At 45.1% G+C, this 72,089-nt stretch overlaps 1 protein-coding gene across 3 annotated transcripts; it reads right to left on the bottom strand.

The window, feature by feature from the left end:
* Positions 1 to 5,199: 5,199 nt before the first annotated feature.
* On the bottom strand, positions 5,200 to 31,695 carry LOC123132596 (bifunctional dethiobiotin synthetase/7,8-diamino-pelargonic acid aminotransferase, mitochondrial). Of its 3 annotated transcripts, none has more exons than XM_044552424.1 (14): positions 31,030 to 31,695; positions 30,009 to 30,179; positions 29,655 to 29,916; positions 29,479 to 29,562; positions 29,210 to 29,330; positions 22,387 to 22,535; positions 11,030 to 11,124; positions 10,665 to 10,780; positions 10,434 to 10,580; positions 9,897 to 10,030; positions 9,676 to 9,807; positions 9,411 to 9,545; positions 7,127 to 7,239; positions 5,200 to 5,666 (listed from the first exon to the last, which is right to left on the bottom strand). In XM_044552424.1, the coding sequence occupies exons 1-14, from the start codon at positions 31,662 to 31,664 to the stop codon at positions 5,486 to 5,488; spliced, it is 2,475 nt and encodes an 824-aa protein (XP_044408359.1). In that variant the 5' UTR covers positions 31,665 to 31,695; the 3' UTR covers positions 5,200 to 5,485. The 3 variants fall into 3 exon arrangements, with proteins under 3 accessions (XP_044408359.1, XP_044408361.1, XP_044408360.1); XM_044552426.1 differs by lacking the exon at positions 5,200 to 5,666 and adding an exon at positions 7,751 to 7,800; XM_044552425.1 differs by lacking the exon at positions 5,200 to 5,666 and adding an exon at positions 7,741 to 7,800 and having other exon boundaries at positions 7,144 to 7,239.
* Between the last annotated feature and the right edge of the window lie 40,394 nt (positions 31,696 to 72,089).

Raw genomic sequence — 72,089 nt, forward strand, 5'->3', positions numbered from 1 at the left:
CGGGCGGGAGGGGCCAGCACCACCACCCTAGAGGTGGGGTTCCGGCACTCCGCCGAGATGTGCCCATCATCCTTGCCGCAGTTGTAGTAGTAGCCGAACAGCTCAGCCGACATCTTGGACTCCAGAGGCGGACGAGGCGCAGCCAGCGCGCGCAGAGCATGGCGACGCCACTAAAGGAGGGGAGAGCGGGCAGGCGGCTCTCTCGGACGGCGATGCCTCTTGGTCTGCCATCCAGCCTCCGCCTGGGGCGGGCAGGAGGGGCCAGCACCACCACCCTGGACCAGCGGACCGAAGACCGTGCCTACCACCGGCGCCGCATCTGGAGCGCTCCTCCCCTGTCCCACCTCCCCCCCCCCACCCCGCGCTTCCAGCTCAGATCCATCGTCGGCAGAATTTTATAGGGTTCAAATATAGTTGCAGCTAAAACAATTTTTTCCAAGATTCACAATAACATATTAGGTTAACAAGCATGAATATACCTAGAAATCCATCTTACAATCAAATGAAGAAGGTTAGTGAGAAGGTCTAAATCAAAATTGCAGCTTCTGGATTACAAGGGGCAAGATTTTCGCATCACGAAAAAGCAAAACAAGATTGAAGAAATCGAACAAACCTGGAGCTAGATTTGTATGTCCACCAACTACGCCAGGAGACAAGAACTTCGATTCAGCTTCTATCCGTACTTGTCAGAAAAGAGGACGGAAGAAGCTGCTGCGGGAGGGTCGACCGTAGGGACGACGCCAAGAAGAACAAACCGGGCCGAGAAGCTCAAGGAAGAAGGAAGAAGGAAGAGAAAGGGGAATCGAGGAGTGGGAGGAGGGGTCACAGTTACTACGTGTAGTAAATGTTAATCTGACAAAAGGTGGTTGTGTGTGTGGGGGGGGGGGGGGCGGCCAGTTTCCTAACATATTGCAAATACGGGTGGTCTCGAAACACAATACCAAAGCTATACATTGCAGTGGACTAGCACAAACACGGATCCAGTGTAGGATCAACCGGTACATGACGGAACCGCGCAATATAATTCATAGGTGATACATATCTGTGTGCATCAACTGTAAGAACTTCCTGCTTGATTTGGCAGATCTATAACAAGGGTGAAATACTTGGAGCGTTTCTACTTTCAATCTGTTGAATGAAATGCTGGAGTAGCTCTAGCTCAAGAAGCATGGACAAGAAGGGAGTTAAAGTAGGATGAAGGGAGTTGAAGTACGATGCTGAAATCTAGCAAAAAAAGAAGCAGGAGAGGAAGCTTGAAGCAGAGGCATGGAGGCGAACAGAGAAAGAAGAGAGGGTGGGGGGAAATGGATAGGAACAGTGTCTATTTAAAGCCAATGGTTTCTTGCAGCAGTGGAGATTATTGACTAAAGAAGGGGACCTCCAGGCCTTCGACGCCATGCTATCCAAGATGAAATCTACGGCGTCTGGGCTTCTTCGGCTTTCTTTGAGGACGGCTTCCTGAATGCTCTTTTGGTGTCTGGTTTAGGCTGGCCTGTGTGCCATGTAAGGCCACTGGCCTTGTAATGATATTTTATCTTCTGCGCGTGATACTTTGTTGGGTGCTGTTGTTGATATACTCTGCCTGGTGGCTTTATCTATAAAGTCGGGCTCTCGCCTTTTCTTTAAAAAAAAAGTAGACATTGTCATCCTCATTTTGACAAGAAAGGAGGGGACCCAGCTCCTTTCGTCAGAAAGAAGACAGTGTATCCATCGGAACAGCCAATCGTATTTTACATGTATATATATAGCTAATATGAAACGTTTTCAAGTTATACCAAATCTCTCGCACCAATCTTGAAAATGGAACAGACGGCTCGCGATCCGCCGTTCCATCACGGAACCGCGCAATTTTCCTGATCGGGAGCACTGTCGTATGTCTCGCGCTGCTGTGCATTCTGTCGCGCGCTGCGACTGCCAAAGGTGCGTACGCAAGGGCCAAATCAAACGGCTCATACGGGATGCATCGTGTGGCTGCGGGACCACCGGCCAACCTGGTGTAATGAAGATTTTCCTAACCAGATCGGTATTCCATTGATGCGTATCCTCGTCCAGTAGATCGGCAAATAACTGCACCGGGTCATTTAACATACTGCATAATGGTTTCATAGTAGTGGTGCCCCCGATCCACTGATCATGCTATATCTCAGTGGTCCTTCCATCACCCACTCGACGAACCAGCCCTTGCTGAAGAGGTTTCCCCCCTTGAATTATCGCACGCCACGTTGTCGATGAACTCGTCAGACACCCGGCCCGGAGAAAATCACCAGTGGATGCTCCCTTCATTTCATAATATAGTATGCCCGCGCTTCTCAAGGTCCAAGTTTAACCGTAAATTTAATCAATAAGACCAACTGCGGCGGGAGCAAAAATTATATCCTTAAATTCATATCAAAAATATGAATTCAGTGGTATAATTTTTGTTCCTATCACAGTCAGTCTCGTTGGTTGAATTTACGGTCGAAGTTGAATTAAAAAACGCAGATGCACTACATTGTGGAATGGAGACTTTCTCCGTAAAGAAATATAAGAGCGTTTAGATCACTATTTTTATAGAGAGGACCTTTTAACACGCACGCACAAGTTGTCTGAATTGACTAACAGCCTCCAAACTTGCTTAGCAACCATTGCATCATTCAAGATCTCTAGGTATCAAAAGCCTAGACCACCTTCAGATTTTAAAATAGACATCTTTGACCAAGATTGCCAATGCATACCCTCTTGTCAAGTGACCTAGCCTCCATTGCATCATTCAAGGTCTCTAGGTATCGAAAGCCTAGACCACCTTTAGATTTCGAAATAGACATCTTTGACCAAGATTGCCAATGCATACCCTCTTGTCAAGTGACCCAACCCACCAATACTTGAACATGGCTATCGGGCCAACTCCACCGCGCGACCCCAAACGGACGTCCGTTTTTGCCCGGATTCTGTCAGTTTGGGTAGGGCAATGGGGTCGTGTCCCAGCCGTTTCTGGGATGCAGTAGTCGTGCGCCCAACGCGCGAACGCATCCCGGCCGCATCCTATCTGCGTACTTTTTTCTTTGCAAGCCCTTAAACTTCTTTTCATCATTCATTCTTGGTACATGGGAATACATCACCAAATTTTGACTAGAAAAGCAAGACCAAAGAAAACAAGAACCACAAGAATACATTTTAGAAGATATCCAACTTCCATAACTGCTCCTGTAAGTTGGATTAGTGCCTTCTCGATGCATTCATTGTTGATCTGCGGAGGAGCCGCCTCCATCTTGCGTGTTTCTTTCTTCTTCGAGTCTAAAGAAGTAGAGGTTGCTTCCTCGCATCTAGTCTCGTGTCTAGCCTCTAATCTAGCAACAAGTGCAATTATCTCATCTACAGCCTCTATGCTAGCTAAAAGTACACGAACATCTACTAAATTACACTCTATCAATATATCAATGCACTCTTCTTCTCAATACCAAAACTTGCATCCATTCTACACAACAAAATTTGAAGTCAGCACAACTAGTCAAACCTAGAGCACAAACCGAAGCTAAAAAGAGCACATACCCCATCGTTTAAGCACTTGATGAACACTCACCTGGGATGTTCCGGCGTTGTCACACTTAATGAGCGGCAACGGTGCGCCGACGAGCTTTTGGGCTAGCACCGAGCCCGGCCGACCGCCATTCATGTATCTGCCGGCGGACCATCAACGGTGTAGATCCGAGCGGCTAGAGGAGGAGCCACTGCCTGCATATGGCCTTGCGGCCTAGTGCCCGGCCAGTCCATGGCGTGACGCGACCTTCCACAGCCGGGCGAGCTCAAAATAGGTGACCGTAATTGGGTAGCTCGAGGGCGCCGAGGGGAAGGGCTGGGCGAGCGCACGTCCGAGCTGCACAACTACAATGGCAGCAGCAATGGCGGCGGCGGCGAGGGAAAAGTAGGGAAGAGTGAAGGGCGTGCGGCCGGAGGAAGGGAGGGGGCGAATAGAAAAAAACGCCCCTGTGCCACCGATGGGCAGGCTAGGGGAGGGACACGCGCAGACGGCCCGCGCGTCTGCGTGCTATCTGTTTCACCCCAAAAGCGGCGCAAACTTGGGCCGGGGATGGGTCGAAAGCGGACAGAAAACAGATGAAAATCCGTTTGCGCCCACGCGCTGGGCCATCTGGTTCGTCCATTTCACCCCAAACGGACGCGCGCGGACAAGATGTGGCCGCGCGGTCCGTTTGCGCCCACGCGCTGGGCCGTCTGGTTCATCCATTTCACCCCAAACGGCCGTCTGGTTCATCCATTTCACCCCAAACGGACGCGCGCGGACAGGATGGGGTCGCGCGGTGGAGTTGGCCTCATGACTTTGCAGCATAAACCTTTTGTGAATGTAAGACAACTCATGGAGTAGGCCGGTAGTGCTTGGACCACTGCTTTGAGGTGAACCTCCCTTCCTGCACAAGACGCATTCCTGTGACTCCATCCTGGACTCTTGATCTTGCAGACTCAACAATATGTTCAAAGTTCTGTTTTGTGATCCTCCCTGTTGCAGTCGGTAGACCAAGATACTTCTCTGCTAGGGCCTCTTTCTAAATTTGCAAACAGTTTCGAACAACCCTTCTAATAGATGCTCAACAATTCAGGATGAAGAAAATCGAGTTTTTTTTTGGTTGCACTCTGACCTGAGCCAATGCTATAGGCATTGAGAATATCATTCGAGCGGTTTGCACTTCACCCATCTGCCTTCATGAGCACCAGACACTCATCTGCAAACAAAAGATGTGACACCCATGGAGATCAAAGCCCCGCTTTAATTCCTCTGTCCACCTAGGCTCCATAATTCTTAAGCATACATGATAATCCTTCTCCATAAGAGTAGAAACAAGTAGGTAGATATGGGATCCCTTGCCTGGTCCCTCTTGAAGGACGAAAAGAGGGTAACAATTCACCATTAACCTTCACTTGGAAGCTAACTGAGATGACACACTTCATCACAAGAGATAACCAATCTTCAGAGAAGCCCAGGCAGTGCATCATTGCCTGCAAATACTCCCACTCAACGCGGTCATATGCTTTCATCATATCAATCTTGATTGCACACCAACCTTGCTTCCCCTTCTTTCTTTTGATGGCATCGATGCATTCGTAAGCCGTCAAAAAATTATCAGTTATGAGCCTCCCCGGCACAAAGGCACTTTGCTCTTCTGCAATGATTTCATCTAAAATCTCGCGGAGACGATTAGCCAAAACTTTGGAACAAATCTTATATATATGACATTACAAAGAGAAATAGGCCTATACTGGGTAATATTACTATGATTACATGGAAGTGGGAAATGCAGAGTAGGCCTATTTCTCTTTGTAATGTCATCCCACTTCCACGTAATCATAGGAGAACATTGTAACTGAACTTACATCCAGCCTGAACTACATATTCAAAAGCTCCATAAGCTTTCACCTTGAGGCGGGGCACATTGTCTGCTGGCCGGAAACTAAAGCTAGCATAGATTTTCTGACTTTCTGCTCACAACTATCCTCAGTGAATTGGATTGAAGTGACTGATTCTACGGTACACTTTGGAGAGTTGTTCCGTGCAGACATCTCTGGTCGTGCAAGGACCACACATTAGGTATATCACGTTGCCCAGGGGCCTCACATAGATATCATCCTCTTCTCGAAGTTGCTGGATCAGGGATCTCGCATACAACGACGCATACCTGCCAGAAATGATGATTAAGGGAATATTACATAAGAGCAAGAGCAGTCCAGTCATAGTACACTTAGTGTTTTATAATCAAATAAAGTAGTGAATTCGTCCCTAACTGAATTGTTTAGCATCTTGTACTTCACTAGGTATTTAGTTTTTTTCTTCTCTTGTTCCCTTGTACAATCTTGATGTTTTGGCTTTAACTGATAGAGTTCCAGCTAGTTCTTTGGGTTCTTATAATTTGAAACTGAATTTGCAAGAAATCTAGACATGGCTTCACCAGAATAGAGGACAAGGTATCATGGAGAATCAAAAAACAATCAAGTTTTCATCCAATGAGTGGAGAGAATGATGCGTGCTTATGACATCATTGTTGTCTCATATCCTCGTTCAACTGGGGGTACAAATTGCTAGAAAAAAGTAAGTAATATAGATATGAAGCATTTAATGGACTGGGAACTGAATGATAGCAGTTGTTCTCTCGTGCTACAAGTACCAACTATGCAATGTCCAAGATTGGATGAAGGAAGGGGCTGAGCTGGACTGTTCACTGTCCAGGTTTCAGTATTTTGGGCCAAAAAGAAGAATGGTGTATTATATAGGCCGTGGCACAACGGCTGGATCAGGTAGGTACAACAGAAACTCCTATCTGTAGGGCGCCATGCGTGGTGACCGGGTGCTGGGCGCAGGACTTGATTGATTGAGTGGAGCTGGCGACGTGGGCGAGGATGAGGCATTCCTACACAAAAAAGCATACACATCCCTTGTATACTTGGGCTGGGCCAGGGCTAGAGCCCTCCTAGCCCTGGGCCTAGGCATGTCCATGCAATATGATTTGCTTAAATTCACTAATCTTTACAACACTGGCTATCATTCAACTAAAGTTAGCTGAGGCAGATCCAGGACTCACAGCGGTCACATATCAACACAATTCAGTCAATGGAAAAAATCAGGACATCAATACATCTACATGTACTAGGGTGTTTGACATTTCAGTTACATGTAAACGCTCTTATTATACTGCACTTTGAGTCATACAGCACCTTACTATAGATACTCTACAGCAAAGAGCAAAAAAGGGATGCTCTAGAGAAAATTGGATTCCATAGCAACTAAACAGGTCCTGATATGAAAGGCGGCACCAGGGGCAGAACAGGAGGGCGAGTGACATGTCATGCATGGCAACCATATGTTTGTGAGTAGGATCGTGAGGGTGGGGTGGCCCAGTGAGTGTCTTCTTTTTCTCAAACAGATCCAAGCTATGTGCATATCATTTTGGGAGTGGTTCGCAAACAAGTCCATGTTCTTGTTAATGAAAAATGCCATATTTTGTTTTGTGCGTGTGTCTATGGGCGTGCATGCGGGTGTCTTTAAGAAAAGTGATTTTTCCTCTTCACTGAAGAAGTTTAAGGTAAATTTTTCCAAGATACCATCAATGAAACAAATTAATGACTATCAAGAGTATCATACCCGGCATCAGATCCCTCGGCCTGCAGCTCAATTGCACACAGAGTTCCCAAGGAGACTACTCTCTTTACATTTGGCAGTGACGATAACTGGTTCACAAGTGTGCCATCCCATAGCTGCAAATTTTGGTAGACATTAGAACTGTAAAACTACATCTACGAATTGACAGAACATAGCATTAGCAAAGAAATTTCTTACATTAACAAAGATACTTCATATATATATATATATATATATATATATATATATATATATATATATATAGTGTGACTATTCATTACCCAGGGTGCAGAATAAATTATTTTTCACTCGAGGTAATCTTACGATCGCTTCCTAAATAAATTCGTTTACAATATAAATAGTTACATGTATATTGATTCAATATGTAAAATTTGGTATAAAAAATAAAAAAAAGGTTATAAGACCGGAAAAAAATCACATTTTATGTATGTTTTACACTATGTTCTTACATTCGTAATTTTACGTAACATAAAATATTTTTTACGGCGAGTACATATTTTTTTACGTTCTCTTTTTATGTATGAAACAAGACAAAATTTACGAAACGTAAAAATACGTTGCATTGATGTCAAATTAGAGAGGGGGTGAAGAATAACCATTTCTCACCCAGGGTGACAAATAGCGCGACCCTATATATATGCCCAAAGCACATCAACCTGTGAACCCACCATTAATTTTGTAACAAAAAAGGAGTAAGATAATAATATCACATGTTATGATGGAACAGATTGAAGGACATATACGCCCGTTAAGGAGTTTTTGTGCTAGTGACAAGGTGATTATAGGACTAATCATTTTCTTGAGTATATACTAAATGATTTAGACATTTAGTCCATTCGGAGAGAAGCACGCATAGTTGCAGACACCCCACTCAAAAAGGTTAAAATAAGATGGTCGTTTATTTCTGGCTATGATTTCTTTATTTTGAGTCATGGGAAAAGCCACACTATTAAGATGGGGTATGCTTTGGATGACTTGTTGGAATCAACTATATTTAAATAAACAATATACAGCCACAATCCCATTAAAAAACCTCGGAGAGCGCCTTTAAAAGGCTGCTCGTTGAGCCACTGGAGCGGCCCGGAGTCTGGACTCGCCCAGAAATCACCTAGGGACCGGACTGGAACCCCGGGCACTCAGAGGGTCCGGACAGGTCCAGTACCTTCTGGGCTCACTCGAAAGTCACCCAGAGCCTGGCCTAGAGCCCCTGGGCAGTTCTGTACGTGGCCCAACTAGTAGGTATTAGAGGGACCCTGTTTAAAAACCCTTCCCCACAAGGAAGGGAAGGACTCCACTATCTCTCCACCATTGTTGTGACCTTCCAAAAGCTTGAGATCTCCTTCCATGGTGCTCCACCCTTGCCACAAATTTAGGGGAAGATAGATGATATCTCGATCTACAGTTCTGCAACAACAACAACAACATCGCCTTTAGTCCCAAACAAGTTGGGGTAGGCTAGAGGTGAAACCCATAAGATCTCGCTACCAACTCATGGTTCTGGCACATGGATAGCAAGCTTCCACGCACCCCTGTCCATGGCTAGTTCCTTGGTGATACTCCATCCTTCAGATCTCTCTTTACGGACTCCTCACATGTCAAGTTCAGTCTACCCCGACCTCTCTTGACATTATCAGCACGCTTTAGCCATCCACTATGCACCGGAGCTTCTGGAGGCCTGCGCGGAATATGCCCAAACCATCTCAGACAATGTTGGACAAGCTTCTCTTCAATCGGTGCTACCCCAACTCTATCTCGTATATCATCATTCCGGACTCGGTCCTTCCTCGTGTGACCACACATCCATCTCAACATGCGCATCTCCGTCACACCTAACTGTTGAACATGTCGCCTTTTAGTTCTAACAAACCAATTTGAGAAAGTTGATTCCTGTTAAGCTTCATGCACTAGCCAACGCAACCAAAAGTCCAAACTTATGGAAAGGGCTAGGCAATCCACATATGCACTGCAACAATTCCCACTGAATCCCTTGTGGATCTTGTTACTCTTGGAATTGTGGGGACTCCTAGAAGGATACTTGGTATTCCAACGCCTCTCCAGCGAAGATTAGCACTCCCCCAAAGTGTGAACTTGGGATAAATCATTCGTCTCCGACTTAAGGTAATTTCATATTACTGTGATGCACATTTAGTTGAGTGGCCAACATGCTAATAATGGAGAGAGTACCGAAGCTTCTAAGACACAAAGACACATTGCTGACCATTTCCTCCATAAATCTATACAAGTTCATTCAATTAAAATTCATTACCTCCTTGAGCTTCATACGATCAAAATCGAGATTTGAATTTGTGGATGGATCTCTAAACCATTGGATAGCTTTTACTGCCGCAGAACATCCCATGGCATGAGCAGTGTAGGAATGGCCATGTAAAAGCGCTGTAAGCTGGACACATTATAAAAACTTATGAGTGCCTCCAGCCCCATATTTACTGTAATCATTTTCCGCATAACATAAAAAATGATGTTCTTAGTTTATTGAAGCCTGAGCACACAGAAACACATCCAAAATATACCTTAGAGTCACTTTTGAAGGCCTCAAAAACTGCTTCTGTTGTTACCGTTGCAGCTAAGGGTACTATCCCACCAGTCATCAATTTAGCATAGCATGCAACATCAGGTAAGCAGCCGAGCAACTCTGAAGCAGACTGAGAAAGAAAGAAGTTGTCATGATTTCTGGAAGGCGTGAGCTAACTTTTATCATGTATTATCCGCGAAGATTGTTGCGATCTGTTACCTCCACACCAAGACGCCAGAACCCTGTAAAGACCTCATCGAATATGACAGGTATTTTTCGGTCTCTACACTCATGGACAAGTACTCGCTGGAAAAGTGGATCTATCATGTGCATTCCCCCAGCACCTTGTATCACTGCATGACTAGGAGTTAACGAGGATCAAACATTACAGCAACATACGAAGCAGAAAAAAAAAACAAGCAATTATACAGTTCCTACATGTACATACCAACAAACGGGAGAACAAAAACTTGTGTGGAGTAAGCACATACTCTCACCTCTAGCCGACTGTGTGACGCAAGGTTTTCAGAATCTCAATTGTGGCATATGATTCTGCGTTTCTGCAACCCTAGATTGGCACAGCGACCCTAACAGTTCTGCATTATTTCTAAGATTTGTGATCCTAGATTCTAAATCGATTATATGATGTGTGATCCTACCATGGGACCTCCAATTCAACTCAATATAAATCAAGGCATATGTCAAACAGTGAATATCCAAGCAGTTCACTCGGCTGATGGAGAACAATGTACTTGCCTGGTTCTATAATAAGTGCTGCAATATGCTCTGTGTTACTTGACACGGAATATTCTGAAAGTTGTTGGGATATGTAGGTTGAGTATAAATCAGCTGCAGCTGATGAGTCCCTACTATTGCAGAAGACTTCAGCTAATGAAGGAAAACCTGCAATTTCAGTTGTCAGTCCAAATATATAAGTTATGTTAAAATTACACATATATAATCTGACTTCTCAAACGAGTTACCGACATTTATCACCAGGGCTCAGATGACAGTTCTGTATCGACGGGGGCAAAGAAAGTGCGCATGTCCCATTTCTTATGAACACTGTTGGAGGATCTAGAAAAAGTCCCCGCCCAGAATACCTGCAGAAAAACCCTTAAATGAGAGATTCCACATTTACTTATTTTGAAACTGATAGCAAGAAAGGGGCTTAGAGGAACAGCAGTTCTATGTCTTGATAGAAATATGTACTGTGTCTGCAGACAAATCAAGATATGAAAGGGAAACAGTAGTGCAAAAAAATGGCAACAGTCGGGAAAGACAGTCATCAGAAAAAGGTGTGAATATTTCTAAGCATGCAGGATATGAGTGAAACTGAACTTGATACATACCATGGCTGCTGAAGGAACGATGTATAGGCTGATGGAGCTTGAGCTTCCATAGCACCCAGGGTATCACCATGATATGAACCTTTTAGAGCAAGGACCTAGAGATCAAAGAATTCAATTAATATGTCAACATATAAGAAGGGACGAAAATGAGGATTTAGATATTTCTGGTCCAGACTACCTTGTTTGCCTCTAGATATAGTTATGAATTACTGACCAATGAGAACAAACAAGTTGGACATTGTGAGGAACTAAATTACACAGTGGTAAATAATGAAACCAGGCAAAAACATAATTGATTCTTCATAATACTATGAATATAGGAGTTGTTTTTATGGAGTGTTTGAATCTAGTCGAAACTGAAATTAATTTTAACGATCCAAATCCCAGGCCTCTCGTATATAAAAGGACCTTTAGAGTTATGAGTTTTATTACCCTATTCATGAATTTGGAGTTCTATTCACCTAATTTTCCAAATTCCGCATGTTAACAACTGTAGATGACCACAGCATCCACCATGCAGTGTGTAAGCCCTACATCAGTCACCAGTGCCATCAGCAGAAGTGAAGGTTCTTAGGTGTGACAGAAGTTTTGGAAGATGGTGAGGACAGAAGTATAGATGTGACATTTGACAATGACTTAAGAAGGAAATGGGGGTCAGTAAGCCAAATAAAAGAGTTCGAGGGGTACGTTTGCCAGTGTTGATAGCATATGTGGGGTCCTCGCAAGTGGCTGATTCCAGAAATTGGCTGGAATCCCTAAATGGCTATGGGTCTGCAGCATAAGTTTCCAATCACATACCACACCTCTCCAAATCTACCATGCTCAGTAAGGTGTTAGTACATCTATATTTCTCAGAGATATCCCAATGTCCAGTTGATATGTGCAATGAGCGAGGTTGATGCTCTAATGGTTCAAAAGGAAGATTGGACTAATTAGATTAGTTTCACGCCACTGTCCAGTTTGAGAATAAGACCACAAGATCTTTCCCATGGATGTGAGCAACAGGATCAAGTACATCTCAAATATGGGAGAATTTGCCCAAGCGCTTGGATTGGAAGGATCTAACAATCCTAGATACAAGTCTATCCATAAGAGGCCAAAGTTGTCCACTAAAGATATGAAGTGTCTCTACAAGGAGAAAATACCTGCAAAGAACTATTGGAAAACCACAGGTCTTCTTCCCAGACTTTACACTTCGAACTACCTGCTAAGATTGACTCTTGATCCAAACATAGATGACACAACCAACATTAGAGGGCACCCAATGAAGCTAATGGCCAACCTTGATAAGGTTACTCCATTCAATCTCATGGAATACATATGTGAGTGCATAAGAGAGGCTTCACAAGATCAATCAAGAAGTTGCCCATTTGCTCCTTATAGTCAAAAGCTTATAGATCATGTGGTGCAAGATCGAAAGTTCAAGACAGATCGTGTGCACATGGTTTACAATCCTGAGAAAGAGAAGCCCACGTTGAAGACGAGGAAGCTCCACCTTCTAAAGAAATTCCTCAAGTGAAGATTCAAGATGAAGGAGAAGGAATTTCATCTGCTGCTCCTAAGCCACCACTCTTTTCACAATCTACCAACTTGACCGTTCAAATCCCCATTAGGGTACCGAATTAAGGTATTTAGCGTTTGCTACTCTTTGCCATAGACACGAAAATCAGTGAGACCTCAGACTTGTACGCGTCATCGAAACCTGACTGCGTTAATCAAGAATTTTGATTTATACCTGCAATTTACATTGCATATCTCCAATTCTCACTTGTTCTTCGGTTGCATGTAGGGATTGATCCTCATGATCAGGTGGACTGTGTTTCCAACACTGTCAATAACCATAGCATAGTTGGTTTAGTGACTGCTAAGGCACACCGCTGAGTGTTCAGTGTAGTTGGGTCATCAAAGTCTCCAACAAAGTCGATACTATCTCATTGAAAGATTGGGACACCTTGTACCTATCACGTGGTATCAGATTTCCAGGTTGCTCGGTGAGATTTTCCAACAAAATTGTACTCAAGATTAACTTTTGTTCTTTATACCTATAGTCCATGAAAAAGCCAAAAACATTAGGGTTAGATCGTCCTGTCCAACCAGTCTGAGCTGTCACAACTTTTCTTTTCAGTGCATTCCATCTTTGAGTTTACGTCTGCATCGTCATGTAGAGCTGTAGGTTTTAGGTTCTAGTCCTTTATAGTTTTGAGTTCTGTTCACACTAGTCACGCCACCGCCACCGCACCATCAGCCCCTCCACTGCCGACTACCGACATCCATCAAATTCCAGTACGTCCCCGCCACCGCCCCTCAGTCATAATCATGCTTCCGGTTGCTTGCATCTTCACTCCGCCCAATTGGATTTTATTTTTTTTGGATCCGACTAGACTAGAACTAGTCTCTGAACACATGATCACCCAAATCCCTACACTATTGGGTAGATCAAGAAAGGAGTGAATATGAGGATCACCAAACAATGCAACCTGCCACTTTCTTTGGGCAAACATTATCGCTCAAATGTGTTGTGTGATGTGGTTGACATGGATGCCAGTCATGTTCTTGGGAGACCTTAGCAATTTGATGTGGATACTACACACAAAGGCAAGAAAAATTCCTACTCTTTTATTTGGAAAAAGAGAAAGATCATTATTCTACGAAACAAAACTAATGGTAATATCTTTAAGGACAGGACGAAGGGAGAAGTATGTTAACTATCTCCCACACCTCTAATGAGTTTATGGAAGACTTGAAGGAGGCAGATTTGTGTGATGCACTTATTGTAAAAGGAGAAGAGCACCCGGTTGTTAAAATTCCAGCAAAGGTATGTGGCCTATTAGCAGAATTTCATAACATACTTGGGGAGCCACAAGGCCTACCACCGATGAGGGGGATTCAACATAGAATCGACTTAATTCCGGGCGCAAGTCTTCCTAATCTTCCACACTACCGAATGAGCCCAAAAAGCATGATATATTGAATGAGAAAGTGGAGGAATTGCTGCAAAAGGGGCACATTCGAGAAGGTATTAGCTCATGTGTTGTACCAGCCCTGCTCATGCCCAAGAAAGATGGATCTTGGCGAATGTGTATGGATAGTAGTCATTAACAAGATCACCATAAGGTATAGATTCCCTATTCTCCATCTGGACGTATGTTGGATCAACTTAGTGGAGCAAGAGTATTCACAGAGCTAGATTTAAGAAGCAGATATCATCAAATTTGTATCAGACCAGGGGATGCGTGGAAGCTTGCTATCCATGTGCCAGAGCTATGAGTTGGTCGCGGGTTTCACCTCTGGCCTACCCCAACTTGTTTGGGACTAAAGGCTTTGCTGTTGTTGTTGTTTGTCGTATCTGACCCGGGGATGAATGGAAAACAGCCTTCAAAACAAAGGAAGGGTTGTTTGAAGGAAGGCTTTGCTGTTGTTGTTGTTTGTCGTATCTGACCCGGGGATGAATGGAAAACAGCCTTCAAAACAAAGGAAGGGTTGTTTGTGTACATGTATATATACTGGCCTATGGCCTGCTGGAAATACAAGTTGCATATTCCTAACATGGTATTAGAGCCTTAGGGTTTCTTTTTTAGCACGCGCAACTCGTGCTCTCGATCCAATCTATCGTCCACGCAGCCGCCGCCCTTCTTCTCTTGGCCAGCGCTGCTCTTCGGTGCCTTCACCACTGCAGGTCAACCCTGCTCTTGCGCCGTCGCTGTCCCGTCTCATCCGCAGGTCCGCCTGCTGCTGCTATCTACCCAGACGCTGGTCAACGCATCTGGCTTCTCGTGTTGGATCTAGCTCGCCGCTGCCTGCCTCAAGCCGCCCGAGCACTTCAGCCCGAGCGATCTCGTCGGCAGATCCACTCCGTCTCCCGCAGATTCGTCCGAGCCGCCAGCAGTTGAGCCACCCGAGCCCTCCCGTCCCGTCCGAGCTGCCCGCAGACGCTCACCCGCCAAGCTCACCTGCCGCTCGATCCATCTGCCGCTTGACGCGCCCGCTGCACGTGGACTCCGCCTCGCGTGGAGCCGTGGGCGTGTTCGACCCGCCTCTTGGTGCTGGACTACTTTTGCTAGTCACGCGTGTGCGCTAGCTGTGTGGTCTTCCGTCTGCCTTTCTATTGATCAGTGAAAAAAAAATGTCTACGGCGTCCGACTATGTTGCAGTTCCTCGCTGTCCGGTGATCTTTGATGGTACTAACTACACCGACTACACCGAGTTCGTCGGATTTATGCGCATTCATATGTGTGGTATTCGTCTTTGGGGCGTTCTGTCTGGCGAGGTACCTTGTCCCCCGTGTCCGATTGCTCCTGTGGCTCCTACTCCGTCGATGCCACCGGTTCTTGCTGCCGATGCTGATCAAGCTGCGAAGGATGCAGCTAAGCTTGCAGATGACGCCGCCGTCCATGCTTATGATGAGCAGGTTTTGATTTATGAGGAGGCTCTTCAGACTTATCATGAGGCTCTTTATGCTTACACTCAGTGGCTTGATGAGGATGCCCGTGCCGCAGCTGTTCTCACTGCTAGTGTTCTGCCTCAGTTTGCCTCTGAGTTCTTGGGGCTCCCTACCGTATCTGAGATGTGGACCCGTCTCCGTCGGCGCTATCGGCCCTCTGGTGATGCCTTATATTTGTCTGTGGTCCGGCAGGAACATGCTCTTCAGCAGGGTGACTCCAGTGTTGACGATTTCTATGCACAGAGTTCTGCTATCTGGCGTCAGCTTGATTCTCTCCGCATTGCTGGTTGCCGTACTTGTCAGTGTTGCCAGGCTGTGCGGGCTGATTTGGAGTTTCATCGTGTCTACGAGTTCTTATCTCGGCTCCGTAAGGAGTTTGAGCCCGAGCGTACTCAGTTGTTTGCTCGTGGTCGTATCTCCCTCATGGAGGCGCTTTCTGAGATTCGTGCGGAGGAGACTCGCCTACGTGGTGCTGGTCTACTTGAGGTTCCCTCTATGCTTGCTGCTCGAGTTCCTGTTATGTCGCCTGCTGCACCGACCCCATCCCGCTCCAGTGCTCCTCCGCTCTTGCCTACTCCTACGGGCGGCCAGGGTCGGTCTCGTCCTCACTGCGGCTACTGCAATATGGATGGTCATGTTGAGTCTCAGTGCTTCCAGAGGAAGAAACACCTGCGTAAGGCGCGATCATCAGCTTCAGGGACTTCTTCTACTTCGACATCTTCAGCCACCGCCTTGACTGAGCAGGATATTCTGCGACTTAAGCGTCTGCTTGCCGCTTCAGGTTCTCCTTCGACGGGTACTGCAGCTTCTGTGACTGATGCTTCTCGCACTGAGCAACCACCCTCTACACAGTCAGGTACATCCTCGTGGGTTCTGGACTCCGGAGCTTCTTTTCATATGTCTTCTCATTCTTCAAATTTGTCATCTCTTAAATTGCTTGATTTTCCTGTTCATGTACTCACTGCTGATGGTACTCCTATTTCTGTTGCTAGTTGAGGCAATCTTATCACACCTTACTCTGTTAAGAATGCCTTTCTTAATGGTGAGCTGCATGAGGAGGTATACATGCAGCCACCACCTGGGTATTCTGTATGTCGTCTTCGTCGCTCTCTCTATGGCCTTAAGCAAGCCCCCCGCGCCTGGTTTGAGCGTTTTGCCTTTGTGGTAACTGCCGCTGGTTTTTCAGCGAGTGCTCATGATCCAGCATTGTTTGTCCACCTTTCTCCTCGTGGTCGGACTCTTCATCTTCTCTATGTTGATGACATGATCATCACTGGCGACGACCCCGAGTATATTGCCTTTGTAAAGGCCCATCTTAGTGAGCAGTTTCTTATGTCCGATCTTGGACCTCTTCGCTACTTTCTTGGGATTGAAGTCTCTTCTACCTCTGATGCCTTTTTTATATCCCAGGAAAAGTATATACAGGATCTTCTTACTCGTGCTGCTCTTACCGATGAGCGCATTGTTGAGACTCCCATGGAGCTCAATGTTCACCTCCGTGGTACTGATGGTGACCCCTTGCCTGACCCGACGCGTTATCGTCATCTTGTTGGGAGTCTTGTCTATCTAGCTGTCACTCGTCCGGATATCTCTTATCCGGTTTATATTCTGAGTCAGTTTGTCTCCGCTCCCACTTCGGTTCACTATAGTCACCTCCCTCGTGTTCTCCGATATCTTTGAGGCACGATCTCTCACCGTCTATTCTTTCCTCGCTCTAGTTCTTTACAGCTTTAGGCCTATTCAGATGCTACGTGGGCTAGTGATCCCTTTGATCGCCGTTCACTTTCTGCTTACTGTGTTTTTCTTGGTGGTTCTCTCATTGCCTGGAAGACGAAGAAACAGACTGCAGTTCCCGTTCGAGTGCAGAGGCTGAGTTACAAGCTATGGCTCTTTTGACGACAGAGGTGACTTGGTTACGGTGGTTACTTCAGGATTTTGGTGTTTCTGTTACTACACCTACTCAACTCTTATCTGACAGTACAGGTGCTATTAGCATTGCGCGCGATCCTGTAAAGCATGAGCTCACCAAGCATATTGGTGTTGATGCTTTCTATGTGCGCGCTGGTGTGAAGGATCAGGTTATTGCTCTTCAGTATGTGCCTTCCGAGTTACAGTTGGCGGATTTTCTGATGAAGGCCCAGACTAGAGCGCAGCATGGCTTCTATCTCTCCAAACTCAGTTTGTTAATCCACCATGAGTTTGAGGGGGGGTGTTAGAGTGTATATATATATAGCCATGTAACCTTTCGTATTTACCCTATTGTATAAGGGGTTTCCTGCATATATTCCACACTTGTACATGTATATATCCTGGCCTATGGCCTCCTGGAAATACAAGTTGCATATTCCTAACAGTTTGAATGACTAGTCATGCCATTTGGACTCTCAAATGCACCAAGTACCTTTATCCACCTGATGAGTCAAGTCCTTCGACCCTTCTTATCCCACTTTGTTGTGGTCTATTTCGATGACATCTTGATCTATAGCAAGGATGAGGATGAACACTATGATCACATCCGAAAGGTGCTAGAAGTACTAAGGGAAAATGAGCTCTACGTCAACTTGAAGAAATGTGTTTTCCTGCAAACACAACTTCTTCTCCTAGGATTCATCATAACATGTGACGGTATTCTTGTTGATAACTAAGGTTGAAGCAATCCGAGAATGGCCAACTCCGAAGACCATTTCGTAAGTAAGAAGTTTTCATGGCCTTGCAACTTTCTATAGGCAGTTTGTGAAGAATTTCAGCACTATCATGGCACCAATTACCGAGTGCCTGAAGAAAGGGAGGTTCTAATGGACAGAACCGGCTGAAGTTAGTTTCAATGAGGTCAAGCAAAAACTCTCACAAGCTCCTGTCTTGGTGCTACCTGATTTCAACAAGACTTTTGAGTTGGAGTGTGACGCAAGTGGAGTAGGCATTGAAGTTGTTCTATCTCAAGAAAGGAAGCCCATTGCTTTCTTTAGTGAGAAGTTAAACGAGGCTAGACAGAAATGGAATACTTATCAGCAAGAATTGTATGTCGTTTTTAGAGCTTTGAAAACTTGGGAAGTCTATATGCTGCCTAAAGAGTTTGTCGTCTACACTGACCATCAATCCTTGAAGCATTTTAGAAATAAAGAACATGTTGATCGCATGCTAACAAGATTGGCAGTATATCTGGAGAGGTTTAACTATCTCATCGTGCATAAATCTTGAACGACTAACCGAGTGGCCGATGCTTTGAGTCGTTGCGCATGCCTCTTGACTTCTTCTGAGGTTGAACTTTCAGGCATGGATCAAATAAGGAGTTGTATGAGGATGACGAAGACTTTGGCCATGTTTGGGTAAAACACATCAGGGCTAGCCATTAGGTGATGACTATTTGATGCAAGATAGCAATCTCTTCAAAAATGATCGTTTGTGCATTCCAAGAAGTTCTCTACGTGACAAACTGGTCAGAGAACTCCATTCAAGAGATCTTAGTGGCCATGTTGGACGTGACAAGACTACCGCTAACCTGGAAGCTCGTTACTTTTGGCCACAACTAAAGAGATGCTGGAAAGTTTGTTCAGCGATGCCCGATATCTCAAACTTGCAAAGGCCAAATTCAAAACACAGGGTTATACATGCCTTTGCCTGTTCCTGTTGCTCCATGGGAGGACATCTCTATGGACTTCGTCTTGGGTTTGCCAAGAACAAGACGACGGAGTGATGCCGTGTTTGTGGTCGTGGTCGTGGTCATGGATAGATTCTCTCAGATGGCTCATTTCATCCCGTGCCACAAGACAACGGATGCTCATCATGTGGCAAACCTATTCTTTTGGGAAGTGGTCAGACTTCATGGAGTTCCAAGGTCCATCGTCTCAGACCGTGATAGCAAGTTTCTTGCTGCATTTTGGCTCACTTTGTGGAAGCAATTCAACACTAAATTGAAATTTTCGCACTGCCCATCCACAAACAGATGGACAAACTGAAGTGGTGAACAAATTTTTGGGTAATCTGATCCGGTACATTTGTGGAGAAAGAAAGGGACAATGGGATTTGACTTTATCTCTTGCAGAGTTCTCCTACAATAACTCCAAGCATAGATCAACAGGAAGGAGTCATTTTTCTGTTGTCTACACTAAAGTTCCAACACATGTGGTGGACCTGGTGAAGCTACCATCAAGGGGAAACTCAAAATCAGCATTGTCCTTTGTTGATAATTACACTGAGTTATTTGAAGAAATTTGTGGTGTTTTGGAAGCACAAAATCAGAAATATAAACAACTTGCTAACTGCAAAAGGAGGCCGAAATCATTCCAAATTGGTGATAAGGTGATGGTCTACGTCCGAAAAGAGAGGCTGCCTTTAGGTGTTAAAGGGAAGCTTAGGCAGCGAAGGTATGGGCCCTTCTCTATTGTCAGGAAGATAAATGATAATGCTTATGCGATAGATCTTCCAAGTGACATGGGTATATCCAACACTTTCAATGTTGCAAACTCGACTCTCTACCATCCAGAAGAAGCGCTCTATGAAGATAACTCGAGGGCTGAGTTCCAAACAACAAGGGAAGAATGATGAGGAACACTAGATGAGGAAAAAGAAAATAAAATAAAATCGTATGTCAGATTTGTTTGGCTACTTCTAGATGCTCCCACGCTACTGTAGTATTTCTTATCTTTTCTACCCTACCTACTATTTTCTAGAGTCCTCTAGTTGTGAGTAGCTATGAGTAGAATGGTGAATCTTAAGTAATGTTTTCTAAAGTGTTCTAACCATTAGTAGAAGTATGTGAAGGCTTCCCAAAGCCCTATAAATAGAGGTCCTCACCTCTAGTTTGTACCCAGACTATGCACCCCCACTACCTACTAGTTAGTTGCACGTGCTTTGCACGTCAATACTTAATCATGCACAATAATAACAAATAACTCAGCAGGGCACGGCTCACACAACATTTTTCCATTTTTCAATGAGTATTGCAAAAAAAAAAGGTCCATGAATGTTATAAATAAAGCATAACATAGGAGTGATGATATAATAGACAAATTAGTCATTGTTTATTCAGGTAAAACTGATATATAATTAATTCAAAGATTTTGTTATTTCTTAGTTGTGTGAAATTGCAAATGAGACCAGTCGATTTCACCTAACGTCTGATGCCCGAGATAGGTGCGCTTGCTAGGCCGAGCCAGGAGTGTCGGAACCGGGGACGACGCGAAAAACATCACTGTCGGTGGAGGGGAGTCATAGGTTGATGGGTTCGGGTGCAATGGGGGTGGCGGGAGCTCGCCGACATGGAATTGGTGAGTTTTAGAGGGAGGCCAAGAGGGCAGAGGAGGTGGAGTCTAGAGGGCAAGGCAGTGCTTTGTTGGGTCAGCGTTGGGCGATGGTTACATAAAGAAGAGAAAGAACACGAAAATGAGGGGGAATATGAAGTTCTAGCCGATGGACCTGAATCGGACTGGGGACAAAACTTACTAAAATAAATTGTTTTTAGGCACGTGACATGTAGGTTGCCCCTAAATGCAACATTTGAGGGAGTTCTTAAATTTCTTTTTGCTTGTCATTTTATCTAGAGATATTTTTCACATGCCCTTTACCCCAGTCAGTGCACGGTGTTAATAAAACCCGAAATAAACCATTTATCTCTTTATCCTATACTTGTGTTACATTCTTTTATTTTTTCCTTTCAGATAGTTTCCAACATGTAAATTTGATCCTTATGTAGGCCCATATAGCGGACGATGTGAACGATACACAGGTGCAACATTAATAAATATTAAAAATATCAATAGAATTTTTTTAAAATATTAAAATAATCACAACTCACTCATCTTAAATCTAACACGAAAATGATAATAAATTATTTTGGGACGTTCTACAATATGCGGTTCGCTTTTTAATCTAAGACACCTATGTGCTTTATGAAATAATTGTATCATCAACATATATTTGTTCAGATATTGGTTTTGATATACAGAAAATCGTCTATTCATATTATGTCCATGATCCTTATGTCAGGCCCATCTGATGAATGTAGTTTGGAAGGTATAAAACTTCAAATTATTTGTCGGGGATAATACATATTTAATTGTGTGCACACATTATTTAAATATAGTTTGATAAGCAATGTAATAATAGAAGAAATGTAAAATTATATTTACCTTAAGAGAAGCATACCTGAAAATAAGAACGGAAAAGCATATTGGCAGGGAGACCAGCAGGACGTTTTTCTTTGCTTTTTTTTACAGCGAACAAATCAACACAGATAGGTGTTCATTTTTTATTATCCAGCCAAATCGTAGAGACTTGAAGCATTTTGAGGTTAGACTTTTTTTGCCTGTAGGTTTCTACCGAGTTGGCCTTTCCTTCGCTTTGCAGGTTGTGCAGAGAATCAGGCAGAGTAGCTATCAATTGTTTTTAATAAAAAGAATCCTCTGTAGCTTACTGGATTGATGCAGAATAGGCACCATATGTTACATGCTCAGTCCCAGTCTGGAGGCTACCATGTGTGCATGCAGGAGCCAACTGCACCATGGCGAATCCCCGGAATAACAGCCGTTGGATTTTCTTATCCAACGGTATATATTGCACCAGAATCCAAGCAAACAAACATGAGCCATTCGATTGAAACTATCCAACGGTCCATATTGTGAGTTACTCGTATACTATATAGTAGTATAGATAGTATAGATAATAGAACTTGGTGTTGTTATCTAAGATCTTGGACTAGATCTTGCGTTCTAGGAGTTTTGGATTGAACTCCTGCTGCCATATCGGCCCTGTCTCCGCCTCTAGAGTGATATCTAGCGCAGCACGTTGAAGTTGTTCCTTCAACACTTGTGTTGTACACATTGTAGCAGCAAGGTGGAGTTACTCCTCCACAACCTTATGCTGCTCCAGAAACCTAAAAACAATGAGGATAAGTACTTTTAGTATAAGAGCAGCAAACCTTTAACTGAATATTCCTTTCGTTGGTGATACTCTTGTCACTATAGAGTAGAATTCCATGATCAAGTGAAAACTTGCGAAATGCCATCTTCAGAGCTATTTCAATTGCCGTTGATCCATTGTCCGAATAATAAACTCTGGAAGCCCAATCTGACCAACAAATTACAAGGAAGCTATGTGCAATGAACAAAATGTTCCTGAGCAATGTGACTTGAATAACAGGACACTAACAATGAAACAAGAACAACTGAAACATTATTATCTCAGCAAACCAGAAATAATGTTTTTGTGTGGAAAATTTAAAGATCAATATGAGTCAGATAAGCACATATCATTTGTTCACAAATGTGCCCATTTTGTTGTCTCCTTTCTTCAGGTAAGCACAATTATCTACCAATCTACTCCCTCCGTTCCTAAATATATGTCTTTTTAGAGATTTCAATATAGACTACATACGAATGTATATAGACATATTTTACAGTGTAGATTCACTCATTTTGCTCCGTATGTAGTCCATACTGGAATCTCTGAAAAGACTTATATTTAGGAACAGAGGGAGTAGTAATGTTGATAACCAAATTTGGCAATCAATACTTGGAAGGCGAGAAAGAGACAAAAAAAAGGAAGTCACCCATACGGAAAGAGATTATATGGCCAAATCAGATAAACATATGTTAAGATTAGGAATCCTACTCTCCTATGGCAAGACCAGCCGTCTATAGACATGTGAAGGGTGATGGCCGATTGGACAACAAACAATCAAAAGAAATCAATCTAATACTTTATCTTTCATCTACTTCTCCTTTATTGTAGTTTGTTGCTTCTCTTTCTCTTCGTCTTCAACGGCAACAAACCTCGAGGCTGCCAGGCGGACCTAGGACAGCTCATTGCCGCCGCATACCCTAGCGGGGTCCCTCCTGGCAAGACCTCGCCGGTGTGTCTTGCGTATCGCTCTCCTGGTGAGGCTCCTCCAATGACGACTCTTGTGTATCACGCTCAACGCCAAAGGCACATTCGTGTGACAAGACGCTTTTTGGCGACTCTGCGGGGGGGGGGGGGGGGGGACTTTGAACGGTCCATTATGTGATATAAATACCCAATTTACTTATGTAGATGTAAATAATTCATATGTTGGTGTTGCTAGATCCTTTGATGATCATATTGTATCAGCTAGCCCTAGAATTTTCAATTGCACATTTGATTACATGCAAGAGCCGATGCAAAGTACGAGTACTTAACATTCTTATGATATTGGCAAGATGCAACATGTGTATTTGAACTCTCATGCATTGGCAACCCCACAGATCCATATATCGATGAACAACATGATTAGTTAATCATTATGAGACATCTCAAACTCTCATGTACCGACAACCCCACAAATCCATATGCGGATGAACAACATGATTAGTTCAGTTAATCATTACGAGACATCTCGAACTCTCATGCATCGGCAATCCCACAAATCCATATGCCGACGAAAAATGTGTTTAGTTCAGTTAATCATTATGAGAGATCTCATGTTAGGAATTTCAACCCATGCAAGAGGATATTTCACTGTTTTATACATCAACAATTAACTCACAATATGCGAGTCTACCATTAAACACATCAATGGATGGGAGAACAGGCCATGCTACTGCTAGTTATTCAGCTAATTACCTTCAACTGTCATGTGATACCCCTCATGTTACTAATTTTCAGCACCATATGCAAATGTTAATATCCATAATTCGGCACCACACCTTCATAACGATCATAACCGAATGAGTAAAAGTTCTGCAGGAGTGTGTATGCCTTCACCTAGTACCATAGCATATTATATGTCCCCTACACAATTGCAAAGTTTCGGCATCACCCATATCTCATTGCCTAATTATGAGTGAACAGCTTTACCGCTGCACCAAGGTATAATAATGCTCTTTGCCTTGAACAAATAAAAAGGGGGCAGATTCCAGATTATGTTGCAATACGGGTAGAATTAAGGAAGAAAGAAAGGTATGCCATTTGATAGAGTTGATGAGAAGAGTGATTCAAATGATAAGGGTAGTTCGGTTATTGGAGGGCCAAATCAAATTGTACATGTTTCGGATCTATCAAATCAAAAGAAGCAAGCTTGGTTGAGCAAGGACATGGCAAGACGATCGTGCTTGATTTTTCTGGAGTTAAGGGAGCTTTCATTCTTTCCAGAAGAGAAGACAGGCGTGCGTGCCTAGACTGTAAGGTGATACCTGGAGAGAGTGTTGTACCTCAGCATAAGCTGGTGGTTGCTGACTTCCGCTTTCGGATTCATGTCCAGCGGGATAAGCGTGCCAAAGTCGCTAGACCGAAGTGGTGGAGGCTCAAGGGGGAGGTAGCCCAGGCGTTCAAGGAGAGGGTCATTAAGGAGGGCCCTTGGGAGGAAGGAGGGGATGCGGACAATGTGTGGATGAAGATGGCGAATTGCATTCGTAAGGTGGCCTCGGAGGAGTTTGGAGTGTCCAGGGGAAGAAGCGAAGATAAGGATACCTTGTGGTGGAATGATGATGTGCAGAAGGCGATTAAAGAGAAGAACGATTGTTTCAGACGCCTATACCTGGATAGGAGTGCAGACAACATAGAGAAATACAAGATGGTGAAGAAGGCCGCAAAGCGAGCTGTCAGTGAAGCAAGGGGTCTGGCGTATGAGGACCTCTACCAATGGTTAGGCACGAAGGAAGGCGAAAGGGACATCTATAAGATGGTCAAGATCTGAGAGAGGAAGAGGACGGATATTGGCCAAGTCAAATGCATCAAGGACCGAGCAGACCAACTCTTGGTGAAGGACGAGGAGATTAAGCATAGATGGCGGGAGTACTTCGACAAGTTGTTCAATGGGGAGAATGAGAGTTCTACCATTGAACTGGACGACTCCTTTGATGAGACCAACATGCGTTTTGTGCGGCGAATCTAGGAGTCTGAGGTCAAGCAGGCTTTAAAAAGGATGAAAGGAGGCAAGGCGATGGGCCCAGATTGTATCCCCATTGAGGTGTGGAAAGGCCTCAGGGACATAGCGATAGTATGGCTAACCAAGCTTTTCAACCTCATTCTTTGGGCAAACAAGATGCCAGAAGACAGAGTATATTAGTACCAATCTTCAAGAACAAGGGGGTGTTCAGAGTTGTACTAATTACCGTGGAATTAAGCTGATGAGCCATACAATGAAGCTATGGGAGAGAGTCATTGAGTACTGCATAAGAAGAATGACAAGCGTGACCAAAAATCAGTTTGGTTTCATGCCTGGGAGGTCAACCATGAAAGCCATTTTCTTGGTACAACAACTTATGGAGAGATACAGGGAGCAAAAGAAGGACTTGCATATGGTGTTCATTGACTTGGAGAAGGCCTATGATAAGATACCACGGAATGTCATGTGGTGGGCCTTGGAGAAACACACAGTCCCAGTAAAGTACATTACCCTCATCAAGGACATGTACGATAATGTTGTGACAAGTGTTCGAACAAGTGATGTCGACACTGATGACTTCCCGATTAAGATAGGACTGCATCAAGGGTCAACTTTGAGCCCTTATCTTTTTGCCTTGGTGATGGACGAGGTCACAAGGGATATACAAGGAGATATCCCATGGTGTATGCTCTTTGCGGATGATGTGGTGCTAGTTGACGATAGTTGGACGGGGGTAAATAGGAAGTTAAGAGTTATGGAGACAAACCTTGGAATCGAAAGGGTTTAGGCTTAGTAGAACTAAAACCAAGTACATGATGTGCGGTTTCAGTACTACTAGGTGTGAGGAGGTTAGCCTTGATGGGCAGGTAGTGCCTCAGAAGGACCCCTTCCGATATTTGGTGTCAATGCTGCGGGAGGATGGGGGTATTGATGAAGATGTGAACCATCGAATCAAAGCCGGATGGATGAAGTGGCGACAAGCTTCTGGCATTCTCTGTGACAAGAGAGTGCCACAAAAGCTAAAAGGCAAGTTCTACAGGACTGCAGTTCGACCCGCAATGTTGTATGGCGCCGAGTGTTGGCCGACTAAAAGGCGACATGTTCAACAGTTAAGTGTGGCGGAGATGCGTATGTTGAGACAGATGTGTGGCCACACGAGGACGGATCGGGTCCGAAATGAGGATATACGAGATAGAGTTGGGGTAGCACCGATTGAAGAGAAGCTTGTCCAACATCGTCTGAGATGGTTTGGGCATATTCAGGGCAGGCCTCCAGAAGCTCCAGTGCATAGCGGACGGCTAAAGCGTGCAGAGAATGTCAAGAGAGGTCGGGGTAGACCGAATTTGACATGGGAGGAGTCCTTTAAGAGAGACCTGGAGGATTGGAGTATCACCAAAGAACTAGCTATGGACAAGGGTGCGTGGAAGCTTGCTATCCATGTGTCAGAGCCATGAGTTGGTCGCGAGATCTTATGGGTTTCAGCTCTAGCCTACCCAACTTATTTGGGACTAAAGGCTTTATTGTTGTTGTTGTAAGAGAGCTTTCATTCTGCACCATGAGTTTCGTGCCAAAGAAATTGGCGAGCATCAACAACAAACATATGTAGCCGAACAAAGTTCGGTTGACATGAAACATTAGAGTGATGAGGCACAAGATCCAGAAGAAGAGGACAGGGTGTTGGAGAGCCATCAGAAAGCGGAGCAAGATATCATTCAAATCACGCAATCATCGTGCTTCCCCAACATATTTGAACAGGTACATCTGACAACTAATTTACCTATTTGCAAATTTGGTCGTATATTTTTCAGGAATTGCTATGGGAGAGGTACATGAAGGCATTTGTGGCACTCATCAGTCAGCGCACTGAAGTGCTTGTCGCGGCATGCTAGATTTTAATGGCCAACGATGATTAACAATTGCTTCAGGTATTATAAAGGGTGCGAAGCTTGTCAAAAGTTTGGTGATATAGCTCCTCCAGCTATGTTGCATCCTATCGTCGAGTTATGGCCAATTTCAGAGATTGGGGATTGGACTCCATTGGACAGATTCATCCTCCTTCAAAGGGGCATTGATTTGTGTAGGTGCCTACTGATTGTTTCACCAAGTGGTCTAAATCAGCGCCTCTCAAAAATATGACTCGTGTGGAGGTAATTCAATTCATTACTAAGCACATTATCCATGGATTTATTATTCCTCAAGCATTAACTTCGGATCAAGGTTCGTTTTTTATATGAGTCGAGTAAAAGAATTTACCGAATCTTATAAGATAAAAGTTGCTCAATTCATCTCCATATTATGCCCAAGCCAAAGGACAGGCAATAAGATGTTAATTAAAATCATCAGGAAGATTAAAGATAATCCAAGAAGATGGCATGATGTGTTGTTCAAGGCTTTGTGGGCGCATAGAATCTCAAGGCATGGTGCTACAATCGTAACTCCATATGAGCTTGTGTATGGATAAGAGATGGTTTTAACCATTGGGGTAAATCTGGACGCCTTGAGATTAGCTAAACAAAACGACTTATCGACGGTGGATTTTCACAATGTGATGATGGACAATCTTGATGAAGTCGTTGATAAGTGTTTCGGTGCTTTGAAGGTCATAGAGAGAGACAAACTTGGCAAGCTTACACCAAAAAGGTCAACTTGAAGAACTTTCAAGTTTTTGACCTAGTGTGCAAGGTGATCCTACCAATTGGCTCAAGAGCAACAAGTTTAGGAAGTGGTCTCCGAGTCGGGAACGTCCTTTTAAAGATTGTGAGGGTGGTTTCCATAAATTCGAATTTGGAGGAATCTTTACAAGGAATTTGCTCCCCCAAGCTCTCAATGGTATATTTGAAGAAGCTTTATCCACATGTGTGGCAGGAAGCCTGGGCATTCATGGCTGATACTTCATTATCACAATTAGACCTCATAACTCAATTGATAACCTGTTATTGCCCTAGGAATATGTATAAACATGTCGTTAGTCCTCAAATAGGTGCAAGTTATTTTTTTGGCACACAAGCTTTGACCAAAACCAGGGGTGCGTGTGTTGATAACCAAGTTAGACACACAATACTCGAAAGGCAAGAAAGAGAAAAAAGGGAAGTTGCCCATATGGTAAGACATTAGATGGTTGAATCAGATATCTGAGAAGCATGTATTTAGATTAGGAGCCCTACTCTCTTACAACAAGACTAGCCGCCCTATAAATATGTGAAGGGTGATGGCCGTTGGACAACACATAAAAAAAGGGCAGCCCGGTGCACGTAGCTCCCGCTTGCGCAGGGTCCGGGCAAGGGTCCGACCACTTTGGGTCTATAGTACACAGCCTTTCCCTACATTTCTGCAAGAGGTTGTTTCCAGGACTCGAACCCGTGACCTCATGGTCACAAGGCAACAGCTTTACCGTTGCGCCAAGGCTCCCCTTCCCGTTGGACAACACACAATCGGACAAATCAATTTACTACTTTTATGTTTTATCTACGTCTCCTTTGCCCTGGTTTTCTGCTTCTTGTTCTTCGCCTTCAATGTCGCAAACCTCAACGCTCTAGGAGCGACCAAGCCGAACTAGGGCAGCCCATTGCTGCCACGTGCCCTGAAGGGGTCCCTCCCGGGCGTGTTGGGTTTCGGGTCTCAAGAGATCCATCGGCGTGTCTTCCCTATCACGCTCCCGGTGAGGCTCCTCTAACGACGTGTCTAGCATATCACGCTCGATGTCGGAGGCACACAATGACGTGTTCAGGTGCAAACAATAAGCTCTAAATTGCGGAATTTGGTAGCTAAAGGGTGCTTTAAATGAGTCATTTTTCATACTAATACACCATTTTATTCGTTAAGGGGTGACTTATACTCGTGCAGTTTGATTCTGCTGCACATACATTATAATAGATGAAAAACAAGTAAAAGCACCAACCTTTACCAATTCCCCCAAGCAAAAGTTCAGCACAACGAAGAGCAGGCTCATGAGCATTCTCTGGAAACATCACATGGCCATACCTAGCAGCAGCGTAGCCCATATCTCTTGCAAGTTCAATCTGATGATGAAAGAGAAATTTAGGCCACAAAAATTGCATGTCAATAGTTCAACGTACAGAACTTTAGCCATAGAACACCTGCAATAAGAGTTCCCTTAGCAAACCAAGGTAAAGGAGATTTTGAAAATACAGGAAGTGCAAGAATAACCTGCAACTTAGAATCAGGTCCTTGAGTCCACCAACTTGCACATGCATCAAACTGAGGGATCATCATCATCTTGTTGTCTTTCACCTACATCAAAAGATTCCATAACAATGCCGCTGATGTTTCAAAGCTTCATTTCAAATTTCTTTTCAAAAGCTTGGAATATACATTGGACAAACCTTGTATGCTGAAAAACTCTCACCACAGCGCGAATCAATTACTGTAACACAATCTACAGGTACAAGATTGTGCTGAGTGAAGGGCCACCACAGTAAATCCTTTGTTTTTCTTTGCATACTGTTTAACCTCTGAATTCTTTTCAAATGAAAAGATCGCAGGGCATCTTCAAGCAAACCAAAAACTGAAGATGATTCGGAAAACCAATCAGTTAGGTCATCTGATGAATCTTCTGGAATAGGTGGCAAAACAAGCACTGGTACCCTAAATAATACAAACATTGTGAAGCTGTCATATCAATGAAATCGGAGCTGCTAAAACATTATAAAAATAACAATAAGACTGAAGCATGTTACCTATTTCTCAAGTAAGAAAGCAAGAACTTGTCGTTTGACAAACCACAATCTTCCAAAATTACTGCGCTAACATCATACCCCCTGAGCAACAGAGTTTCATATGCCGATAAAGTGCCTGAAATACCACCAAGACGGCCATCTCCAACAAGAATAGTAGGCAACCTAAAGTGCCTGCCAAGAGTCACAGAATCAAGAAGTGTGTTGATGTAAATCAATCTAATACGCCGAGCAGTAATGAAGTTTGTGTGAACAATTAAATAGGCCACAAGGTTCTTTAAAAATAGATGCAATCATGTAACCAATTCGAACGTGGTTTAAAGGATTTTGAAGTATGCTCTATGTCTGGTAAGATCACCATAATTTCCCAACAAATAAAACATGTTAGAAAAAGAGATGGGTGTGTAGACATACATCAGAAATATTTCACAAATGGTCACCAAATATGTGATTACTTTCAGCACTTATAGAATCAAAAACATAAACTGCTCCAGTAAATGAAAAGTTGAGAACACAACAAATCAACAGGATATCCAACATACAACCTCAGGAAAACTTCAAAGCAGCAGATCGTTCACCGCAATTATCATGCTCACTAACCACCATTGTTATCTCCAGCTTGCATGATATCTTCTTACAAACTACACCAATGTGATAGTGATTTCGATGGAATAGGCTAACAATTCTTTTTAGGTATTGAGATCCCTTGTGAATAGACAGAACAAAAATCAGACTATATCACTGGACTAAACACTGGAAACGGGTATATATAGCAGAAACGTCAATTGCATCATACTCCCTCTATAAACTAATATAAGAGCGTTTAGATCACTATTTATATTAGTTTACAGAGGGAGTACTAAATTGCACACCATTTCATTTCCTCAATTGATTCAAACTTCTTCTTTTTGAGAAATCAATTAATTCAAACTGAACACCCCGGAGAACATGTGTACTAGTACGCGTTTGGTAACATTAACGAATAAAACAGCATATTTACGGCTGAAGAGGCATCAGAACGCACCGGTAGAGATCGCACTGCAGCGTGCCAGACGGGCCCGGGCTGGCCACGCCGCCGGCGGTCTCGACCAGCTTCCACACATCCCCCTCCCCCTTCCCCAAATTTTCCCCCTCGGCGAGGCACGCCGCCAGGAGCGACCTCACATGCGCGTCTTCTACCGTCATCCCCTCCCTCTCCGCTGCCAGGTGCGGCGACACCGCCTCCCGCCATGCGTACAGCGTCCTGCAAGCCAGAAGCTTCCTCGCCGCCTTACCCTCCCCATCGTAGGAGAAGGCCGCCTCCTCGCGGGAAGGGGATGGGGTTTCCACTGACGGGGCAGGGGAGAGGGTGTCGATGGAGGCGACGAGGTGCGCAGCGTGGGAGGGGCGGACAAGCGCGGGGACCCTGCGGTAGAGGAACCCCGCGTCGGAATCGGCGGGGAAGCCGGTCTGGAGCGGTTTGAGGTAGAGGACGGCCGAGGGGGAGGCGGCGTGGGAACGGAGGAGGGAGGCAGCGAGGCCCGCGGAGACGAGGGTCTTGCCGACGCCGGTGTTGGCGCCGAAGACGGCGAAGGTCGGCGAGGAGAGGGGCAAGGCGGAGGAGAATGAGGAGGAGCAATGGCGCCGACGAGCTTGGCGGAGTAGGAGGCGACGGAGCATGGCTGCTGTGGCCTGGGTTCTATACGGGGGTTTTGGGAGAAAGAACAGAGTGAGTAGTATGATAAGAGCATCTCCAGCCGCGCCCACAAAGATCTCCCGCGCGATTTTTTGGCCGTCGGTGTCCAAAAATCAGTCCAATCATATTCCAAAAACCTTTTTTTTGCCGGGTCGAGTCAAAATTGACGTCGACGGACCCAGACCGAACCCAATACGCTGGGGACGCTTGGAGCACCGGTCGAATCGTTTTTGACACGAAAATCGGCAGGCCCTCCTTGGCAACGACTCGGCTGTTCTCGTCGCTTCGTCGTCCACATCGCCTCGATTCCTGCGAGGAATCAATGCCAAAGTTGTCGAGCCGTTCAACCTTCATTGGTGCCTCACGGGCGGCGCAGTGAAGGCGGGGCGACGTGCGTCCCTCGTCCGCCACGCGGGCGCCGCATATACAAGTCGCCCCCTCCCGCACCGGTGAGCCACGCACAGACCTCGCTCTTCACCGCCGACGGCCCCGTTCCTCCCTCTCTTCTCGCCGTTTCCATTTCACCCAATGGCCGAGCACTTCCTGTTGGGGAACGTAGCAGAAATTCAAAAAATTTCCTACGTGTCACCAAGATCTATCTATGGAGAGACCAGCAACGAGTAGAAAGAGAGTGCATCTACATACCCTTGTAGATCGCTAAGCGGAAGCGTTCAAGTGAACGGGGTTGATGGAGTCGTACTCGTCGTGATTCAGATCACCGATGATCCTAGTGCCGAACGGACGACACCTCCGCGTTCAACACACGTACAGCTCGACGATGTCTCCCACGCCTTGATCCAGCAAGGAGAGAGGGAGAGGTTGAGGAAGACTCCATCCAGCAGCAGCACAACGGCGTGGTGGTGATGGAGGAGCGTGGTAATCCTGCAGGGCTTCGCCAAGCACCTACGGGAGAGGAGGAGGTGTCACGGGAGGGAGGGAGGCGCCAAGGGCTCAAGTATGGATGCCCTCCCTCCCCTCCACTATATATAGGGGCAGGGGAGAGGGGGGAGGCGCAGCCTTGCCCCTTCCTCCAAGGAAAGGGTGCGGCTAAGAGGGGGGAGGAGTCCATCCTCCCCAAGGCACCTCGGAGGTGCCTTCCCCCTTTAGGACTCTCCCCTTTTCCTCCACTCTTGGCGCATGGGCCTCTAGGGGCTGGTGCCCTTGGCCCATGTAGGCCAAGGCGCACCCCCTACAGCCCATGTGGCCTCCCGGGGCAGGTGGCCCCACCCGGTGGGGCCCCCGGGACCCTTCCGGTGGTCCCGGTACAATACCGATGACCCCGAAACTTATCCCGATGGCCGAAACAGGACTTCCTATATATAAATCTTTACCTCCGGACCATTCCGGAACTCCTCGTGACGTCCGGGATCTCATCCGGGACTCCGAACAACATTCGGTAACCACATACAAGCTTCCTTTATAACCCTAGCGTCATCGAACCTTAAGTGTGTAGACCCTACGGGTTCGGGAGACATGTAGTCATGACCGAGATGTTCTCCGGTCAATAACCAACAGCGGGATCTGGATACCCATGTTGGCTCCCACATGTTCCACGATGATCTCATCGGATGAACCACGATGTCAAGGACTCAATCAATCCCGTATACAATTCCCTTTGTCTAGCGGTATGGTACTTGCCCGAGATTCGATCGTCGGTATACCGATACCTTGTTCAATCTCGTTACCGGCAAGTCTCTTTACTCGTTCCGTAACACATCATCCCATGATCAACCCCTTGGTCACATTGTGCACATTATGATGATGTCCTACCGAGTGGGCCCAGAGATACCTCTCCGTTTACACGGAGTGACAAAATCCCAATCTCGATTCGTGCCAACCCAACAGACACTTTCAGAGATACCCGTAGTGTACCTTTATAGCCACCCAGTTACGTTGTGACGTTTGGCACACCCAAAGCACTCCTACGGTATCCGGGAGTTGCACAATCTCATGGTCTAAGGAAATGATACTTGACATTAGAAAAGCTTTAGCATACGAACTACATGATCTTGTGCTAGGCTTAGGATTGGGTCTTGTCCATCACATCATTCTCCTAATGATGTGATCCCGTTATCAACGACATCCAATGTCCATGGTCAGGAAACCGTAACCATCTATTGATTAACGAGCTAGTCAACTAGAGGCTTACTAGGGACATGATGTTGTCTATGTATCCACACATGTATCTGAGTTTCCTATCAATACAATTCTAGCATGGATAATAAACGATTATCATGAACAAGGAAATATAATAATAATCAATTTATTATTGCCTCTAGGGCATATTTCCAACAGTCTCCCACTTGCACTAGAGTCAATAATCTAGTTCACATCGATATGTGATTAACACTCAAGGTCACATCCCCATGTGACTAACACCCAAAGAGTTTACTAGAGTCAATAATCTAGTTCACATTTACCATGTGATTAACACTCGATGAGTTCTGGGTTTGATCATGTTATGCTTGTGAGAGAGGTTATAGTCAACGGGTCTGAACCTTTCAGATCCGTGTGTGCTTTACAAATCTCTATGTCATCTCCTAGATGCAGCTACCACGTTCTATTTGGAGCTATTCCAAATAATTGTTCTACTTGGAGCTATCCTAAATTATTGCTCCATTATATGTGTCCGGTCTCTCTACTCAGAGCTATCCGGCAAGGATAACTTTGACCGCTGTCCTGTGAGCCATTCTTGGATCACTCTTGTACCCCTTGACTGACTCATGGCAAGGCACACTTCAGGTGCGGTACACAGCATAGCATACTGAAGAGCCTACGTCTTAGGCATAGGGGACGACCTTCGTCCTTTCTCTCTATTCTGCCATGGTCGAGCTTTAAGTCTTAACTTCATACCTTACAACTCAGGCAAGAACTCCTTCTTTGACTGATCCATCTTGAACACCTTCAAGATCACGTCAAGGCATGTGCTCATTTGGAAGTACTATTATGCGTTTTGATCTATCCTTATAGATCTTGATGCTCAATGTTCAAGTAGCTTAATCCAGGTTTTCCATTGAAAACACTTTCCAAATAACCCTTTATTCTTTCCAGAAATTCTACTTCATTTCTGATCATTAATATGTCAACAACATATACTCATCAGAAATTCTATAGTGCTCCCACTCACTTCTTTGGAAATACAAGTTTCTCATAAACTTTGTATACACCCAAAATCTTTGATCATCATCAAAGCATACATTCCAACTCCGAGATGCTCACTCCAGTCCTCAGAAGGATTGCTGGAGCTTTGCATACTTATTAGCATATTTCAGGATAGACAAAACCTTCCGGTTGTATCACATACAACCTTTCCTCAAGAATCGTCGAGGAAACAATGTTTTGACATCCTATCTGCAAGATTTCATAAATAATGCAGTAATTGCTAATATAATTCCAACAGACTCTTAGCATCGTTACGAGTGAGAAAGTCTCATCGTAGTCAACTCCTTGAACTTGTCGAAAAACATCTTAACGACAAGTCGAGCTTTCTCAATGGTGACACTTACCTTCATTGTCTGTCTTCCTTTCAAAATCCATATGTACCTAATAGCCTTACGACCATTAAGTAGTTCTTTCAAAGTCTACACTTTGTTTTCATACATGGATCCTATCTCGGATTTTATGGCTTCTAACCATTTGTCGGAATTTGGGCCCACCATCGCTTCTCCATAGCTCGTAGGTTCATTGTTGTCTAGCAACATGACTTCCAAGACAGGATTACGTACCACTCTGAAGTAGTACGCATCCTTGTCATCCCACGAGGTTTGGTAGTGACTCGATCCGAAGTTTCATGATCACTATCATAAGCTTCCACTTCAATTGGTGTACGTGCCACAGGAACAACTTCCTGTGCCCTGCTACACATTTGTTGAAGTGACGGTTCAATAACCTCATCAAGTCTCCACCATCCTCCCACTCAACTTTTCGAGAGAAACTTTTCCTCGAGAAAGGACCCGATTCTAGAAACAATCCCTTATTGCTTTCGAATCTGAGACAGGAGGTATACCCAACTGTTTTGGGTGTCCTATGAAGATGCATTTATCCGCTTTGGGTTCGAGCTTATCAGCCTGAAACCTTTCCACATAAGCATCGCAGCCCCAAACTTCTAAGAAATGACAGCTTAGGTTTCTCTAAACCATAATTCATACGGTGTCATCTCAACGGAATTACGTGGTGCCCTATTTAAAGTGAATGTGGTTGTCTCTAATGCCTAACCCATAAACTATAGTGGTACTTCGATAAGAGACATCATGGTATGCATCATATCCAATAGGGTGCAGTTATGATGTTCGGACACACCATCACACTATGGTGTTCCAGGCTGTATTAGTTGTGAAACAATTTCCACAATGTCTTAATTCTGTGCCAAACTCGTGATTCAGATATTCATCTCTATGATCATATCATAGATCTTTTATCCTCTTGTCACGACGATCTTTCAACTTCACACTGAAATTACTTGAACCTTTCAATAATTCAGACTCGTGATTCATCAAGTAAATATACTCAACATCTACTCGAATCATCTGTGAAGTAAGAACATAACGATATTCACTGCATGCCTCAGTACTCATTGGACTGCACACATCAAAATGTGTTACTTCCAACAAGTTGCTATCTTGTTCCATCTTACTGAAAACGAGGCTTTTCAGTCATCTTGCCCATGTGGTATGATTTGCGTGTCCCAAGTGATTCAAAATCAAGTGAGTCAAAACGGTCCATTTGCATGGAGTTTCTTCATGCATATACACCAATAGACATGGTTCGCATGTCTCAAACTTTTCAAAAACGAGTGAGCCCAAAGATCCATCAATATGGAGCTTCTTCATGCGTTTTATACCGATATGACTTACGTGGCAGTGCCACAAGTAGGTGGTACTATCATTACTATCTTTTGGCATGAACATGTGTATCACTACGATCGAGATTTAATAAACCATTCATTTTAGGTGTAAGACCATTGAAGGTATTATTCAAATAAACAGAGTAACCATTATTCTCCTTAAATGAATAACCGTATTGCGATAGACGTAATCCAATCATGTCTATGCTCAACGCAAACACCAAATAACAATTATTTAGGTTTAACACCAATCTCTTTGGTAGAGGGAGCGTGCGATGCTTGATCATATCAAGCTTGGAAAAACTTCCAACACATATCGTCAGCTCACCTTTAGCTAGTCTCCGTTTACTCCGTAGCCTTTTGTTTCGAGTTACTAACACTTAGCAACCGAACCGGTATCTAATACCCTGGTGCTACTAGGAGTACTAGCAAAGTACACATTAATACAATGTATATCCAATATACTTCTATCAACCTTGCCAGCCTTCTTATCTACCAAGTATCTAGGGTAATTCTGCTCTAGTGGTTGTTCCCCTTATTACAGAAGCACTTAGTCTTGGGTTTGGGTTTTACCTTGGGTTTCTTCACTAGAGCAGCAGCTGATTTGTCGTTTCATGAAGTATCCCTTCTTGTCCTTGCCCTTCTTGAAACTAGTGGTTTCACCAACCATCAACAATTGATGCTCCTTCTTGATTTCTACTTTCGCGGTGTCAAACATCGCGAATACCTCAAGGATCATCATATCTATCCCTGATATGTTATAGTTCATCACGAAGCTCTAACAGCTTGGTGGCAATGACTTTGGAGAACCATCACTGTCTTATCTGGAAGATCAACTCCCACTCGATTCAAATGATTGTTGTACTCAGACAATTTGAGCACAAGCTCAACAATTGAGCTTTTCTCCTTAGTTTGCAGGTTAAGAAAGTCATCGGAGGTCTTATACCTCTTGACATGGGCACAAGCCTGAAATCCCAATTTCAGCCCTCAAAACATCTCATATGTTTCGCGACGTTTCAAAAATGTCTTTGGTGCCTCAACTCTAAACCGTTTAACTGAACTATCACGTAGTTATCAAAACGTGTATGTCAGATGTTCGCAACAACCACAGACAACGTTCGAGGTTCAGCACACTGAGCGGTGCATTAAGGACATAAGCCTTCTATGAAGCAATGAGGACAATCCTCAATTTACGGACCTAGTCCGCATAATTGCTACTACCAACTTTCAACTAATTTTTCTCTAGGAACATATCTAAACAGTAGAACTATAGCGTGAGCTACGACATAATTTGCAAAAACCTTTTGACTATGTTCAGGATAATTAAGTTCATCTTATGAACTCCCACTCAGATAGACATCCCTCTAGTCATCTAAGTGATTACATGATCCGAGTCAAACTAGGCCGTGTCCGATCATCACGTGAGACGGACTAGTCATCATCGGTGAACATCTTCATGTTGATCGTATCTTCTATACGACTCATGCTCGACCTTTCGGTCTCCGTGTTCCGAGGCCATGTCTGTACATGCTAGGCTCGTCAAGTTAACCCTAAGTGTTCGCGTGTGTTCCGAGGCCATGTCTGTACATGCTAGGCTCGTCAACACCCGTTGTATTTGAACGTCTGAATAAAACACCCGATCATCACGTGATGTTTTGAAACAGCGAACTGTCGCAATGGTGCACAGTTAGGGGAGAACACTTCTTGAAATTGTTGTAAGGGATCATCTTATTTACTACCGTCGTTCTAAGCAAATAAGATGTATAGACATGATAAACATCACATGCAATCAAATAGTGACATGATATGGCCATCATCACTTTGCTCCTTTTGATCTCCATCTTCGGGGCTCCATGATCATCATCGTCACCGGCATGACACCATGATCTCCATCGTCATGATCTCCATGAAGTTGCCTCGCCAACTATTACTTCTACTACTATGGCTAACGGTTAGCAATAAAGTAAAGTAATTACATGACGTTTAAGTTGACACGCAGGTCACAAATAAATAAAGACAACTCCTATGGCTCCTGCCGGTTGTCATACTCATCGACATGCAAGTCGTGATTCCTATTACAAGAACATGATCAATCTCATACATCACATATATCATTCATCACATCCTTTTGGCCATATCACATCACATAGCATACCCTGCAAAAACAAGTTAGACGTCCTCTAATTGTTGTTTGCATGTTTTACGTGGCTGCTATGGGTTTCTAGCAAGAACGTTTCTTACCTACGCATGAACCACAACGTGATATGCCAATTGGTATTTACCCTTCATAAGGACCCTTTTCATCGAATCCGATCCGACTAAAGTGGGAGAGACAGACACCCGCCAGCCACCTTATGCAACTAGTGCATGTTTGTCGGTGGAACCGGTCTCACGTAAGCGTACGTGTAAGGTTGGTCCGGGCCGCTTCATCCCACGATGCCGCCGAATCAAGATAAGACTAGTAAAGGCAAGCATATTGAACAATATCGACGCCCACAACTACTTTGTGTTCTACTCGTGCAAAGAATCTACGCAATAGACCTAGCTCATGATGCCACTGTTGGGGAACGTAGCAGAAATTCAAAAAATTTCCTACGTGTCACCAAGATCTATCTATGGAGAGACCAGCAACGAGTAGAAAGAGAGCGCATCTACATACCCTTGTAGATTGCTAAGCGGAAGCGTTCAAGTGAACGGGGTTGATGGAGTCGTACTCGTCGTGATTCAGATCACCGATGATCCTAGTGCCGAACGGACGACACCTCCGCGTTCAACACACGTACAGCTCGACGATGTCTCCCACGCCTTGATCCAGCAAGGAGAGAGGGAGAGGTTGAGGAAGACTCCATCCAGCAGCAGCACAACGGCGTGGTGGTGATGGAGGAGCGTGGTAATCCTGCAGGGCTTCGCCAAGCACCTACGGGAGAGGAGGAGGTGTCACGGGAGGGAGGGAGGCGCCAAGGGCTCAGGTATGGATGCCCTCCCTCCCCTCCACTATATATAGGGGCAGGGGAGAGGGGGGAGGCGCAGCCTTGCCCCTTCCTCCAAGGAAAGGGTGCGGCTAAGAGGGGGGGAGGAGTCCATCCTCCCCAAGGCACCTCGGAGGTGCCTTCCCCCTTTAGGACTCTCCCCTTTTCCTCACTCTTGGCGCATGGGCCTCTAGGGGCTGGTGCCCTTGGCCCATGTAGGCCAAGGCGCACCCCCTACAGCCCATGTGGCCTCCCGGGGCAGGTGGCCCCACCCGGTGGGCCCCCGGGACCCTTCCGGTGGTCCCGGTACAATACCGATGACCCCGAAACTTATCCCGATGGCCGAAACAGGACTTCCTATATATAAATCTTTACCTCCGGACCATTCCGGAACTCCTCGTGACGTCCGGGATCTCATCCGGGACTCCGAACAACATTCGGTAACCACATACAAGCTTCCTTTATAACCCTAGCGTCATCGAACCTTAAGTGTGTAGACCCTACGGGTTCGGGAGACATGTAGTCATGACCGAGATGTTCTCCGGTCAATAACCAACAGCGGGATCTGGATACCCATGTTGGCTCCCACATGTTCCACGATGATCTCATCGGATGAACCACGATGTCAAGGACTCAATCAATCCCGTATACAATTCCCTTTGTCTAGCGGTATGGTACTTGCCCGAGATTCGATCGTCGGTATACCGATACCTTGTTCAATCTCGTTACCGGCAAGTCTCTTTACTCGTTCCGTAACACATCATCCCATGATCAACCCCTTGGTCACATTGTGCACATTATGATGATGTCCTACCGAGTGGGCCCAGAGATACCTCTCCGTTTACACGGAGTGACAAAATCCCAATCTCGATTCGTGCCAACCCAACAGACACTTTCAGAGATACCCGTAGTGTACCTTTATAGCCACCCAGTTACGTTGTGACGTTTGGCACACCCAAAGCACTCCTACGGTATCCGGGAGTTGCACAATCTCATGGTCTAAGGAAATGATACTTGACATTAGAAAAGCTTTAGCATACGAACTACATGATCTTGTGCTAGGCTTAGGATTGGGTCTTGTCCATCACATCATTCTCCTAATGATGTGATCCCGTTATCAACGACATCCAATGTCCATGGTCAGGAAACCGTAACCATCTATTGATTAACGAGCTAGTCAACTAGAGGCTTACTAGGGACATGATGTTGTCTATGTATCCACACATGTATCTGAGTTTCCTATCAATACAATTCTAGCATGGATAATAAACGATTATCATGAACAAGGAAATATAATAATAATCAATTTATTATTGCCTCTAGGGCATATTTCCAACACTTCCCAGGCGATGCCGCGGCGGCGAACGGCTTCGGCCGCCACCACCTTCACGAGGACGAAGCCCGACTTCTCTATGAGGCCGAGTACCCGGTCCCGCCGGATATGCAGGTGCCCGGGGCATGGAGGATAAGCGTCGGCGGGGTCTCGGTGCCACCGCCGCCCATCGGGGTGGCCAGGCGTGCGGAGATCGCTCGTATCTGTTCCTCTCTGTCGCAGGCGAAGAGAGAAGGGCCGAGGTACACCCCCGACGGCACGTTGTGGGAGTCGTACTTTCGTCGTCGTCACGCCGAACAGTTCGAGGCCACCAACGGCATCGTGCCCTCCGGGAAGCACAACGCCGACGGGCGCCGCCGATGGTGGGGCGTGCCCGGCCGCACGCTAGAGGCCGTCCTCGAGTACATCGAGGCCAGCAACACGCCGAGGCTGGAGTACCCCGCTCCCCCCACCTTCTCCCTCCAGCATGGGAGCTCGTGGACGCGAGACGCATGGACCCGGTGTCCTCCTCCTCGTCCGGCCGCTCGTTCGGCTCTCCCTCCCTCCTTCCCGTCAAGCCGAAGCCCCAGGATGCGCCAATCAGCCGGCGCACCCGCAGCTGTGGCGTCCGCATCGCCGAGTCCTCCCCCACCTCTATCCGGCTCGTCAGGCCGAAGGTGGAGTCTGGCCTCCCGCGGAGTACGAGGCCATAGTCTGGTCCGGTTTCTCCGACGAGGCTGCCCTAAAATGGGCGCAGGACGACTACCTCCGCGACGAGATGGTCCGGCAGCGCCGAGCCCTGCATGAGATAGCCGCCCGCCAGCGTAGGCGCGAGGATGAGAACGGCATGGTGATCCTCGACAGCGACGAGGACGAGGACGCCCCCGGACCGTCCAACCCACCGCGCCTCGGCGACCCTGGGCAGGGGAGCAGCAGGGACGGCGGCCGCGGAGGAGGCGACGACGACGACAGCGGCGATGACTACACGCAGTTCTACAGACTCCTCGACATGTAGAACTTCAGAGCGGCGGGTGGCAAGGAACGGCGAGGGCGACGATGGGTCTAGTAGTGTCTTTTTTTGTAAAATATTTGATGAACTCGCTGAAGTTTGGTTAAATTTGTGCCTTTCTTGTGTGAATGTGGGACCGGATTTTATTTTTCGAAAAAAAACAAAATGCGACATGGGGGCGACGACTGGAGAGCATCACACCCTCAACATGCGGTTTAGCGTCAATTCGCCCCTAGATGGTGATTTTATGCGTCCTCTGAGCGGCCAATGACGGAGATGCTCTAAGTAACAGAATGCACTAGGCACTACCCGAATGATTTGGATGTCAAAACAACTTTTTCGAACAAAAATCAATCTATCCCCCAAACCCTATTTCCCACTAAGTTTCTTTCTTGAGGTTTTTATTTGAGTTTTTTTTTGCAGCGTAAATCGATCAATCAGAAGAGAACACATGTATTCATTTAGGACATGGCGTGGTACGATCTGTGTGCATCTTGCCAATGACACTAGTGGTTGGGGCGTCATCCTGTGGCGCCGCTTGAGAGGAAGTTGTGCGCATGTTTTCATTTAAAAAGATACATAGAGTTTTCGCCTCCGTCTAAAAAAACATCTCAAGAAAAAAAATTCTCATCTTCATCTAAAAAACAAGTATAAAAGAAAAAGAAAAAATTACCACAACAGCTACTAGCGAGTATCACTTTACATAACCCTTCATTTAAAAATATCAGAGGTCCTCATCTCCATTTAAAAATATACATTTAAAAAATAATTCACACCTTCATCTAAAAAATTGCAAAAGATTTTCACCGCGGCCAACCAGTTTGCGCCACATGGCATAGCTGGTTGGCCACTACCAGAGGTCCTCATCTCCATGTAAAAATATATATTTAAAAAATAATCCACAACTTCATCTAAAAAATTGCAAAAGATTTCTCATCGCGGCCAACCAGCTTGCGCCACGTGGCATAGCTGGTTGGCCGCCCTCCACGCTTAGTATTTAAAAAATAATCCACAACTTTATCTAAAAAAATTGCAAAAGATTTCTCACCGCGGCCAACCAGCTTGTGCCGCATGGCATAGCTGGTTGGCCGCCCTTCAAGTGTAGCTTAATGGTTTTAATGGGGGATAACCCATCTCACGGCTTCGTCTTTCTCCCCTTTTTCTAGAAAACTTTCCCCAAATACCTTGCATGAGTCACCCACCGCAGCCACCGTTTCACCGTTGTATAGACCTATAAAAGGGCTCCCGCCTCGCCCCTGCATCCCGCGTGTAGCCATTGAATACCATTGACGCGCACACCCATCCTCCTCGATCTTTCTGCTGGCCACCGTCTCATTGAAGACCCCAATCCCGACCTTCATATCCCTTCCTGGCGCCAGCCCCCTATCTCCTCTCCATGAAGCAAAGGTGGTGCACACGCGAGAACGGCGGAACAGTGCGTCCTGAACTCCCTGCCACATTTGCCGATCACCATGGGCCAGCTTCGTCGGCGCCCAGTCACCTCGGTCGTGACCGAGACGACCGCGAGCTTGCTATCTCGCACAACAACAACCCATTAGCAGCGGAGCAGCAGCGGCCACAATGGGGGGGGGTGGCGGTGTCCTAGACTAGGGGGTGCTAACCACGTTGGCCTGCCAATCATGGGCCTGGCCGAGGACCCATAGGCAACCGAAGAATGGAATCCTCTGAAGACTTGGTGCATACTTCAATGCATGTTTGAATCATCAGCATGTTTATCCCTAGATGTAACCGACCTACATGTAACCCTAGGCACCTCTGGTGCATATATAAGCCAAGAGGTTTAGTTCGTAGGGTAGAGTTAGAGACCTACACATATGATCTCGAGGTAGATCATCTTGTACTTTGTACCCCGTCACATTAATACAATCAAAGCAGGACATAGGGTTTTACCTCTTCGAGAGGGCCCGAACCTAGGTAAACGCCATGTCCCTCTTCTGTCATGTTACCATCAAGCTAAGATCGACAGCTCGGGACCCCATACCCGAGATCCGCCAGATTCAACCCCGATATTGGTGGCCCATGCAATTCCCGTTGTGTGGTCAAAGCAGCTAGATGGCTCATCTTCGGAGCGATGACAACATTGGCTATGGGAAGACCTTCTTCCCCGGTCAGCTATTTGTCTTCGGCAGCGTCACACTCAACGCCAATTCGACTGGCCACCTCGGCTAGATCGAAAACTTCGCTCCTGGCCAGACCATCAGGTTTGGAAATCTGGAATACGCTGCAGGTGCCCGCAACGAGCTTGCATTTTTGGACTAGGTGTCAGACCAATCCGAAGACTCCTCTGATGCCTTTATATGATATCAGATTCAATCTTGGACCAGGACCATGGCACAGATCACACCTTGTATCTAGCTTCAAGCATAGAGCCGAGAATTACCCCAGCGGTTCAGACGTCAAGTATGGCCAGCAAAAATCCTGAGGCCGCACTAGATGGGATCTCGGGCAGACTCTAGCTAAGCCCAACTTTCAATCAAGATATGGCCGAGGCCAACAAGGCACTTCTGAACAAGATGTTAGACCGGATTCAGGGCCTCACAATCTCAAACAATCAAACATCAGTTTACGATCGAATCTGGGGGAAATATGGAGAGGTTGGAATTTTAAAGCCACCTAGTCACTACCGTCAAAGATTTAACCAACCTCCTAGCATATGCCTCCAAGGAGGCAACCGACATGGAGGAAGACTCGATGAGATGTCAAAGACTACCTCGCCGCCTGCCATTACTCATACCGGCGAATGGGTATCTATCTCCACCTACAATGTCTATATGGTGGATACCCCCAAAGATGGAGAAGGAGGCGGCAGAAAACCCCCCAAGCGCCGGTGTAGGGGCGCTGTAACAGAGGATGTTGGTGAAATAACTTGCCCTCTTGTGTTTTGGATATTGTTGTCAGAAACGGGCATGGAATGATTTGTTTGCTAGTGCACACAGAGAGAAATAGTCCATGCAAGCCCGAGAAGAATACTATGTTCAATGATGAAATTTGAAGAACTTCACCTAAGATTATCTGCCTGCCAGAGAAGGAAGTGCTACATTTCGAGAAGAAATGAAGGAGAGAATATGGTATCAAAGGAATTGACCCCTTTAAGATTATTGTTGACGCAAATTCAGTTCGTCCAAGGAAGAATGACTACAGTCAAAAGGATTGAAGGCGAAGTGAAGATGTAGCATTCCTTTCATTGTTCTTATTTCTCTTATCTGAGTCATAAGACCTCTGCACTATTAAGAGGGGTATAAGTTCTCGAAGCTTAGGGCCGGTGTGATGGTTAGCCGAAACCTATGCAAGACTAAGATAAATTGTTGTGTTCCGAATGATTACCAGTCAACAATAGACGCTGTTCTTCAGAGCTGCAGGGGTTATATTTTGGAACTGGGAGTTAGCATTTCTTGCTCCTGATACGTCTCCAACGTATCTATAATTTATGAAGTATTCATGCCATGTTTACAACAATTTTATATGGTTTGGATGCAATTTTATATGATTTAAATTGAACTAACCTGGACTGACATTGTTTTCAGCAGAACTACCATGGTGTTATTTTTTGTGCAGAAATCAATGTTCTTCAAATGTAGCGGAACTTTTTGACAATTTTTTTGGAAGAAAAGAGACACTAGAAGCTTTGTGGGAAGGCCAGAAGAGTCATGAGGTGGCCACCACCCACCAGGGCGCGCCTGGGGGAGGCGGTGCGCTGGTGGCTGGTGGGCTCCGTGTGGCCCATCCTAGCGTGAGACCGACGCCAAAAATCCTATAAATAGAGAAACCACCAGAAATAACCTAGAACCTGGACTCCGCCGCTGCACACCTATGTACCTTCGAAATACCATCTAGAGCCCTGTTCCGGCACCCTGTCAGAGGGGGAAATCGTCACTGGAGGCCATCTTCATCATCCCGGCGGTCTCCATGACAAGGAGGGAGTAGTTCACAACAATTTTATATGGTTTGGGTGCAATTTTGTATGATTTAAATGGAACTAACCTGGACTCACGCTGCTTGCAACAGAACTCCCGTGGTGTTGTTTCTTGTGCATAAATCAAAGTTCTCCAAATGCAGCAAAACTTTTTAACAATTTTTTTGGAAGAAAAGAGACACTAGAAGCTTCATGGGAAGTCCAGAAGAGTCACGAGGTGGCCACCACCCACCAGGGCGCGCCTAGGGGGAGGTGGCGGGTTCCCTGTGGCCCATCTTAGCGTGAGACTGGTGCCAAAAAGTCCTATAAATAGAGAAGCCACCAGAAATAATCCTAGAACTTGGACTCTGCCACCGCACACCTTTGTACCTTTGAAATACCATCTGGAGCCCTGTTCCGGCACCCTGCCGGAGGGGAAAATCATCACCGGATGCCATCTTCATCATCCCGGCGGTCTCCATGACAAGGAGGGAGTAGTTTACCCTCGAGGCTAGGGGTATGTACAAGTTGTCGGTGTCAAAACTGGCAGATCTCGGGTAGGGGGTCCCGAACTATGCGTCTAAGGATCGAAGGTAACAGGAGACAGGGGACACGATGTTTACCCAGGTTCGGGCCCTCTTGATGGAGGTAATACCCTACGTCTTGCTTGATTGACTTTGATGAGTATAGGGGTTACAAGAGTTGATCTACCATGAGATCGTAATGGCTAAACCCTAAATGTCTAGCCTATGATTATGATTGCCTCTACGGACTGAACCCTCCGGTTTATATAGACAACGGAGGGGCTAGGGTTGTACAGAGTCAGATTACATATAAAGGAATCTTCATATCTGCACGCTAAGCTTGCCTTCCACGCCAAGGAGAGTCCTATCCGGACACGGGGAAAGCCTTCCGTCTTGTATCTTCACGACCCATTAGTCCGGCCCATATCACATAGCCTGGATGCCCGAGGACCCCATAATCCTGGACTCCCTCACAAGTAGCTATGTGGTTGATCTCTCTCTCTCTCTCTCGTGTTCTTGATTTGGCACGATCTTGATGTACCACGAGCTTTGTTAATATAGTTGGATCATATGGTGTTTTCCCCTCTCTATCTTGTTGTGATGAATTGAGTTTTTACCTTTGAGGTTTCACTATTATCAGATTGAATACTTTTATGGATTTGAGAACACTTGATGTTTGTATTGAATATGAATACCCTTGGTGACAATAGGGTATTATATTGATTCACTTGATGTATGTTTTGGCACTCAACTCGCGGATTCCCGAGGTGACATTGGGGTAATCTATGCATAGGGGTTGATGCACATTTTCATCCTACTTTCTCCGGTAGAAATCTTGGGGCACTCTTTGAAATTCTTTGTGTTGGATTGAATATTAATGAATCTGAAGTTGTTTGATGCGTATCGTATAACTAACTCACAGATACTTATGGTGACATTGGAGTATCTAGGTGACATTAGAGTTGGTTGATGCGTATCATATGGTGTTATTTTAGTACAAACTCTAGGGCTGTTTGTGACACTTATAGGAATAGCTCAAAAGATTGATCGGAAAGAATAACTTTGAGGTGGTTTCGTACCCTACAAACAATTTCATCTTATGTTCTTCGCTAGATAAGAACTTTGGAGTGATTCTTTATTGCACATTGAGGGATGGGTATATGATTCAATTATGTTAGCACCGTTGAGAGATTACACCAGCGAAAGTATGAACCCTAGGCGTTGTTTCTAAGCATTGCTATACCATTTGTGCTCTGTTTTATCACTTGCTACCTTGCTGTTTTTTTATTTTCATATTACAAAAACCTACATCTATTATCGATACTACACTTGCATCACCATCTATTCGTCGAACTAGTGCACCTACACAATTTGCAATTGTATTGGGTGTGTTGGGGACACAAGAGATTTCTTTTATTTGGTTGTAGGGTTGTTTGAGAGAGACCATCTTCATCCTACACGTCCCACAGATTGATAAACCTTAGGTCATCCACTTGAGGGAAAATTACTACTCTCCTACAAAACTCTAAGCTTGGAGGCCCAACACGAGTCTACAGGAATAGAGTTGCGTAGTAGACATCAGCTCCGCAAGGAATGCTACCGTTGTGCTCAAAATCCAACCATTGGAAACATGTCGTTCGACCATTAGCTGAACCGTGTGTCCAATATGGTCATTTCCCATCAGAGAAGGCTATGGCTATAAATAGCCACCCTGCACATACGTTGTTCGTTGGCTACTCTGATTAAGATTCTGAGAAGATTGATTGAGCATCCTCTCCTGAGAGATTTGATTTTAAGATCCACCGAGAGAAAATCAAGAGCCAAAACTTAGACAGAGCATCACTATAGTTCTGAGTTGGAGTTCTTGTACCTATTACTATTGAGAGCTGCACACTCTCTAGACGGATAGGTGTCGGGTTAAGTGACGAAGAGTAATAGTCGGCACCAAGAAAATTCTTTAGCAACCAACAGTAATTTTGGTTCGTGAAGAAGTCTATCGAAGGTTTGGAGATCGCCGACAAGTATCTACCACGAGTGAAATAAACCAAAGTCTGATCAGCTTCAGGTTGAAGGAGAATAGGATGGACAGAGGTTTGCTCTTGTGTTCAATCACAAGTCCCTCCAACTAGATGTAGTCCTTTGGCAGAAGGGCAGACTAGTCTACCAAATCCTTCTCTCGCCATCAAGCACCACCAGATCTACTGCAATTTGTTTGGTAGTTTATCTTCGGTGCTCTGTGGTTTGATAATATTCATGATCATGTATCATAATCGGTATCTTGTTTATTTTTTGTGTATCCATGCGCATGTACCATTTCATTTACTATCACTTACACTCATTTGCTTCAGACTGTGATTTGGTTATCAATCAATCTCCATTTGCTAGTAAGCTTCCTTTATCTTTTTTGTGCTACTAGCTCTCCCATGTTGTTTTGTTGGTTTACATACTGCATTAGCATCATCCTAGTAAATATTCTAAGCTATTATTCTTGAATGATCATAATATCTTTCTTTGAAAGATTCACTTAGCTCCCTCTACACCTTATCTTTCGTCTAGTTCTGACCATTTTCTTTGAGTGATTCATCTACACACTTTATTCGGCTAATATGTTTGGGTTTGGTTCAAAGTTTTGAAAGAAATTTTGATTCTCCCATTCACCCCTCCTCTGGTCGATATACTCTCGGTCCTAACAATTGGTATCATAGCTAGGTCTCCTTGTCATTGTTTATTAAAGGTCTAACCGCCTTGGAGTTTCTAGTATGTCGTATGCAGGTAGATCCACGCGCTCTGAAAGATTTCCCATCTTTGATGGAAATGGACATCTCTACTGGCAAGGCGGAATGAGAATTAGACTTCAAGCTATCAAGGAGGAACTATGGCATATTGTGGAAAAATGGATATACCATTCTACATCCGGAAATCCCCACTCATGAAGATGAAACAAACATTCGGTTGGATGCACAAGCGAAGGATATCATTTGCAATAGCATCTCCAAAAATGTTTTCATTCCATACAAAAACCTTGAGGCTGCTAAGCAAATTTGGGATGCCATCAAAAACGTTCATGAAGGTTTCATAACCAGAACTGATGCTCACACTGATATGCTTCATGCTATGTTCACCCACTCCCGAAGCCTTCGGAAGGAAAGTGTCATGGAGCTCACTGGTCTCCTAAGAAATATTGTTGAACGATTACATCAATGTGGAGTTGAAGATATCACGATCAAGATGTAATCAACAAACTGCTCAGTTCTCTTGATAAACCCTTCAATCTTATTGTTGCCAAGATCGAGGAAAGACATGATTACGAAGATCTTTATTCAGTTGAAATCATGAAGTTGTTGGTCATACACGAATAATTGATGGAAAAAGAAAATGAGCAACCGGGGTCTTCTTTAGAAGGAGAAGGAGAAATCCTGTCTCAATATGGAAGCTCTTGATATGTCTCCAATGTATCTATATTTTTTGATTATTCCATGCTATTATATTATCATTCTTGGATGTTTTACATTCATTTTATAGCAATTTTATATCATTTTTTGGGACTAACCTATTGACATAGTGCCCAGTGCGAGTTGCTGTTTTTGCTAGTTTTTTACTTCGTAGAATATCAGTACTAGACAAAGTCCAAATGTCACAAAACTTTTTGGATAATTTTTTTGGACCAGAAGACAACTTGGGAACCAAGGAAGCACCACAGGGCAGACCCATGGGGCCCACCACCCACCTGGGCGCACCAGAGGCCCCTGGCGCGCCCTGATGGGTGGTGGGGTCCATGGAGGTCCTCTCCACCACCTCTCAACACTATAAATACTCGGATATTCCATAAACCCTAGGGGAGCGATCAAAACACAATTCCAGCTGCCGCAAGTTCCAGAACCACGAGATCCAATCTAGATCCCTATTCCGGCACTCTGCCGGAGGGGAACACTGTAACACCCTCGATGCGACTATATCTCCCACGTGTCGAGGCACGACTTAGAGGCATAATCACATTGAAGGCATAAGTCGCAAGTTAGGCAATCTTCACAACATCCCATGTAATATAGATAATAAAAGGGGAGATAACATAGTTGGCTTACACTCGCCACGTCAATCAAGTACATAAATAACATTACATCATTCAAACACTCATGGCCCGACTACGGCGCCAAAATAAAAGATAACCCAACATGCGACACGGTCCCGATCACCCCCAACTGGGCACCACTACTGATCATCAGGAAAGGAAACATAGTATCGTTGAGAGTCCTCGTTGAACTCCCACTTGAGCTCAAGCGCATCACCTGGAGCGGAATCATCATGCCCTGCATCTGGTTTAATAGTAATCTGTGAGCCACAGGGACTCAGCAATCTTGCACCTTCGCGATCAAGACTATTTAAGCTTATAGGTAAGGCAAGGTAAAATATGTGGAGCTGCAGCAAGTGACTAGCATATATGGTGGCTATCCTGTTCGCAAAAGAGAGCGAGAAGAGGAGGCAAGGCGCGATCGAGAAACTAGAGTAAAACCTGCGCAAACATTACTCCAACTCCGTGTCCACTTCCCGGACTCCGCCAAGAAGAGGCCATCACGGTAACACACTCAGTTGATTCATTTTAATTAAGTTAAGGTTCAAGTTATCTACAACCGGACATTAACAAATTCCCATCTGCCCATAACCGCGGGCACGGCTTTCGAAAGTTCAAATCCCTGCAGGGGAGTCCCAACTTAGCCCATGACAAGCTCTCACGGTCAACGAAGGAATAGACCTCCTCCCGAGATGTTCCGATCAGACTCGGTATCTCAGTTCTTCAAGACACTTCGACAGGTTAAAACAAGACCAGCAACACCGCCCGAATGTGCTGACAAATCCCGATAGGAGCTGCACATATCTCGTTCTCAGGGCACACTCAGATGATACATCCTACGAGTAAAACCAACCCTCAACTTGCCCCGAGGTGGCCCCGCAGTCTACTCGGTCGGACCAACACTTAGAGGAGCACTGGCCCGGGGGGGGGGGTTAAATAAGATGACCCTTGGGCTCCGGAAACCCAAGGGAAAAAGAGGCTAGGTGGCAAATGGTAAAACCAAGGTTGGGCATTGCTGGAAAAGCTTTAATCAAGGCAAACTATCAAGGGGTTCCCATTATAACCCAACCGCGTAAGGAACACAAAATCCGGGAACATAACATCGATATGACGGAAACTAGGGCGGCAAGAGTGGAACAAAACACTAGGCGAGAGGCCGAGCCTTCCACCCTTTACCAAGTATATAGATGCATTAAGATAACAAGATAATATAATGATATCCCAACAAGTAAATAAATGTTCCAACAAGGAACGGTCTCCAATCTTCACCTGCAACTAGCAACGCTATAAGAGGGGCTGAGCAAAGCGGTAACATAGCCAATCAACGGTTTGCTAGGACATGGTGGGTTAGAGGTTTGACATGGCAATTTGGGAGGCTTGAAAGCAAGTGGTAGGCATCGTAGCATTGGCATAGCAAAAGAGCGAGCATCTAGCAAAGCAAAGATAGTAGTGATTTCGAGGGTATGATCATCTTGCCTACAAAGTTGTCAGAGTTGACTGGATCCTCGAAAGCAAACTCAACAGGCTCCTCGTTAGCAAACTCGTCTCCCGGATCTACCCAAACAAGACAAACAAGCAACAAGGGCACAATCAACCACGTGCAAAGCTCAAACGATATGATGCAAAGATGATATGCTATGCGGGATGCGATGCTGGATGCATATGCAAGATTTGACAAGGAATGCATGAACCTGGCCTCAACTTGGGAATCCAAGTGTGCCACTGGGAAGATGAGATGAAATCGCTTGAAAACGATATAAAGAACGCCGGAATCGGAGTTACGGTTTGGAAATGGCAAGCGATTCAAATATGACCACGTTCTGCGATTTACAGCAAGTAGCCATCTAAATGCAATGATATGAACATGCTACAGCATTCAAACATGACAACAAAATACATGGAAGGGATGTATTCATGATGCTTAACAAAAGTCTAGCACTGAGCTACGCCAATTCATCCATTAACAGGTTCGAACAAGCATGGCAAAAATGCATATGGAAAACAGATCTCAGACTTAGTGAAATTAACACTTGTCTGGAATTTCAGATCAGATAGCACTCTTCGGAGCAACAAAACTACATGCTACAGGACCTGAACATGGAAAATTAAAGCATGGCATGGAGCTACTCAAAGATCTTAACAAAAGGCCCTTAGTGACCTTGAGCCAAAATGGATCAGAAAATACAATTGCAAGCATGTGAACATGGCAAAAACATAATCAGTTCTCAGACTTAGTGAAAACTGGAGCATGCTGAAACAGATATCAAGTAGGCATGTTTACAGGCTCGATGCACTCACTACGGAGCAAGTCATGACAAACTAAGCATACACCCATCAAGAATACACAAAATTCAAGCTATACATGGCAAGAGCAATAGCATAGCATGCACGGATCAACTACAACATCCTCGGCAAAATCGCTAACAAGTAGACAATCTGCCCAGATTCACAAAGTAGCAAAAGTAGAGCTCGATTGACTCAAGCTAGGGTGCTCCATAATTGCAAACAAAGACATGGATGGATAGAGCACTATAATATTAACAAAACATCCTTACTGATCATCCTCAAAAGAGGCACGGATCACTAGGAAACAACATGAACATATGGCCATATGAGATAAACAGGTCAAGGACTTAGTGAAAATGCTAAGTCCGTGAAATCAGAATTACCAAGTGCCTCACTTTGCAAGCTTGTGCTAGTCACCACACACATCACAAAAATACATGGGTTGCATCTCTGGAAAGATGGCAAACCCCTTAACAAAACATATGTAGAGCTCCTGGGCATATCATGCACACAATAATCATGGCAAAAATGACAAATCTCTAAATGGAGCACCAGATCTGACAATTATCTCAAGTAGCCCTCTTCTAACAGCATTTCGGGCATCAAGATGAACTCAAATGAAAATGATGCAATGAGATGAAACGATGTACTCTCTGAGGCGAACATTTTGATATGCTATATGCAAGAATCGGAGCTATGGATGCAAAGTCACGATGCGACGAAGATGGGCACATGGATCTGAAATCTCAGGATTTAGGGAAAAATCAACCTCTCACAGATCTCAGATCTAGGGTTTGATCCGAGATGCACGCAGACCGAGGCGGGCCGGGTCTTCGCAGGAGAAGAGGGTGGGGAGAACGCCGGTGAATGACGCCGGCGAGGCTGGCACCGGCGACCGGAGGCGAGCGCGGTGGCGGCGGATGAAGGCGGCGGCGCCGGCGACGTTGGGCGGTGGTGCGGCGGTGCACCAGCGAGACGAGGCGGCCGGCGTGCGGCTCCGGCGACGTTGAACGATGTGCCGGCGAGAGGCACGGCCGCAGGATCCGGCGGGCACGGGCGGATCTGGCGGCGCGGGGTGAGGGAGCCTGGCGGCGCGTGGCGGATGGGCCGCGGGGGCCGGGCGTGGGCCTGGCGGGCCGGCGGCGCTGAGGCGGCGATGTGGGGCGGCGGGCGACGTGGCAGGCTGCAGTTGGCGGGGCGATTTCGTCCGGCCGGACCGGACGTGTCCGGCCGCGCGGAGGTGCTGGAACTAGGGTTTCGGACGGGGGAGATTCGGATTTGGAAAAGGGGAGGTATATATAGGCATAGAGGGAGCTAGGAGAGTCCAAATGAAGTGCGGTTTTCGGCCACGCGATCGTGATCGAACACTCTAGATGATGGAGAGGGTTTTGGTGGTTTTTGGGCCAACTTGGAGGGGTGTTGGGCTGCAACACACACGAGGCCTTTTCGGTCCCTCGGTTAACCGTTGGAGTATCAAACGAAGTCCAAATGGTACGAAACTTGACAGGCAGTCTACCGGTAGTAAACCAAGGCCGCTTGGCAAGTCTCGGTCCAATCCGGAAATGTTTAATCCCCACACACGAAAGAAAGGTAGAAATGACCACCGGAGGAGAACGAAGCGCCGGAATGCAAAACGGACAACGGGGAAAATGCTCGAATGCATGAGACGAACACGAATGCAAATGCAATGCACATGGTGACATGATATGAGATGCATGACAATGATAAAAACACACGGAGACAAAAACCCAAACCCGAGAAAATAAAATAACTTAAGGCCGGAAACGACAAGAGTTGGAGTACAAATTGGTAAGTTACATCCGGGGTGTTACAACACTCCACCACTACGAAAGAATCTCGTCCCGAGATCTAGGACTGAAAGAACGCCGGGTACTCAGAACAGAGGTGATCCTCGCGTTCCCAGGTAGCTTCACGGTCGGAATGGTGTGACCACTTGACTTTGAGGAATTTGATTGACTTGTTGCGAGTCTTGCATTCAGTCTCTTCAAGAATAGCAACGGGGTGCTCACAATAGGAGAGATCTTCTTGGAGCTCAATGTCCTCGAAGTTGACGGTGCGGTCAGGAATATTGAAGCACTTTCGGAGCTAAGAGACATGGAACACGTCATGCACATTTGCAAAGTTTGAAGGAAGCTCGAGTTGATAGGCGAGATCGCCTCTCTTGCTGACAATCTTGAAAGGTCCCACGTATCTGGGGGCAAGCTTGCCTTTGATACCGAAGCAACGAGTACCTTTCATAGGAGAGACACGGAGGTAAACATGATCTCTGATCTCGAAAGCCAAATCACGGTGCTTACTATCATAGTAGCTCTTCTGGCGGGATTGGGCTGCTTTGAGGTTATCTCGAATGACTTTGCACATTTCCTCTGCCTCTGTGATTAAGTCATTTCCGAGAAGCTGACGTTCACCGGTTTCAGAACAGTTGAGAGGGGTACGACACTTCCTGCCATACATAATTTCAAATGGGGCCTTGCCCGAACTTGCTTGAAAACTATTGTTGTAGGAGAATTCAGCATATGGAAGACAATCCTCCCACTTCATGCCGAAGGAGATCACACAAGCCCTGAGCATATCTTCAAGAATCTGGTTGACACGCTCGACTTGACCACTAGTTTGAGGATGGAAAGCTGTGCTGAAGCGGATGTTGGTGCCCATGGCCTTCTGAAAAGAATCCCAAAACTTGGAGGTAAAGATGCTGCCACGGTCTGAAGAGATCACCTGTGGAATACCATGGAGAGAGACAATTCGAGAGGTATAGAGTTCCGCCAATTGAGCTGCAGTGATAGACTCCTTGATAGGCAGAAAGTGAGCCACTTTAGTGAGTTTGTCGATGACAACGAATATAGCATCATTGCCACGCTTGGACTTTGGAAACCCAGTCACGAAGTCCATCTCAATGTGGTCAAACTTCCATTCTGGAATGGCAAGAGGTTGGAGGAGACCATCTAGCCTTTGGTGTTCTGCCTTCACTCTTCTGCAGACATCACACTCATTCATGAATTCAGCAATCTCGCGCTTCATTCGAGTCCACCAATAAGCCTGCTTGAAGTCCTGATACATCTTCGTGCTCCCAGGGTGGATGGAGAGGAGAATTGTGAGCCTCGTTCATCATCACTTTACGAAGTTCACCTTTGGGTACAACAATACGATCCTCGAAGAAGAGAGTGTCCTTGTCATCAAGGCGGTAGCACTTGTACTTGGGTTGACTCTTGGAAATCCCAATCTTCACCTTTTTCACCATAGCATCAAGAAGCTGGGCTTGGCGAATCTGGTCTTCCAAGGTGGGAGAGACTTGAAGGTTGGCTAGGAAACCTTGAGGAACAACTTGCAGATTAAGTTTGCGGAAAGCTTCACAAAGCTCAGGTTGATAAGGCTTGAGAATCAGACTGTTGCAGTAAGCCTTCCTTCTCAATGCGTCAGCAATCACATTGGCCTTGCCTGGAGTATACTCGATACTCAGATTATACTCATGAATCATTTCGACCCATTGAGTTTGCCTGAGGTTGAGATTAGGCTGAGTGAAGATGTACTTGAGACTCTTGTGATCAGTGAAAATGTCTACTTTTCTTCCCAATAAGAGATGTATCCAAGTCAAAAGAGCATGCACAACTGCCGCCAACTCGAGATCATGAGTGGGGTAGTTCTTCTCATTAGGCTTCAACTAGCGAGAGGTATAAGCAACAACTTTCTTCTCTTGCATCAACACTGCGCCAAGACCTTGGAGAGAGGCATCACAAAAGACCTCGTACGGCTTGGATTCATCAGGCGGAGTGAGAACTGGAGCAGTGATCAATTTCTCTTTCAAAGTGTTGAAAGCAATGTCACACTCCGAAGACCAAACGTACTTGACGTGCTTCTGGAGAAGATTTGAGAGTGGCTTCACGATCTTAGAAAAGTTTTCAATGAATCTTCGACAGTAGCTTGCGAGACCGAGGAAGCTACGGAGTTGCTTCACGTTCTGAGGAGGTTCCCAATTCATAATTGCAGACACCTTCTCAGGATTCACGGCAATGCCCTTGACAGAGATGATATGACCAAGATAAAGAACCTCATCGAGCCAAAATTCGCACTTGGAGAACTTGGCGTAGAACTTGTGTTCCCTCAGCTTATCGAGTACCAAACGCAAGTGCTTGGCATGATCTTCCTTGTTCTTCGAGAAAACCAGAATGTCGTCGAGATAGACCAAAACGAAGTCATTGGTGTAGGCGTTGAAGATGAAGTTCATCATGCGAGAGAAAGTCGGAGGAGCGTTGACGAGGCCAAAAGACATGACAGTGTACTCATATGAACCATAGCTTGTCCTGAAAGCCGTCTTGGGAATATCTTGTTCACGGATACGAATCTGATGATAACCCATACAGAGATCAAGCTTGGAGAATACTTGGGAACCTTTGAGTTGTTCGAACAGCTCATTGATGTTGGGAAGTGGGTATTTGTTCTTGATGGTCTTCTTGTTCAATGGACTGTAATCAACACAAAGTCGGTCCGTTCCATCCTTCTTCTTCACAAAAAGAACACCACAACCCCACGGAGAAGAACTAGGCCGGATGAGACCCATTCTTTCTTGAATATCGAGTTGCTTCTTCAGCTCCTTCAACTCTTCAGGTCCGAGCTTGTAAGGACGCTTGCACACTAGTTCCGTGCTAGGCTCAAGATCAATAACGAATTCAACTGGCCGGTGCGGAGGCATTCCTGGAAGCTCTTCTGGAAAGACGTCTTGATATTCGCAAACGACTGGAATTTGCGAGATAGCATCCAGTTCACCCTTCTCATTGAGAGAAAACAGACGGATGGTATCATCACGAGCGGCAAAGACAATTACATCCTCAGACGAATGCGTCAATTGAATCTGCCTGGCTGCACAATCAAGATGCGCCTTGTGCTTAGAAAGCCAATCCATTCCGAGAATAAGATCAATATACGAGTTACCAAGAACCACCGGAGAAGAAAGAAACTTGTAGTTGCCCAACGTGATAGAGATATCGGGAGCAACCAAACTAGAAGTCAAAAGCTTGCCGGGAGAAACAACTTGCATGACTTTGGGCATGATCTCAGTATCAACATTGTGCTTCGATGCAAAAGGGCATGACAAGAAAGAATGCGATGCACCAGTATCAAAAAGTACTTTTGCAGGAACATCGTTAACAGGAAGGTTACCCATGATGACATCTAACGAGTCCTCTGCCTGAGCTGCATTCATCAAATTGACCTTGGCGTGTTTGGGGTTATGCTTGACCACAGCTGTACTTGCCGATCTCACAGGAGGAGGAGGAGGAAGGCGCCTCTGATTGAAGCATTTTTTGGCATAGTGACCCTTCTGTTGGCACTTGTTGCTCGTGACCTCTGAAAGCGGACGGTGATACGGAGCACTCGATCTTGGAGCTTGAGACGAAGTCTTGTTCTGAAAGCCAGGGTTGGGTGGGTGGGAAGATCCACTGCCACCTTTGCTCTTCTGCTGATACGGCTGACGGAACGGAGGAGGAGGAAGCCAATACTTCTGCTGCTTGGCCACTTGAGTAGAGGAAGAAGGAGTAACATCTCTGACTCGCTTCTTGGAAGCATCACACCTCAGTTGAGCGGCCTCTTGCTTCAGTGCCATGTTGTAGAACTCATCATACCTCAAGGGCTCAAAGAGAACAAGAGTGAGCTAGATTTCTTCTGTGAGACCACCCCTGAACTGGTATATCATACTCTTCTCATCAGGGACGTCCTGCTTGGCAAAGCGGGCGAGCTTCTGAAACAACTTGTTGTAGTCATAGACAGACAAAGAGCCTTGCTTCAGGTTGCGTAATTCCTCACGCTTGCTTTCAACCACGCTCTGAGGGATATGGTGAGCTCTGAAATCTTGACGGAATTCTTCCCAGGTAATAGCACGTCCACCTCTGGAATCCTTGTACTGCTGGAACCATTCTGTAGTTTGATCTTTGAGTTGGAAGGAAGCGAACTTGACAAAGTCCTCAGGCCTGACGTTACTGCACTCGAAATGCTTGCACAAATCCACGAGCCAATCGTCAGCATCGGTTGCCTCAACACAATTGCTGAAAGTCTTTGGCCCGTTAGCAAGGAACTGGTTGATTGTAGCAAAGTGATTCTGATTGTTGCCTTGGTTCCCTTGGTTGCCTTGATTGCGCTCTTGAAGAATTTGCATGATCAACTGTGTGTTTGCATTGGTTGCGGCCATGACAGCTTGCCATGCCTCCGGAGGAGGTGGAGGTGGTGGCGGATCTTGATTCTGATTCTGATTGGTGCTCTTAGCGGGAGCCATCTTGAAGAGGTTGACCACCGTTAGCACATTGACAGATAAAATGAAGCTGAATCCAACGGAATGAAAATTGCAACATAAAGTCTTCACATCCGAACAAAATGAACGAATGCATTCCTCTTGAAATGGTCACATATCCATAAATTGAGAAGCCACGTAGAATTTAGGTAGAGAAATAAATCAACAAGGTACGGATCAAGAACGAATAATCGGTAACAAATCCCAATCTCAAACCAATATCCGTGGAAGAAGAACTAGAGCTACAAGAATTCCCACCTATGAAACTCCCGAACCTTTCCGGTTATGCAATTAGGTGTTGGGGATACAGAGGAAGCATAATATCTCACCCAAATCTAGCAAATCCTACATCCATCTGTATCCATCCTTCAACACATAACCGAGAAAACTTCGGAAACCATCTACCTCAACCTTCGAAAAGCATCCATTATACAAGTTATGGCGATACTCCCGAACTCCCGCCCCAGTACTGGGTGGCCTCGAGGTTATCTCACCAACGAACTGCATAAAAGAGATTTTCGACGTCGGCGTACTAAACTCAGGTATTCCAGAATTGCAACGATAAAATTATGACGACAACACCTCAGAGCTCAACTCCCTGGGACACTTCCACAAAACCCCTGACAGGAGGCACCAAGACAATGTTCTCGTCATAAAACCATCGGAACGATTCCAAGATACCCGCGTGATCCTAAATTTTTTTTAGTGAAATTTGAGAAGAGAAGAGTCAAAACTCTATGCCAGGATGCCTTACCAGAGCGATGAGGAGACTGGGAAGTAAAAAGAATTCCTAAACTCTCCGATATATAATTCCTAAATGACTCAAAACATTTTTCTAGACACAACTCGGCCGCTAAAAACGATCAAGCAATGGGGCTCCTAAGGTCGGGGAAGGCTCTGATTACCAACTTGTAACACCCTCGATGCGACTATATCTCCCACGTGTCGAGGCACGACTTAGAGGCATAATCGCGTTGAAGGCATAAGTCGCAAGTTAGGCAATCTTCACAACATCCCATGTAATATAGATAATAAAAGGGGAGATAACATAGTTGGCTTACACTCGCCACGTCAATCAAGTACATAAATAACATTACATCATTCAAACACTCATGGCACAACTACGGTGCCAAAATAAAAGATAACCCAACATGCGACACGGTCTCGATCACCCCCAACTGGGCACCACTACTGATCATCAGGAAAGGAAACATAGTATCATTGAGAGTCCTCGTCGAACTCCCACTTGAGCTCAAGCGCGTCACCTGGAGCGGAATCATCAGGCCCTGCATCTGGTTTAATAGTAATCTGTGAGCCACAGGGACTCAACAATCTCGCACCTTTGCGATCAAGACTATTTAAGCTTATAGGTAAGGCAAGGTAAAATATGTGGAGCTGCAGCAAGCGACTAGCATATATGGTGGCTATCCTGTTCGCAAAAGAGAGCGAGAAGAGGAGGCAAGGCGCGATCGAGAAACTAGAGTACAACCTGCGCAAGCATGACTCCAACACCGTGTCCACTTCCCGGACTCCGCCGAGAAGAGGCCATCACGGTAACACACTCAGTTGATTCATTTTAATTAAGTTAAGGTTCAAGTTATCTACAACCGGACATTAACAAATTCCCATCTGCCCATAACCGTGGGCACGGCTTTCGAAAGTTCAAATCCCTGCAGGGGAGTCCCAACTTAGCCCATGACAAGCTCTCACGGTCAACAAAGGAATAGACCTCCTCCCGAGACGTTCCGATCAGACTCGGTATCTCAGTTCTTCAAGACACTTCGACAGGTTAAAACAAGACCAGCAACACCGCCCGAATGTGCTGACAAATCCCGATAGGAGCTGCACATATCTCGTTCTCAGGGCACACTCAGATGAGACATCCTACGAGTAAAACCAACACTCAACTTGCCCCGAGGTGGCCCCGCAGTCTACTCGGTCGGACCAACACTTAGAGGAGCACTGGCCCGAAGCGGGGGTTTAAATAAGATGACCCTTGGGCTCCGGAAACCCAAGGGAAAAAGAGGCTAGGTGGCAAATGGTAAAACCAAGGTTGGGCATTGCTAGGAAAGCTTTAATCAAGGCGAACTATCAAGGGGTTCCCATTATAACCCAACCGCGTAAGGAACGCAAAATCCGGGAACATAACACCGATATGACAGAAACTAGGGCGGCAAGAGTGGAACAAAACACTAGGCGAGAGGCCGAGCCTTCCACCCTTTACCAAGTATATAGATGCATTAAGATAACAAGATAATATAATGATATCCCAACAAGTAAATAAATGTTCCAACAAGGAACGGTCTCCAATCTTCACCTGCAACTAGCAACGCTATAAGAGGGGCTGAGCAAAGCGGTAACATAGCCAATCAACGGTTTGCTAGGACATGGTGGGTTAGAGGTTTGACATGACAATTTGGGAGGCTTGAAAGTAAGTGGTAGGCATCGTAGCATTGGCATAGCAAAAGAGAGAGCATCTAGCAAAGCAAAGATAGTAGTGATTTCGAGGGTATGATCATCTTGCCTACAAAGTTGTCAGAGTTGACTGGATCCTCGAAAGTAAACTCAACGGGCTCCTCATTAGCGAACTCGTCTCCCGGCTCTACCCAAACAAGACAAACAAGCAACCAGGGCACAATCAACCACGTGCAAAGCTCAAACAATATGATGCAAAGATGATATGCTATGCGGGATGCGATGCGGGATACATATGCAAGATTTGACAAGGAATGCATGAACCTGTCCTCAAATTGGGAATCCAAGTGTGCCACTGGGAAGATGAGATGAAATCTCTTGAAAACGATATAAAGAACGCCGGAATCGGAGTTACGGTTTGGAAATGGCAAGCGATTCAAATATGACCACGTTCTGCGATTTACAGCAAGTAGCCATCTAAATGCAATGAGATGAACATCCTACAACATTCAAACATGACAACAAAATATATGGCAGGGATGCATTCATGATGCTTAACAAAAGTCTAGCACTGAGCTACGGCCAATTCATCCATTAATAGGTTCAAACAACCATGACAAAAATGCATATGGAAAACAGATCTCAGACTTAGTGAAATTAACACTTGTCTGGAATTTCAGATCAGATAGCACTCTTCAGAGCAACAAAACTACATGCAACAGGACCTGAACATGGTAAAGTAAAGCATGGAATGGAGCTACTCAAAGAGCTTAACAAAAGTCCCTTAGTGACCTTGAGTCAAAAGGGATCAGAAAATACAATTGCAAGCATGTGAACATGGCAAAAACATAATCAGTTCTCAGACTTAGTGAAAACTGGAGCATGCTGAAACAGATATCAAGTAGGCATGTTTACGAGCTCGATGCACTCACTACGGAGCAAGTCATGACAAACTAAGCATACAACCATCAAGAATACACAAAATGCAAGCTAGACATGGCAAGAACAATAGCATAGCATGCAGGGATCAACTACAACATCCTCGGCAAAATCGCTAACAAGTAGACAATCTGCCCAGATTCACGATGTAGCAAAAGTAGAGCTCGATTGGCTCAAGCTAGGTTGCTCCATAATTGCAAAAAAAAGACATGGATGGATAGAGCACTATAAGGTTAACAAAACATCCTTACTGATCATCCTCAAAAGAGGCACGGATCACTAGGAAACAACATGAACATATGGCCATATGAGATAAACAGGTCAAGGACTTAGTGGAAATGCTAAGTCCCTGAAATCAGAATTACCAAGTGCCTCACTTTGCAAGCTTGTACTAGTCACCACACACATCACAAAAATACATGGGTTGCACCTCTGGAAAGATGGCAAACCCCTTAACAAAACATATGTAGAGCTCCTGGGCATATCATGCACACAATAATCATGGCAAAAATGACAAATCACTAAATGGAGCAGCAGATCTGACAATTATCTCAAGTTGCCCTCTTCTAACAGCATTTAGGGCATCAAGATGAACTCAAATGAAAATGATGCAATGAGATGAAATGATGTACTCTCTTAGACGAACATTTTGATATGCTATATGCAAGAATCGGAGTTATGGATGCAAAATTACGATGCGATGAATATGGGCACATGGATCTGAAATCTCAGGACTTAGGGAAAAATCAACCTCTCACAGATCTCAGATCTAGGGTTTGATCCGAAATGCACGCAGATCGAGGCGGGCCGGGTCTTCGCCGGAGAAGAGGGCGGGGAGAACGCCGGTGAACGACGCCGGCAAGGCGGCGGCTGGCACCGACGACCGGAGGCGAGCGCGGTGGCGGCGGATGAAGGCGGCGGCGCCGGCGACGTTGGGCGGTGGTGCGGCGGTGCACCGGCGAGACGAGGCAGCCGGCATGCGGCTCTGGCGACATCGAACGATGTGCCGGCGAGAGGTGCGACCGCGGGATCCGGCGGGCACGGGCGGATCTGGCGGCGCGGGGCGAGGGAGCCTGGCGGCGCGCGGCGGATGGGCCGCGGGGGCCGGGCGTGGGCCTGGCGGGCCGGCGGCGCTGAGGCGGCGATGTGGGGCGGCGGGGCGACATGGCAGGCTGCGGTTGGCGGGGCGATTTCGTCCGGCCGGACCGGACGTGTCCGGCCGTGCGGAGGTGCTGGAACTAGGGTTTCGGACGGGGGAGATCCGGATTTGGAAAAGGGGAGGTATATATAGGCATAGAGGGAGCTAGGAGAGTCCAAATGAGGTGCGGTTTTCGGACACGCGATCCTGATCGAACACTCTAGATGATGGAGAGGGTTTTGGTGGGTTTTGGGCCAACTTGGAGGGGTGTTGGGCTGCAACACACACGAGGCCTTTTCGGTCCCTCGGTTAACCGTTGGAGTATCAAACGAAGTCCAAATGGTACGAAACTTGACAGGCGGTCTACCGGTAGTAAACCATGGCCGCTTGGCAAGTCTCGGTCCAATCTGGAAATGTTTAATCCCCACACACGAAAGAAAGGTAGAAATGACCACCGAAGGAGAACGAAGCGCCGGAATGCAAAACGGACAACGGGGAAAATGCTCGAATGCATGAGACGAACACGAATGCAAATGCAATGCACATGGTGACATGATATGAGATGCATGACAACGATAAAAACACACGGAGGCAAAAACCCAAACCCGAGAAAATAAAATAACTTAATGCTGGAAACGACAAGAGTTGGAGTACAAATTGGGTAAGTTACATCCGGGGTGTTACAAACACGATCACGGAGGGGTTCATCATCCTCATTGGTGCTCCTCCGATGATGCATGAGTAGTTCACCATAGACCTATGGGTCCGTAGGCAGTAGCTAGATGGCTTCTTCTCTCTTTTTGATTCTCAATACAATGTTATATATCCTCGATGTTCTTGTATGTCTATTTGATGTAATGACTTTTTGCGGTGTGTTTGTTAGGATCCGATGAAGTGCAAGTTTATGATCAGATCTATCTATGAATATTATTTGAGTTTTCTTTAATCTCTTATATGCATGATTGTTATAGACTCGTATTTCTTCTCTGAGACTTTGGTTTGGCCAACTAGATTGATTTTTCTTGCAATGGGAAGAGGTGCTTTGTGATGGGTTCAATCTTGCGGTGTCCTCACCTAGTGGCAGAACGGGTAGCGAGGCACACATGTATATTGTTGTTAAGGATAAAAAGATGGGGTCTATTCCTACATGAATAAATCTTGTCTACATCATCTCATCGTTCTTATTGCATTACTCAGTTTCTCCATGAACTTAATACACTAGATGCATGCTGGATAGCTGTCGATGTGTGGAGTAATAGTAGTAGATACAGGCAGGAGTCGGTCTACTAATCTTGGACGTGATGCCTATATACATGATCATTGCCTTGCATATCGTCATAATTATTTGCTCTTCTATCAATTTCCCAACAGTAATTTGTTTACCCACCGTATGTTATTTTCTTGAGGGAAACCACTAGTGAAATCTATGGGCCCCGGGTCTATCTTTTTTCATATTGTTTTCAGATCTATTATTCCAAAAACCCAAACATACCTGGCTGCACTTTTTATTTACTTATTTTATTTTGTGTTTTTGCTAGATCTACTTATCCAATCTCATACAATTTAATCTATCTTTTTACCGTAGAGGAATTGACAAACCCTCTTTCGCGTTGGGTTACAAGTATTTGTTCTTTGTGTGTAGGTACCGTTTACATAGTGTTGCTTGGTCCTCCTACTGGATTGATAACCTTGGTTTCATAACTAAGGTAAATACTTACCGTAGTTGTGCTGCATCATCCCTTTCTCTTTGGGGAAATATCGACGCAAATTCAAGCAACGTCAAAAGGATTTCTGGCGTCATTGCCGTGGAGACATCATCAACATCTGTCAGGTTCCTAATAAAAAATCCCATCTCCTTGAAATTTACATTATTTTCCATTTGCATGTCATTTTCATCTCCCCCACTTCACAAAATTCTGCCTTTTATTTGTCTTCTTTTTCGTTCGCCTTTATCTCGTCAGATCTCTTGTTTGCTTGCAATCTTGTTTGCGTAGTCACGATGTCTCAAGAAAATACCAAATTGTGTGATTTTTTCAATACCAATAATAATGATTTTATTAGTACTCCAATTTCTCCTCCCGCCACTAGTGCGGAGACTTGTGATATTAATGCCGCTTTGCTGAATCTTGTTATGAAAGACCAATTTTCTGGTACTTCTGATGAGGATGCCACGTCCCATCTAAACGCATTCATAGAATTGTGTGATATGCAAAACAAAAAAATATGTGGACAATGATATTGTGAAGTTTAAATTATTTCCTTTCTCCTTGAGGGATCGTGCAAAAATTTGGTTTTCTTCTTCGCCTCGCAATAGTATCGATTCTTTGGATAAGTGCAAAGATGCTTTTATTACTAAGTATTTTCCGCCCGCAAAAAATATTTCCCTTAGAACTGAAATCATGAATTTTAAGCAACATGAGCATGAGCATGTTGCACAATCTTAGGAAAGAATGAAATTGATGCTAAGAAATTGTCCTACTCATGGTTTAAATCTTTGGATGATCAACCAAAAAAAATATGTGGGATTGAATTTTTTTCTAGAAATCTGTGAGATTCCACCGCGGATGGTACTTCTATGGAAATTACTTTGGGTGAAGCCACTAAATTGCTTGATAATATTATGGCAAATTATTCACAATGCCATACCGAAAGAGCACCTACTAGTAAAAAAGTTAATTCAGTTGAAGAAATTAGTACTTTGAGTGAAAAAGTTGATGCTCTTATGAAATTGGTTGCTACTAAAAATTATCCTATTGATCTTAATGATGTGGCTTTTTCTACTTTGATTGAGCAAAATAGTGATTCCGTAGATGTGAATTTTGTTTCACGAAACAATTTTAATAACAATGCTTATAGAGGTAATATTACTCCTAGGCCTTTTCCTGGAAATTCCTCTAATAATTATGGAAATTCCTATGGTAATTCTTCCTACAATAATAATAGGAACCCCTCTGATCTTGAGAGTAATATTAATGAATTTATCAATGCTCAAAAAGTTTTCAATACTATGATAGAAGAAAAGTTGAATAAGATTGATGATATGTCTAGAAGTATTGATAGAATTTCCCATGATGTAGAAAGTCTCAAGATTAAAACTTTTCCACCTAAGGTTGATGTCAATGAATCAATTCAAGCTTTACATGTTTCTATGGATGTAAGTAAGAAAATAACCGCTATGCCCAAAGCTAAAAGAGAATTTTTAGAAAGAGTGTTTTCTACCGATTGCTTTCATAACAATGATGAAGATCTTAAAATGATTGGTGTTTGTTCTATTGATTCCTTGTTTAGTAATATTAAGCTTGATGAAAACTGAATAAGAGTCAACTTTAGCTACACTACAAAAAAAATACACTTCCGTGATGATACGTGTTTGTCACAGTAGGTCGCTTTTTTTGTCATGCATGTACATCCATGACAAATTTATGACACAATCAAGATAGTCATACCTGTGCTGTCGTAGAAGTGTTCCATGACATTACCAAAATTACCATCACGGAAGTGTCCACTTCCATGACGATAAATCGCGCGTCACAGAAGTGCTTTCGTCAAGGGTGACCGACACGTGGCATCCACCGTAACGGAACGCCGTTAAGCTATCGGGTCGGGTTTTGGATCCGATAACCCGTTAACAGCCCCGACCAATGGGGATTTTCCATGTGTAAAATCATCATTGGCTGGAGGAAACACGTGTCGGCTCATCGTTGGGACAGATTGTTGGGGAACGTAGCAGAAATTCAAAATTTTCCTACGTGTCACCAAGATCTATCTATGGAGAGACCAGCAACAAGGGGAAGGAGAGTGCATCTACATACCCTTGTAGATCGCTAAGCGGAAGCGTTCAAGTGAACGGGGTTGATGGAGTCGTACTCGTCGTGATTCAGATCACCGATGATCCTAGTGCCGAACGGACGGCACCTCCGCGTTCAACACACGTACAGCTCGATAATGTCTCCCATGCCTTGATCCAGCAAGGAGAGAGGGAGAGGTTGAGGAAGACTCCATCCATCAGCAGCACAACGGCATGGTGGTGATGGAGGAGCGTGGCAATCCTGCAGGGCTTCGCCAAGCACCTACGGGAGAGGAGGAGGTGTCACGGGAGGGAGGGAGGTGCCAAGGGCTCAGGTATGGATGCCCTCCCTCCCCTCCACTATATATAGGGGCAGGGGAGAGGGGGGAGGCGCAGCCTTGCCCCTTCCTCCAAGGAAGGGGTGCGGCTAAGAGGGGGGAGGAGTCCATCCTCCCCAAGGCACCTCGGAGGTGCCTTCCCCCTTTAGGACTCTCCCCTTTTTTCCTATATCTTGGCGCATGGGCCTCTAGGGGCTGGTGCCCTTGGCCCATGTAGGCCAAGGAGCACCCCCTACAGCCCATGTGGCCCCCCGGGGCAGGTGGCCCCACCCGGTGGGCCCCCGGGACCCTTCCGGTGGTCCCGGTACAATACCGATGACCCCGAAACTTGTCCCGATGGCCGAAACAGGACTTCATATATATAAATCTTTACCTCCGGACCATTCCGGAACTCCTCGTGACGTCCGGGATCTCATCCGGGACTCCGAACAACATTCGGTAACCACATACAAACTTCCTTTATAACCCTAGCGTCATCGAACCTTAAGTGTGTAGACCCTACGGGTTCGGGAGACATGCAGACATGACCGAGACGTTCTCCGGTCAATAACCAACAGCGGGATCTGGATACCCATGATGGCTCCCACATGTTCCACGATGATCTCATCGGATGAACCACGATGTCAAGGACTTTATCAATCCCGTATTCAATTCCCTTTGTCTAGCGGTATGGTACTTGCCCGAGATTCGATCGTCGGTATACCGATACCTTGTTCAATCTCGTTACCGGCAAGTCTCTCTACTCGTTCCGTAACACATCATCCCGTGATCAACCCCTTGGTCACATTGTGCACATTATGATGATGTCCTACCGAGTGGGCCCAGAGATACCTCTCCGTTTACACGGAGTGACAAAATCCCAATCTCGATTCGTGCCAACCCAACAGACACTTTCAGAGATACCCGTAGTGTACCTTTATAGCCACCTAGTTACGTTGTGACGTTTGGCACACCCAAAGCACTCCTACGGTATCCGGGAGTTGCACAATCTCATGGTCTAAGGAAATGATACTTGACATTATAAAAGCTTTAGCATACGAACTACATGATCTTGTGCTAGGCTTAGGATTGGGTCTTGTCCATCACATCATTCTCCTAATGATGTGATCCCGTTATCAACGACATCCAATGTCCATGGTCAGGAAACCGTAACCATCTATTGATTAACGAGCTAGTCAACTAGAGGCTTACTAGGGACATGGTGTTGTCTATGTATCCACACATGTATCTGAGTTTCCTATCAATACAATTCTAGCATGGATAATAAACGATTATCATGAACAAGGAAATATAATAATAATCAATTTATTATTGCCTCTAGGGCATATTTCCAACAGTCTCCCACTTGCACTAGAGTCAATAATCTAGTTCACATCGATATGTGATTAACACTCAAGGTCACATCCCCATGTGACTAACACCCGAAGAGTTTACTAGAGTCAATAATCTAGTTCACATTTACCATGTGATTAACACTCGATGAGTTCTGGGTTTGATCATGTTATGCTTGTGAGAGAGGTTATAGTCAACGGGTCTGAACCTTTCAGATCCGTGTGTGCTTTACAAATCTCTATGTCATCTCCTAGATGCAGCTACCACGTTCTATTTGGAGCTATTCCAAATAACTGTTCTACTTTGAGCTATTCTAAATTGTTGCTCCATTATACGTATCCGGTATCTCTAGTCAGAGCTATCCGGATAGGTGTTAAGCTTGCATCGACGTAACCCTTTACGACGAACTCTTTTACCACCTCCATAATTGAGAAAATTCCTTAGTCCACTAGTTACTAAGGATAACTTTGACCGCTGTCCTGTGATCCATTCTTGGATCACTCTTGTACCCCTTGACTGACTCATGGTAAAGCACACTTCAGGTGCGGTACACAGCATAGCATACTGTAGAGCCTATGTCTTAAGCATAGAGGACGACCTTCATTCCTTTCTCTCTATTCTGCCATGGTCGAGCTTTAAGTCTTAACTTCATACCTTACAACTCAGGCAAGAACTCCTTCTTTGACTGATCCATCTTGAACATCTTCAAGATCATGTCAAGGTATGTGCTCATTTGAAAGTACCATTAAGCGTTTTAATCTATCCTTATAGATCTTGATGCTCAATGCTCAAGCAGCTTAATCCAGGTTTTTCCATTGAAAAATACTTTCCAAATAACCCTTTATGCTTTCCAGAAATTCTACGTCATTTCTGATCATTAATATGTCAACAACATATACTCATCAGAAATTCTATAGTGCTCCCACTCACTTCTTTGGAAATACAAGTTTCTCATAAACTTTGCATACACCCAAAATCTTTGATCATCATCAAAGCATACATTCCAACTCCGAGATGCTCACTCCAGTCCTCAGAAGGATTGTTGGAGCTTTGCATACTTATTAGCATATTTCAGGATAGACAAAACCTTCCGGTTGCATCACATACAACCTTTCCTCAAGAATCGTCGAGGAAACAATGTTTTGACATCCTATCTGCAAGATTTCATAAATAATGCAGTAATTGCTAATATAATTCCAATAGACTCTTAGCATCGCTACGAGTGAGAAAGTCTCATCGTAGTCAACTCCTTGAACTTGTCGAAAAACATCTTAACGACAAATCGAGCTTTCTCAATGGTGACACTTACCATCATTGTCTGTCTTCCTTTCAAAATCCATATGTACCTAACAGCCTTACGACCATCAAGTAGTTCTTCCAAAGTCTACACTTTGTTTTCATACATGGATCCTCTCTCGGGTTTTATGGCTTCTAACCATTTGTTGGAATTTGGGCCCACCGTCGCTTCTCCATAGCTCGTAGGTTCATTGTTGTCTAGCAACATGACCTTCAAGACAGGATCACCTTACCACTCCGAAGTAGTACGTGTCCTTGTCGTCCTATGAGGTTTGGGAGTGACTTGATTCGAAGTTTCATGATCAATATCATAAGCTTCCACTTCAATTGGTGTAGGTGCCACAGGAACAACTCCCTGTGCCCTGTCACACACTAGTTGAAGAGACGGTTCAATAACCTCATCAAGTCTCCACCATCCTCCCACTCAACTTTTCGAGAGAAACCTTTCCTCGAAAAAGGACCCGATTCAAGAAACAATCCCTATTGCTTTCGGATCTGAATTAGGAGGTATACCCAACTGTTTTTGGGTGTCCTATGAAGATGCATTTTATCTGCTTTGGGTTCGAGCTTATCAACCTGAAACCTTTTCACATAAGCGTCGCAGCCCCAAACTTTCAAGAAACGGCAACTTAGGTTTCTCCAAACCATAGTTCATACGGTGTCGTCTCAACAAAATTATGTGGTGCCCTATTTAAAGTGAATGTGGTTGTCTCTAATGCCTAACCCATGAACGATAGTGGTAACTCGATAAGAGACATCATGGTATGCACCATATCCAATAGGGTGCAACTATGACGTTTGGACACACCATCACACTATGGTGTTCCAGGCTGTATCAGTTGTGAAACAATTTCCACAATGTCTTAATTCTGTGCCAAACTCGTAATTCAGATATTCATCTCTATGATCATATCATAGATCTTTTATCCTCTTGTCACGACGATCTTTCAACTTCACCCTGAAATTACTTGAACCTTTCAATAATTCAGACTCGTGATTCATCAAGTAAATATACTCAACATCTACTCAAATCATCTGTGAAGTAAGAACATAACAATGTCCACTACATGCCTCAGCACTCATTGGACTGCACACATCAAAATGTATTACTTCCAACAAGTTGCTTTCTAGTTCCATTTTACGGAAAATGAGGATCTCAGTCATCTTGCCCATGTGGTATGATTTGCATGTCTCAAGTGATTCAAAATCAAGTGAGTCAAAACGGTCCATTTGCATGGAGTTTCTTCATGCATATACACCAATAGACATGGTTCACATGTCTCAAACTTTTCAAAAACGAGTGAGCCCAAAGATCCATCAACATGGAGCTTCTTCATGCGATTTATACCGATATGACTTACGTGGCAGTGCCACAAGTAGTTGGTACTATCATTACTACCTTTGGCATGAACATGTGTATCACTACGATCGAGATTTAATAAACCATTCATTTTAGGTGTAAGACCATTGAAGGTATTATTCAAATAAACAGAGTAACCATTATTCTCCTTAAATGAATAACCGTATTGCGATAGACGTAATCCAATCATGTCTATGCTCAACGCAAACACCAAATAACAATTATTTAGGTTTAACACCAATCTCTTTGGTAGAGAGAGCGTGCGATGCTTGATCATATCAAGCTTGGAAAAACTTCCAACACATATCGTCAGCTCACCTTTAGCTAGTCTCCGTTTATTCCGTAGCCTTTTGTTTCGAGTTACTAACACTTAGCAACCGAACCGGTATCTAATACCCTGGTGCTACTAGGAGTACTAGCAAAGTACACATTAACACAATGTATATCCAATATACTTCTACCGACCTTGCCAGCCTTCTTATCTACCAAGTATCTAGGGTAATTCTGCTCTAGTTGTTGTTCCCCTTATTACAGAAGCACTTAGTCTCGGGTTTGGGTTTTACCTTGGGTTTCTTCAC

This window comes from Triticum aestivum, chromosome 6A (genome assembly GCF_018294505.1).
Source record: "Triticum aestivum cultivar Chinese Spring chromosome 6A, IWGSC CS RefSeq v2.1, whole genome shotgun sequence".
NCBI lineage: Eukaryota > Viridiplantae > Streptophyta > Magnoliopsida > Poales > Poaceae > Triticum > Triticum aestivum.

What these genes read in the sequence shown, in the direction of transcription:
- LOC123132596 (XM_044552424.1), bottom strand. Translation starts at nt 31,664, where the DNA reads ATGCTCCGTCGCCTCCTACTCCGCCAAGCTCGTCGGCGCCATTGCTCC. An exon ending in CTGCAGTGCGATCTCTACCG is followed by an intron (nt 30,180 to 31,029) that starts GTGCGTTCTGAT and finishes GACTCTTGGCAG; the next exon opens with GCACTTTAGGTTGCCTACTA. An exon ending in TCTGGCGTCTTGGTGTGGAG is followed by an intron (nt 9,808 to 9,896) that starts GTAACAGATCGC and finishes TTTCTTTCTCAG; the next exon opens with TCTGCTTCAGAGTTGCTCGG.